Source organism: Nicotiana attenuata, chromosome 1 (assembly GCF_001879085.1).
Source record: "Nicotiana attenuata strain UT chromosome 1, NIATTr2, whole genome shotgun sequence".
Classification (NCBI taxonomy): Eukaryota; Viridiplantae; Streptophyta; class Magnoliopsida; order Solanales; family Solanaceae; genus Nicotiana; species Nicotiana attenuata.
This window is the reverse complement of record NC_031989.1, coordinates 58,473,023-58,545,111: the sequence shown is the minus strand read 5'-3', so window position 1 is coordinate 58,545,111 and position 72,089 is coordinate 58,473,023. Positions and strand designations below refer to the sequence as shown.

Genomic DNA, 72,089 nt, shown 5'->3' with positions numbered 1-72,089 from the left:
TTGCATCTAACATGTATGGAAAGCCTTAAATATTTTAATAGTTTGTGTTATCCATTAGTAGCTATGTTTATTTTGTACAATTGAAAACTGATGTGAAGATCATTGTATCCATAAGATTTTGATCAGACATTTATTTTTGTCATTTGTACTTGCAGTGAGTTGTGCATTATCGAGAGGCTGCAACATCCCTTGCACGAGCAGTTAAAGAAATTATGCAACATATGGTTTTGCTTCTCAGCTAAAGTTAACTATTTGTGCATTACTTATTATTTTATATTTTTTCAAAAATTGAATTTATTTTTTTTGCGTCTGAATGTGTGTTTTTACCAATTAACCGGAACTAGTCACATGTGATGCTCAATAAACAAAGAGCTAAGAGTACAAAGTTGGAGAGAATCAACGTTTATTTTTACCTTCATAGTCTAACTTCGACTGCATATATGTTAATTTCTTTTCATGAGTAGATGTTGTAGGTATTCTAACAACTTCTATTGTGCAGTTTACTTCGAAGCTACAATCCACAAATAACGTGGCTTCAAAGTCACTGATTCAACTCATTCACCGCCCCAACACATAGGCAAGTCTCCTACCATCAAGTCAATATTGTGCGATAACCCATCGCGAGCATCATAGCAACCTGTGCATAGCCTCCAAGCTCTTAGAAGCACAACTATCGAGCCGAGACAATAGAAAAATCCTTCCGCAAGGCGACGACAATAGTTCACACAATTATACCGGGAGAAACATCCCGCACCACATCTGTGATACCATTACAATTCTTCAATTTTCGATTTATAACAAGCGGTTCGCGTCGCGTAAGATTGAGTAGGAAGGAAACAAGGGCATAAGCCTCAAGGAATCAAGTCACACGATGAGGAAATCAAGAAGGGAAGTGCTCCTAACAGCCCTGTAGCCTCCCGAAGACAAGTACAGACGTCTCCGTACCGATCCGGGAGACTCTACTAGACTTGCTCATGACTCGTGAGACCTAAGGGAACCTAGTGCTCTGATACCATGTTGTCACGACCCAAATTCCACTAAGGGTCGTGATGGCGCCGGACACCACTGTCAGGCAAGCCAACCAAAATACTTAATTAAATTCTCGTTTTAATACTCTTGAAAACTATGACTTTCCTTCCAATTTAGTAAAAGATAATCGTTTCAAATCAATTGAATGTTAAGCAGTTAATACAAAATACTTCATAATCATCCCAGAACCCGGTATCACAAATGCATGAGCAATTTCTAAGAAATCGAATAAAGATACAGTAACTGTCCGGAGCACAAATTAGACAGAAAGTAAATACAATGCTGAGAGAGAGAAACTATACTAGCTGTCAGTCGCCTCGAGAAATACAGCTCACCTAGTCTACGTATCATCCATGTTGCTACGCGCAGTAGGCCACTATAATACCTGTACCTGTGCAACAAAATACATAGCAAGTGTAGCATGAGTACGAAAACAACGTGTACTCAGTAAGTATCCCGTCTAATCTCAAAGAAGTAGAGACGAGATGGCAACATCGACACTTACTAATAGTCCAATAATAATATTATTCATGCGATGAATCACAGATTTATTAAGAACGACAGTAAATTCAAATGAGCCACGAAACAGGTAAAAGTTCCTTTTTATTAAAAGTCTCCGAATTCATAATCCATTAATTAACAATTATCTCAAGTCGGGGAGAGCAGATATCAATCTCAATAAATCTCAAGGCAGGCAATACAAGCATGCGCAACTCATGCCGAGGTCGTACGACCCGATCCAACATAAATATAAAATGTGCACTGTCGAGGGTCGAACGGCGCGAACCATAGATGTATCTATTACCCCGCTCGCGAATCATACATGTGACGCGGTCAAATTTAACTAAACAATCACCCTGCTCGCGAATCATACATGCGACGCAGGTACACATAGAAATACATGCTCAAACAGCAAATTAAGAATTTATCGGGCAACATTTATCCAAATAAAAGCCAATTCTCTTTTAATGATTTAAGAAAATAAAGTTTAATCCTCTTGGAAATTCATTTACCAATTCGATAGGATTTAAAAAATTCAACTGTCAATAAGATCACGGATATTCCAAGTATAGCATGCTTTTGGGTCCTAGACTACCCGGACTTACACATATTAGTAGCTACGTACGGACTCTCGTCACCTCGTGCGTACGTAGCCCCCACAAATATGAGCACATAACTAATTATTTCACCTATGGGATAATTCCCTCTTACAAGGTTAGAAAGGAGACTCACCTCGCTCCGAAATTTTCATAACCGGCTTCCAAGCCCTTCCAACGACTCCAATTGATGCACAACGCCCCAAAACTATTCAAACAACGGGCAAACCAATAAAAATTCACTCTAATACTTGTAACAATTCAAATTATATAAGTTCCCAACTCCGCTCGAAAAGTTGACCAAAATGCCCTCGGGCCCACGTGACCGGATTCCGAAATTTTTCGAAGATAAATTCTACCCATAGCTTTACTAACTCAAATATACAATTTTCTCTAATTTTCATGCTCAAATTCAAGGTAAAAGTCCAAAATTCCAAATTCTAGGTCTTCCCCAAAAATTCCAAATTTATACTAATTTTCCATGCCTAAATCCATGTAAGATCACATATTTAACTCAAAAATAGGAAGAAATCACTTACCTAGTGTTGCTTGGTGAAAATCCCTCCTTGAGCTCTCCAAAATCGTCCAAGCCCAATGAAAGAAATGAGCCAAAACTCGTGTTTAAAACAATCTGCCCAGGCTTCATCGAGTTGTACCATGCGCTGTGCAAGTTGTACATCCTATTATAATTTTCTCCTGCTGTACACCTTCTGTTAAAACGCCCATAACTCCTTGTGGAAATATCCAAATGACAAACGGTTTGAATATTTAGAAACTAAACTCGAAGATCTTTCATTTTATAGTTGAACACCATATAACTTTTTATATATTCCGAGATATGAGCTTCTAAAGTCGGCTCCATGCATCAGAAAATTCTGTCGAAACTGCTCAACCAGCCATCTTCAATCGATCATAACTTTCTGATAAAATATCCAAATCATGAATGGTTTAACTTTCTGGAAATTAGAATGCAAGGGCAACAACTTTTATGTTTTGAAAATTTTCAGATTCCTTATAAATTTCGAGATATAAACTTCCAAATTCAGCTCCGTGATTGCACTATTTGCTGTCAAAACAGCTTTCTGCAGAAAATTTCATCAACTCTTTGGTCCGAAATTCATTCTGTTAACCTTCCGAAATCCACCCGAGGCCCTCGGGACCTTAACCAATTATACCAACATATCCCAAAACATGATACGAACTCGATCGAGGCCTCAAATCACATCAAACAACGTCAAAATCATGAATCGTACTCCAATCCAAACTTTATGAACTTTGAAATTTCAAACTTCTAAATTCGATGCCGAAACCCGTCAAATCACGTCCGATTAACCTCAAATTTTGCACACAGGTCATATTCGACATTACGGACCTGATCCAACTTTCGGAATAGGAATCCGACCCCGATATCAAAAAGTCAAACTCTCGGTCAAACTTCTCAAAAACCTTCAAATTTCTATCTTTAGCCAAATGACCTACGGACCTCCGAATTCACTTCCGATCGCGCTCCAACTCCAGAATCACCATACGGAGCTACTCCCACACTCGGAATCCCAAACGGACATCAATAATACTGAAATGCACTTCAACCCAAACTTATGAAATTTCTTCCAAAATGCTAACTTCCACAATAGGCGCCAAAACGCTCCCGGGTCATCCAACACCCGATCCGCGCATACGCCCAAGTCCGAAATCATCATACGAACCTACTGGAACCTTCAGATCCCGATTCCGAGGTCGTTTACTTTGAAATCCAATCTTAGTCAATTCTTTCAACTTAAAGCTTCCGAAATGAGAATTCCCTTTCCAAATCAACTCCGAATTCCCCGGAATTCAATTCCGACCATGCGTACAAGTCATAATACCTGAAGTGAAGCTGCTCATGGCCCCAAACTGCTGAGCGACGCGCTAGAGCTTAAAACGACCGGTCGGGTCGTTACATTTAGTCTATCCCAATAAGAATTATCATACTCTATCCCAATAAGAATTATCATACTTTCTTATTTAGAAATAATTTAATTTTAAATTTTCTACTTTATCCTTAATGAGATAAGTAGTCATATAAATATTTATGACTTATTTTAGAGCATAAATTTTAAAAGGTTTCCTTTTTTTTCTTAAATCATATCAAGTCAACATCATCACATAAATTGGGACGATAAAGTATTTGTTAAATATAGACTTAAAACAAAATATACTACTATTCGTTAAATTTAAACCTAAATTAAAAATACACTACAATGTTAAATAGCATACTTTTGTGAAAAATATACTTAATCAAAGAAATACCAGTAAATTAATTAGTATACTATTGATTAATATGTCCAATGTTGCTTATTAATATGTCCAACATTATACCAAATCGTACACTTTTAAGTATATATATAAAATAAGTTTTTTAGAAAATGATAAATATAAAACAGAGGAATTAAAATAGAGCGGAAGAGAGTAAATATGTAAAGAAAAAGTTAAACATAATGTTGACATGTAATATAAAAAGGGGATTCTAAAGAAGTTTGATTTTGTTGATAACTCCAAAATTTTGTTTTTAGTTTTTATTTTGCACAAATTCCAATATATCTGTCTTCACTAAGATACATATTTCAAATGCTAATACTAAGGACTTGACTGACCATAGATTTTGCTAAAATTTATTTAGTTTTTTTTTTTGGCAAATACATGTTTGTTCATAAATTTTATTCATATTTTGGCAAATTCCGGAACCCAAAACCAAAATCCCAAAACCAGCTCAAGAGCTAGTTTTGGCCCAAAATATTACTATTACTTTTTTAAAAATTTCTCCAAACTTTTGTATTCTATAAAAGAGCCCACCATTTATTATTTTGTAACAATGCTGTTTTGTCTTCTCGGTCATCTAATAGTGTATTATGTAGTTCATTATAAAAATAATAATTTTGTACCAAATTTATTTATGTTCAGGACTATGGTTTGCGATAATATAATGAATGTTATTGATGAAGGTATTGTTGGGTATTTGTGATAGTTTTTAGAACTTGTAGGTATAAGTCATGTTTCATATATTTTTTTTAAATAGTGAAATATGTTTTGAAAACTGATATCCAAACACATTTTCATTTTCAAACCAAACTTCACCCAAATCAAATTTTTTAAAATAAATTTGGGAATCTATAGCCAAACACAAGCTAAATACCATCCATACAAATTTACCGTAGAAAGCAGTCAATGTCGTTCGATGAAGTCAAAAAATTTTGTGATTTCATCATACCTTCATAGCTTGGGGGCAGCGACGGTAATTATGTATTTTAGGAGCACGGACCAAAATTATTTTATTTTGAAAGTGCATTTCTGTCCTATCCCCATTTAAATAACCATTAGCTTTAAATTGTAATTATATTTCTTGATTGAGGAACTGTATACGGTCAAAATCGGGCTTGTCCTTTTGTATTATTAATCGAGACCAGGATATGACAGGCCAAGTTTCAACCTCGTGTTATATCGAACCATGATGCAAAGTTAGATTGTCGAGTTCGTGACCCAGAGACCAATCAAGATTGAGATCGACCAAGATCGAGACCGAGCAAGATAGAGATCGAGCGAGATCGAGGAAAGCTTACAGAGACAAATAACGAAAAGCTGAAATATCCGCAATCGGGCAAGGATCACGGTGGGAATCGCGGCACGTATCAAGAAGAGGCCGATTAATTAGCTAACCATGAGATATCTTACCTCATATAGAATGTAACAAGAGTAGGACTCCCCTGCTATATAAAGGGGGTCTGATCATTTGTAAAGGGGAATCATCTTCACGCAATACAAAGCAATATACTATCATTTTCTAACTTTCATTATCCTGTTATTCTATTCACAAGCCAGTTGAAACATCTTGGTTCAAGGGTGATCGAACTCGAGGGCCAAGGCTATTTAATTTGTGTGGTTTACATTTATTCTTTTATCATCAATTTCAATACTGATAATTCTTCTTAATTTATACCTAGTTATATCACGTATCCTTAAAATCGCATATAAATTCAATTGTTATCCGATTTTAGGATAAACAGTTTGGTGCCTACCGTGGGGCTAAGGATAATAGTGGTTACCTGGTACAAACTTTAATAACACACACTATTTTACACTTATCCTTTGAAGTATCTTTGATTACAGGATTAGAAAATGTCAAACTCTCAGTCAACACCTCTACACATTAACAATGATCTCAGCCACCACGGCGAAAATGATAACATAGAACCAGGGAATGATGTACCCCCGGTTGGCCCCGATGGAGTTCCGGTTGTAGATCCAATCGACATCAGTTCACATGTAGCCATCAACGGAAATTTGGCCGTCGATCCCGAAGGTAGCGTCCGTGGGGATGCTCGATCAGCCGCTCAAAGCACACGTGGTGGTGAAGATGGCGGGATCAGGCTACGAGTGATCTTCGAAATGTTGTAGGCTCAACAGGCAGCAATAGCTCAGCTCCAAAACCATAATCACACACCGAGCAAGGTCGAGCCTGAGCCGTCCCAAAAATTTGTACACAGGGTCGAATCGGTTTCAAGAAAATCGAGCGAGAAAGAGTCGGAGACCAACCCTGTGATCATGAAGATGCTCGAAGAAATGACAATAGCTCAGCTCCAAAACCATAATCACACACCGAGCAAGGTCGAGCCCGAGCCGTCCCAAAAATTTGTACACAGGGTCGAATCGGTTTCAAGAAAATTGAGCGAGAAAGAGTCGGAGACCAACCGTGTGATCATGAAGATGATCGAAGAAATGACAAAGTGAATTGAGTCGGGAAAAAAGAAGATCGAGGCAAACGATAAGAAGGTGGAAATTTATAACTCCAGGGTCGACCGAATCCCGGGGGCACCACCAATATTGAAAGGACTGGATTCCAAAAAGTTCGTACAAAAACTTTTCCCCCGGAGCGCGGCTCCGAAGCCAATCCCCAAGAAGTTTCGCATGCCCGAGATTCCTAAGTATAATGGGACGGCTGATCCAAACGAACACGTCACCTCCTACACGTGTGCTATCAAGGGGAATGACTTAGACGATGACGAGATCAAATCCGTCTTGCTAAAGAAATTCGGGGAGACCCTATCAAAAGGAGCTATGATATGGTACCATAATTTACCACCTAATTCTATTGACACATTTGTTATGCTTGCAGATTCCTTTGTAAAGGCACACGCCGGGGATATCAAGGTCGAAACCAGAAAGTCGGACCTTTTCAAGGTAAGGCAAAAGGAGAATGAATTGCTCAGAGAATTTGTGTCTCGATTCCAAATGGAACGGATGGACTTGCCGTCGGTCGCTGATGATTGGCCTGTTCAAGATTTCACTCAAGGGCTCAACATTCGAAGCTCAGTGGCTTCATAGCAATTGAAGCAGAATTTAATAGAATACCCCGCTGTTACTTGGGCAGATGTGCATAATCGGTATCAGTCAAAGATTAGGGTTGAGGACGATCAACTTGGGGCTCCTTCGGGGTCCGTTTATCCAATCAGACCCGTCGATAGAATCAAGATGGATATAGACCGAGAACCAAGGTCGAATAGAGATTGATACCAGCCGTACAATAGAGATCGTAGAGGCAGCAGATCTGGGCAAAATTCTGCATGAAATGAAAGGAGAAATGATCGAGGTCAAGGTTCACAGGGACTCATTAGCAAGAATGGCTTCGATAGATCTATCGGTCCTAAAGAAGCACCACGATTATCAGAATACAACTTTAATGTGGACGCAGCTGCCATCGTATCGGCCATTGGACGTATCAAAGATACCAAGTGGCCTCGACCTTTGCAAACTGATCCAACACAAAGGGATCCCAACCAAATATGCAAATATCATGGCACACATGGCCACAAGACGGAGGATTGTTGACAATTAAGGGAGGAAGTAGCCAGGTTGTTCAACAACGATCATATTCTAGAATTTCTGAGTGACCGAGCTAAGAACCACTTCAGAAACAGGGACTCCAAACAAAATGAACAAGACGAACCTCAGCACGTCATCCATATGATCATCGGAGGGGTCGATGTTCCTCGAGGTCCGATGATGAAACGTACCAAAGTATCAATCACAAGAGAAAAACGGACTCGAGATTACCTACCAGAAGAGACTCTATCTTTCAACGATGAGGATGCAGAAGGAATCATGTAACCCCATAACGATGCACTGGTAATTTCTATATTTATGAATAAAACTCGATCCAGGTAGCTCGGCCAATATTATTCGATCAAGGGTCATAGAATAACTCGGCCTACAGGACCAGATCGTACCTGCAGCCCGAGTGCTAAACGGATTCAACATGGCTTGCGAAACTACTAAGGGAGAAATAACGTTGCTGGTAAACATAGCTGGTACCACCCAGGAGACCAAGTTTTATGTAATCAAGGGGGACATGAGATACAATGCCCTGTTCGAAAGACCATGGATCCACAACATGAGGGTCGTGCCCTCGACCCTTCACCAGGTATTAAAATTTCCAACAGCAGAGGGGATAAAGACGGTTTACGGGGAACAACCTGCCAAATGAGATGCTTGCCATCGATGAAGTAATTTCAATATCAACACTCTCATCGACAAAGGACTCGGGTTCGAAAGCAAAGCAAGAAGCCAAATAGCAATCATCGATGCCAGCCTCGACCCAATCGGACAAGCAAGGGATTGACGAAGACGATAACTACTGTCACGCCCCAAACCCGGAGGCGAGACCGGCACTCGGTGCCTCACCTATCCTTGTGTACCAACTTACGACTAAGGGACTCTGAACATATGATGTCATTATTTGGCCATGGGCCACATTGCAAGACAACTGCGAATGCTGACTGAACATCAATATAAAGCTAGGCCGACAAGGCCGTCGTAATTACTACGGCTAACAAAACCAACCAAATATACATACAATGTCTACAAACCCAACATGTTGCACTAACTGACAAGATATGTCTACAAGCCTCTACTGATTGATATACTGTGATCGGAACAGGGCCCCGACCTACTCATTACATATAAACATATATACACAAGATGTACATCAAGTTTTAGACTCGACAACTCCGAAAGGCATGGAGCTTACCGATCAAGCTGAACTCGGGCAACACTTAATAGGGAGGTTTACCCATCTGTCTGTCCGAACCTGCACGCATGAAATGCAGCGTCCCCAAAAAATGGACGTCAAAGTACGAAATAATATACCGAGTATGTAAGGCAATATACTGAAAGCTGAAACTGAACTGATCATATAATAACTGAAAGTAGTTGGAAGTCAAAGATAATCTGAAGATATGCTTACCTGCTGATACTGACTCAACTCTCTCAATACAGTAAGTAAAATAGATATTCGACCTTATAAGGCTCGGTATATATATATATATATATATATATATATATATATATATATATATATATATATATATATATATATATATATATATATATATATATATATATATATATGCTCTGCCGTATTAGGCTTGCTCATAGGCGCTCGACCATACTAGGCTCTATATCTCGGCCAACTGGCTCGCTCATAGGCGCTCAGCCACAGTAGGCTCGGCATATAACTTACCATCTGATCAAAGGTTGCCCAATAGGGGCCTGCCCATCGATTATAGCTCGATGGTAATGAAAATACTGTAATACTGTATATATGAACTCTCTACTCTCTTGACTGGAGGAAGAAAATATTCAATTGAATATGAAGTCCCAATAAAGAGATTATTATCACTTACAAGACTAGGAAAATATAAATTTCGGGATATGAATTTTTTCTTTATGCCTCGTTATCAAACTCGTGTAATTACGACATCATGCCAAAATGAAGGAAGAGCTTAGCCTTAACATACCTGGAGTAGGGAAGAATCCGTATGATCTTCTTGAGAAGGATCACACCGCACTCCCTTAGAATTGCAAAATCCCGTTGTTATTACGTAGTGCAATTTTGTAGAATTTCTTTACCACCCTAAGAATTGTCGTTGCTTATTGTAATATAAAATCTGATATGAACTTTCAAAATCTTCTCCAAAATGGAATTTTGATGCCAAATGAGCATAATGGTAAAGATGACTAATATATGCATGCCTTCGACGTTTTTGAGGGCTAAATAGACAGTCCATGTGTCTTGCATATCTAGAACCTAAATCAAGAGTCATTAGACTCTCCTCTACTTGCTGCTACGTGGGGGGCTTTGTCCCCACCTACAATTATTCACAAATCCTTAATTATATGGTTAATCTCTCATTAAACCAATAATTAACCACTTACCCACGTAATTAAGAATTGTCTCAAATTACTTAAAATACTACTCCTTTTTAATACACTTTATACATCATATTGCCATGGTCATATGGTACCTTGTATGACACTAGTCCATAAATACCGGGTATTTTAGCTCGTGCCGTATTTTATCCCAACATGACAAACTTGGACAAAAATTCATTTTCTTTGACCTTATTTCCCTCTCACCTTCAAATTTACTCATCACTTGTTTGAAATAGCATAGTACTTGCAACCTCAAAATAATCTCATTCCCGAGCTTGCGTCGATTAACTTTACGACGAAACCCTAACGTTCGAAAATGCGAGATGTAACATCTCATTCCCGAGCTTTCATCAATTCACTTACAACATACTTTCATGTACGAAAACATGGGGTGTAACAACTACGGGGTTCCTCGATCCTTTATCGCCCCTGATGATTCCGATGCTACCAAATCAACGGTTGAAGAGCTGGAGCAGATCGTGCTGATCGAACATCTGCCCGATCGAAAGGTATACCTGGGCACGGGGTTAACTCCCGAGCTCAGGAAAAAACTCGTTCAATTTCTTACTACTAATATGATTATTTTTCTTGGTCCCATCTCGATATGACAGGGATCCCACCGGAGATCACTCCTCACAAACTGAGCTTGGACCCGAAGTTCCTTCGGGTAAAGTTGAAAAGGAGACCCAGTCCGATATCAAGCATGCCTTCATCAAGGACAAGGTAACTAAACTACTTAAAATAGGGTCCATCTGGGAGGTCAAATACCCAAAATAGTTAGCAAACGTAGTAGTAGTTCCCAAGAAAGGGAAAAAACTAAGAATGTGTGTGTCGCGCCCCCTTTTCCTCCTCACGGAGAAGTCCGGGTTTCGACGTTCATGGGGGAACAACTCGTTTCCTTTTGGGAATTAGGTATTTGAAGAGTCGCCACCTAACGGATTACGGTGCGTTAGGGTACCTAGAGCGATTAACTCATGTAACTAGTTTGCATTACCAGAGATTAGGGTAAGGGCTCGAAATAACCTTGAGGGGAAGGTGTTAGGCACCCCTCGCGGTCCACAACGGTGGGTCCCGGCCGAACTTAAACTATATGAATTAGTCATTTTCACAAGTAAATAGTTTAAACACATATTTGTAAATAAAGGCGGTTTTTCACAGTCTATGATCATGGAAATTTTGAAAGTAAAAGAGGCTTGGACAACTTAAACACACATAGATGCAAAGAAAAAAAAAAGAAGTTTAGATAATTTAAACACATATAGGAATTGGGAAAGGGAATTCCTAAGTTGATTAGCCTACAGGATCATACCCATGCAATGCCCGGTAATCACTCCTCAATGAGAGGGGCTACACGTGACATTAACGCGCAGGTCATCATATCCTTTTACTACCCATTACCCTCCCCTTAGTGGTTATGAGCGAGTTTAATTAACGACCTTTAAGCGTGCTGCTACCCGTACCTTCCTTATGGTCCTGGAGGAATTTAGGACCTCTAAATCTGGACAGTTCTAGACAACTTAAGGTTTTTAAAAGGTGAAAATCTAGGCGACAAGCAAATAACATGTACAACAAGCAAATAGGGACAAATAATTAGAGGGCTCACATTTACCTCCGCATGTATATAGGCAACCAAACAGCACGTCTAAACACAGATTTTGAAGAAGTTCGGAAATCCTAAGAACATGGCATCTAGATGAATGTTACAGATTCAGGATATGCATAAACAAAGTGGAGGAATCCTAACCAATTTGCATAATGGTTTTTTATAGCCTGTTAAGCTTAAGCAGTTTAACACAATCAAACACAGTTTTCAGTTTATATACATATAGAGACTGATTACCTAAGGCTTGCCTAGGCGGGGGACTGTTTTCAATCACAATTACAGGAGATGATTAACAGTTTAAGAAATTGTTCAAACTACAAACGTGCTATTCTAGATGACACAAATTATGACAGGCATTTTATTTGTATTTTTTTAGACATGATATCTATGTGTGAGGCTGCTTAACCCTTTTTATAGACAACTATTTATTTAGTCGAAGTGGACATGTTCAATGAAATGCAAACAGAGTTCCTAAGGACATGATATCTAATGCATACAGGAATGCCAGCCTTAGTACGACAGGATTATTAGCCTAGTAGCAGGATCTCTAAGTGACAATACTTGTGCAAGATTAAAGCATGGGATGCGTGACATATAGTACGTTGAAACAATAAGTATGAATACCCTAAGAACATGTTATCTAATGCACAAGTTCAACAGGGTTTAAATGCAAACAAACATAACAATCCTAAAACATGGCTTCTAACAAAGATTTGCAGAATATAAATCCTATAGCATGTTTTCTATCCATTTTACCCACAGTACCATACAACTACCCTCCCTTTTCACTAGTCACCCCAATATCTGTTTACAATTAACTATCACAGACCAATGATTGAATAAAATACATAAATAAAATATAAATTAAGCTATAGGGAGCCTGAAGTAGGCCCAAAGCAAATCCTGGTGTACCAAGCCTTCACTAATCTCAAATGCCCAAGGTTCATTGCCACATTTGTGTCTAGGTGTGTCAGAGTTCCCTAAGGACCTCAAGGATCCCGGGTAGTGCTCACACCCAGACTTTCTCAAATAAAGACTAATTATGTGCAGTGTGGAAGAGCCAGCCCTGATATGCCAGAGTTCAGAGAGATCTCAGGGACCTCTAAGCATTACACATACCAGAGGGGCAGGACTTAATAACCTAAGAATAAGTGAGAGTGCTTGACATGATTTGAAAGAGTTCTCGTAAATAGTATAGAGATGACTCTTAGAGGTGAATAGATTTTCTGAAAACCAGTACTAATTTGGAGGTAAAACAGCTTGAGAAAAGTATGAAAACACTTTGAAGTCAAAACACAAATCACAGAACAACCATATTCAGAAACACTTGGCAAGCAGGTTCCACACAAGGAGAGAGAGGTTGGAGATACATAGAATACACCTTAGTGTATAGTGGAGCACAGAAGCAAACAGATGTACAGAATTACTAAGTTAGTTACAAGGGTAGGTGATTGAGACATGGAGCAAAGATGTTGAGAACACATAAACCTCAAACACACAACTAGAGTTGCCTTGAGAGACTAGATGACTTAGCAAAGCAGAGTAGGAAAGGACTTAAATGAACAGACTAGGCAAAACACCACACAAGCATTCATAATGTAAACATGCTAATCACACACTGAGCAAAACAAGATTAGGCATGCTAGATAAACAGTAGACAGGCAAGTAAAGTTGAGACATGCTAATCACATATTGAACAAGGCAATATTAGGCATGCTAGATAAACAGTAAACAGGAGCAGGAATGAACTCATGACTGATGAACTAAGGCGGTAATGAAACACATAGGGTTTAGATTCTAAAATTTAATCAGAGGCATACCAGTTAGGAAAAGAGAACACAAGATGTAAGACAGGCGTTGTGCAATTTCTAGCCTTGACTTACCGCCGGCAAGACTAATGAAGATCACAAGTAGCAGGAAGAACAGAGAGCTTTTTAGAGTGTAAGAGTAGTGGTGAACTAATGCCCCTGTCCTGAAGGAGCAAAATGAGAGTGTATATATAGCACTTTGGGGAGTACAACAAATAAGCTAAAAAAACATAATTCAATCAATTAGGAGCAATTAATCAATCACAGAGTCCATTCCTATAGAGGAGTCCGGAATAGACCCCTTAATTGGGGGCAATTAATTAACGGTCAAAACTGGGACTCAAATAAGGTAATAAATCAACACCAAACCATATAAGGAGTCTATCAAGTCCCCAAGACTGATAACTAATTAAGGCAAATATAGTTAGTCAAAAATAGGGAAACAATTAGATTCTGAAAAATACTGATTTTAATAGGAAAGAACTATTCAAATTTCCCCAAATCAATTAAGCAAAAGAAAATCCCAAAAAATGCTGGAATTAACAGGAAAATCACTCACATCCCTAACTAAATTAGTTAATACGATAGGTTCATAGTCATAAACATAATATCATGAGGAAAAAATGAAGAAATCAGTGTTACCATCAGATACATCAAGGGCTCGAGCATACATACGAAAATTAACCAAACACGTAAAGAGAGGAACAAATTAAACATTGAAAGTAGAAAAACCTCTTGAAGAGGATTCTGGTAAGAACCCTAATTTGAAAACACTTAAAGAAGGGAAACAGCCATGGAAAACTTAAAAGCACGTCAACACATAGAGATTCGAACAACAGAAATCAGAGAAATCGAAACCTGAAGTAGCGTAGTGCTTAAAAATCGGTTAGTAGTAGAGAAGTAAAAGAACCTAAAAGAATAGCCATGGAAGTTTGAAAATACTTCAGATACCCAGAGGTTCGACCAACAAACAACAAGAACAACAAACCCTAATATAACAAAATGTTCAAAAATCGATTAATCAGTAAAGAAATAAAGGAGCCTTAAGGAAAAAAACAATGACGAACTCAGAATCGCTCCAGGTCTACAAGGATCTGGACGGATTCAAGTCCAAACGCTAAGTTGTGAAGAAAAGAGAAAGGCTAAAGAGAATCTGGCCTTTGAATCAAAGATTTGAGCCGTAAAACATTGATAGAAATCACTCACAGACCATAGACAGACTCTTGAAGAGTTTTTAAACGAGATCTGGACCAGATCTCTTCGAGGTCCTTCCACGAAACCACACAATCAAGCAACCAGGATAGGAGACAAGTAGAGGCCTCGTACAACCATGGAAACCCACAGATCGAGTAGGAATCAAAGGGATTAGGGCTGGTTTTGGGTGGCGGCGGATAGGGTTAAAGTTTGGTCTCAGAGAGAATTAGAGAGGAGAGGATTTCAGGGGCGGCGGGTGTAGACAAATGACTAGGGTTTAGGGGTCATTTGGGACTAAAAAAGGAAAGGGGGAACGATGGTCGTTGATCTCTGTGATCAACGGCCAGGATTAAAAGGATTTGGGGCCGGGTTGAAATTTTATTGGTTTGGGCTAGGGTAGATTTGGGCTGGTTGAGACCTAATTTGGGCATTTTAATTAGGTTAGGTCCAAATAAAAAAGACTATTTGTTAAATACCCAAATAAAATAATTTGTAAAATAATTGCTAATTATAAAAAATGATTTTTCATGCATGGAAATGTTTTAAAAATAGTATTTAGCATTTAAAAAATACAAATGACTAATTTCTGGTAAAATAATACAAAAACTGTAAGCATGGGCTATGATTGCAAAGTTATTGCAATTATAGCCAAAAGGTGCCATTTGGCTATTTATGAAATAATTTGGACTCAATAGGACCATAAATAGTAATATTAAATCAAGAAATATTTTAAAAACATTTGTGATGCAATTTTGTAATTATTTGTATGAATAAAATACTGAGATAAATTAATTTAAAAAATGTAAAAATTATGAAAAAATACCAATTGATGTTAATGTATGATTTTGAAGATATATATGCATTTTAACTATTGAAGGAAAAAACTGGGTATCAACAGTGTGTAGATTATAAAGATTTAAATAAGGCATGCCCAAAAGATTCTTTCCCTTTGCCTAAAATCGATCGCATGATCGATGCCACGGCCGGCCACGAGATTCTCAATTTTCTCGATGCCTATTCCGAGTACAACCAAATATGGATGAACCCGGGTGACCAAGAAAAAACCTCTTTCATCACTAAGTATGGCACATACTGCTATAACATAATGCCAATTGGATTAAAAAATGTCGGTGCCACTTACCAACGACTAGTGAACCGAATGTTCGAAGAACAAATAGGGAACACCGTGGAAGTTTATATTGATGATATGTCATTAAAGTCCCTCTGAGCAGAGGACCATTTAAAGCATTTGCAGGAAAATTTCCATATATTGAAGAAGTACAACATGAAGCTGAATCCAGAAAAGTGTCTATTCGGGGTCGGGTCCGGTAAATTTCTCGGATTCATGGTATCCAATCGAGGGATCGAGATCAACCCCGACAAGATCAAAGCTATCGAGGACATCATGGTAGTGGATAATGTGAAGGTCGTACAAAGGCTAACTAGGCGCATTGCATCCCTGGGGCGATTCATCTCGAGGTCGTCCGATAAAATCCATCGGTTTTTCTCGTTGCTGAAAAAGAAAAACAACTTCACATGGACCCCAGAATGCCAATGGGCCTTAGAAGAACTTAAGTTATACTTATCGAGCCCGCCATTGCTTTTCACGCCAAGGGCAGATGAACGACTATACTTGTATCTAGCAGTATCAGAAATAGCGGTAAGTGAAGTCCTAGCCCGGAAAGAGCAAGGTACGCAATTTCCGATTTATTATGTTGGTAGGACCTTAGGTGAGGCCGAAACTAGATATCCTCACCTAGTAAAATTGGCACTCGCCTTGCTAAGTGCCTCTAAAAAACTGAAACCATACTTTCAATGCCATCCTATATGTGTTGTGTCAACCTACCCTTTACGAAATATAATGCATAAGCCCGAACTCTCGGGGCGATTGGCCAAATGAACCGTGGAAATCAGCAGGTACGACATCGAATATCAACCCCGAACAGCCATTAAATCCCAAATTTTGGCAGATTTCGTAGTCGATTTTACGACGGCCCTAATACCCGAAGTCGAAAGAGAGTTGTTGGTAAACTCAGGAACGTCTTCGGGAATCTGGACCCTCTTTACGGACGACGCCTCAAACGTAAAGGGGTCCGGACTTGGCATTGTTTTGAAGCCACCCGCAGGCAATATAGTTAGACAATCTATTAGAATTGTAAAATTAACTAACAACGAGGCCAAATATGAGGCCATGATTGCAGGTCTCGAACTGGCCAAACGCTTGGGGGCTGAGGTGATCAAAGCTAAGTGTGACTCCCTCCTTGTAGTAAACCAAGTTAACGGAACATTCGAAGTCAGAGAAGAACGAATGCAAAGATACGTAGACAAGTTACAGGTAGCATTACATCGGTTTAAAGAGTGGACTTTGAAGCACGTGCCTCGAGATCAAAATAGTGAGGTCGATGCCCTTGCGGACTTAGGATCATCGTCGAAGACGACGAGCTCAACTCGGGGTCATTCGTATAGCTCATGAGGTCGGTAGTAAAGGAATTTCACGCCGAAATAAACTCCACAAGCTTAACTTGGGATTGGAGAAATAAATACATAGAGTATCTGAAGACCGGGAAACTTCACTCACCAAAGGAATCGAGGGACCTGCGCACAAGGCAGCCCGATTTAGCTTGTCCGAGGACGGAACCTTTCTCAGGAGAATGTTCGATGGTCCACTAGCAATATGTCTGGGATCGGGAGATACCGAGTACGTTTTGAGGGAAGTCCACGAAGGCACATGCGAGAACCACTCCGGCACCGAATCATTGGTTCGAAAGGTAATCAGAGCCGGCTATTATTGGGTCGATATGGAAAAAGATGCGAAGGAGTTCGTGCAAAAATGTGATAAGTGCCAAAGACATGCTACGATGATTCATCAACCCGGGGAGCTGTTGCATTCGGTTTTATCGTCGTGGCCGTTCATGAAGTGGGGGATGGACATTGTCAGCCCTCTTCCATCGGCACCAGGTAAGGCTCAATTTGTCTTATTTATGACTGACTATTTCTCTAAGTGGGCTGAAGCACAGGCATACGAGAAGGTCAGGGAGAAGGAAGTCATTGACTTTATTTGGGACCACATCATATGTCGGTTCGGGATACCATCCAAAATTGCATGTGACAACAAAAAATAGTTTATTGGCAGTAAAGTGACCAAATCTCTCGAAGACCATAAGATCAAAAGGATCTTGTCAACACCTTACCACCCTAGTGGGAACGGACAAGCCGAATTGACCAACAAAACAATAATCCAAAACCTTAAAGAAAAGGTTAACTAACGCTAAGGGAAATGGAAAGAGGTCTTTCCCGAAGTTCTTTGGGCATATCTCACAACTTCGAAGTCCAGTACCGAGGCTACCCTGTTCTCATTGGTTTATGGCGACGAAGCTCTAATACCGATCGAAGTTGGGGAGCCGAGCATCAGATTTTGATATGCAACGATGGAATCAAATAACGAGGCCATGAATACAAGTCTGGAGCTATTGGATGAAAGGCGTGAAGCTGCCCTTGTTCGATTGGCCGCCCAAAAGCAACAGATCGAAAGGTACTACAATCGAAGGGCCAACCTTCGATACTTCAATGTCAGGGACTTAGTACTAAGAAAAGTCACGTTAAACACCCGAAATCCAAATGAAGGGAAATTGGGTCCGAACTGGGAAGGGCCATACCAGATTCTCGAGATCACTGGGAAAGGGTCCTATAAGCTCGGAATAATAAACGGAGAACAATTACCAAACAATTGGAACGTAACTCATCTTAAACGATATTACTGCTAAAGTACGACCCTATTTCAAGTCTTTCTATTTATTGACTAACACTTGCAGGTGATCGACAAGGAGCGACACAAAGCCTTTAGGTCCGAAAGCACGTGATGCACTATTTTTCCCTTTAACCGCTTTTTTCCCAATTGGGTTTTTTGGCAAGGTGTTTAACGAGGCAACAGTGGATTGTGCTAACTTAGAATCAAAGACTGATCATGAATCGGTGTCAAAGACAACACTAACAGTATCCGAGGTTCCTCTACAATCAACCTCGAATAATGGGGGGCATTACCCTCTAGAGTTGTGCATAATTTGGTACATACCGAATTACCGTACCGAAACCGAAAATTTTGGTATTTGATATTTTGGTATTCGGTATGGTATTTTGTTTAAGTTTTAAAAAATATGGTATTAGGTATGGTATTTGGTATTTTTAAATGAAATGCCGATACCGTAACGAAATATATATTATATTACACAAAACAAATATTATTAATTATAACATAAATATTAAAAATCAAAATTTACTTTTCTTTATTCTCTAATTTCATCAATTAACTCTAAGCAAGTACGAAGACATTTCTAATGATCAAATTTATTCCTTTATGTGCAGTTTTCTCTCTTTAGGTTGATATTTGCTGATTTTGGATAAAATTTTTGTCAACAAACACTTTTTGTTTTGTACTTTTGAGTACTTAATTAAGAATATTATAGTCTATGACTCTATGCACTTGTTAGTATTCAAAGCGAATAAACCGAAGTTACCGAATCGAATAAACCAAAATCGAAAAGATAAAATTGAATCATATCAATCTAATTTAGGTACGGTATTGGTATAGCATTTTAAGAAACCGAATATCGAAAATACCGAACTGAAATATCTAAATTCCGAACCGTACCGACCAACGAACACCCCTATTACCCTCGGATGTCAACTTTTTGCGAGGAAATTACTTCGTAATAGCAGGGTCTCGATAGTTAAGATTTGTTGTAATGGTCAAACGGTCAAATGAACCGTGTCCACATAGGTTGCTTGAGCCCTGGCATAAAACATGTACGCATGTGTAACCATTTTTAAGAATAAAATGAAGTACTTTCCTTGCAATTATCTCATGTCTTAGAAAAAAATTTCTACTTTACAATTTCGTACTTTCGATCTCTTAAGGAAATGAGCTCAAGGGCTGATTATAACCAGAGTTCGGATGATCACCCCTACACTCGGGGACTGTCATCTGAAAAGCAAACTCAAACAGATCAAACTATTAATTATCAGGGGCACAAGACATCTCAGGCAACCCCCGAATTTTAAAGGCCACAGCCATACCTACTCGGGGACTATTATCTTAGGGAAGCCTGGATAACTCGGGAAAGCAAGCTCACTAGGCTACGCCCGAATTAAAAGGCTACGGTCGCATTAACACGGCTTGGAGATGTCCAAGAACCGTAACAAAAAAATAGGCCTTCGAAATTTTCATAACTGATTTTAAAGGCTACCCTCGGCAAATTACGGTCTGAGTTGCTTACTTTGGGAGAAGGTTCCCGGTAACCCCAAACCTCCAAGATGACTCAAAAGTAAAAATAATGTAAAGGCAGGATCGTACGAACTTGCATAACCTAAGCTATTTTATTCCAACCTTTGTGAATACAAGTAATAAAGCAAAGGAATATTCGAAAGCCGAAAGGGAAAAGAAAGCCTTGTATATATTTACAAAATAGTCTTTTACAAAAGCCAAAATGGCTTAATTCAAAAATATTCACAATGGCCGAAATGGCCTCTAAAAGATGCAAAAGGAAAAACAAAAACTACAAAGGCCTAAGTGGCCTGGTCTTCATCGGAGGCAACATCTCCGCCCTCGGGATCTTCCCCGCCTTCAGACTCACTTAAATTATCTGAGTCTTCTTCGGGAAAGGCCAGTTTTCAAGCCCTGGCTTCCTCTGCTTTAGTGTTCTCGAGTTCAGCCAGTATATCAAAGCCCTGAGCATGGACTCCCTTAAGGGTTTTCCTTCGAGCTTTCCACTTTGCATGATCTACCATGCTTTTTGCTTGTGCCTGGATGGCCTCGACGTCGACCTTATATTGGGCCACTTTAGCATCGGCCTTGGTGTTGGCCACGGCCACCTCAGATTTGGCTGCCTCGAGCTCATTGGCCAAGTTGCTAATTGGTACTGAAGCTCCTCGATTTTCTTGGCCTGCACCGAGGCCTTCTCTCTTGCAGCTCGGAGCTGGATCTCGGCCGACTCCAGTTGTGTTTGGGCAGCTTCCCTTTTCGAGGCTAAGATGTCCATATTTTTCTTACTCCTCAGCCTCAGCTCGAATTGTATCTACTTGTTTCTGAAGCTCCTCGATTTGTTCAAGCCTCTGCCGGACCTACAGAATCGGATCGTTAGTCATTATCTCCAATTTGTCTTCACTATCGTGAAGCACTCGAAATACCTGCTCGGCCATCTCGGCATGCTCATCCTGAGTTATTACTAGATCGGCCTAAAGCTTCTCACTGAGAAGCTTGTAGGTATCACTTTTCTCAGGGAGGTCCCGGTCCTCGGCCTCGTGATGAGTTAATTTCTCCCGATATCAGAGGAAAGACTCGTGATGCAGCACCGAAGCTTGCAAGCGTAAGGAAAAATGTTGTTTAAAACTTTAAAAGTTAGAATATATGAGAAGAAAAGACACGTGAATTTACTCGATTTAATGCTTGTTGGGCTACATTGAATAAGCAGGAGGTTTCCACCTCGTCCATCACTGCATGATCTTCTTTGGTCACTAAACATCGAAGGTAACTGGCGAACCCCATGGGGGCAGAGAAAACCCGAGCGTCCCCTGGGATAGAAAATGCTATTGACCTTCTTCGGTCAGGATTAACACTTGGGGCCGGGAATCGATCCACCAGTTTTAAGCTCGACAAAGACCCGGTTGCACCAGACGACGGCTTTTTCCTTGGCACCGGTAAGTCACCGAGCCCGGTGAAGTCTTCCAAAGCAGCGGCTTCGACCCCATCCAAGAAGACATGGATATCAGTCACCCCTGGGGACTCAACATACTGGCCTCACGAAGCATGGTGTCCGAAATCTGAGGAGACCCGCTAACGTCGATCGCTCTAAGTTCGTCTATCGGGGCACTTACTGTAGCTCGGGAACCATCGCCCCCGATCTCTCTCTAAACCACCATAACATAGGGCAGGTTGGGCTCGACCCTTTCTGGCTTGGAAGCTTCATCCAGAGCTCTCTCACCGACCTCCTCATGTCAGGATGTTTCAGCTTCAGCGCCTGCCGATTCGAGAACTTTTTGTACGGTGACACCAGCCCGCATACGGGCCACTAGTTTGGATTTATCTTCTTCTTCTTCTTCTTCTTCTTTGGACTCATCGCTTAACCGGAAGATTGAGTCCGAGGACATAGGTCCAGTGTCTCCCTTGGGCTTGCGCGGCCTCTTCGTCTGTTTCTTCTTTTCCGAGCCCGGGGAACTCGGAGCCCCTTTCCTTTTCTTCTCTTTTGCCTGCTTCGGAGCAGGTGGTCGAGGAAGGATTTCTTCACCACCAGATGAGGGCCTCATTGCAACATCCTTCCCGAGGCCTACAAAGGAAAAAAGATGAGTAAGCTCGAGAAGAATGAGTAAGCTCGAGAAGAAGCCTGAACGAGAACCGTTCGAAGAAAGAAAATTACCATGATTGCAGGCCTCCCATCGACCCTTCGATAACTCTATCCAAGCACGCTCGGAGTATGATCTCTACGACACCAGGCCCTCGACCCATTGCTTGAGCTCGGGGACTACTTCTGGCACCTGGGCCACAGCTGCAACACCAAAAACATAGATGAGAAAAGAAGATAAGAAGTAAAACGGAAAAATTGGACATTCAAGGCGAAGTAATATTCACGACTCGTGTTCCATTTCTTAGGAAACAACATGTCTTTGGTAAGGATCAGGTCCGAAGTCCTTATCGGCCCATCCAACCTCGGGCACGAGCCTCGTCTATGCTCTAGAATGGGGCCTTAATGGCCCGACGAGCAAGCTTCATCGGCCCTCCTCGATAGACTTGGGGACTGTAAAGGCGCATAAGGTGATCGAGGATGAAAGGACATACCTCGATTTTGCTCACGAAGAATCGGAGGAGAATCACTATTCTCCACAAGGAAGGATGGATCTGGCCAAGGGTCACGTCATACCTCTTGCAGAAGACGACGATGACAGGGTCTAAGGGACCCAACGTGAAAGGGTAAGTGTAAACATTTAGGAAACCCTCCACGTGGGTAGTGATAGACTCCTCAGGCAAAGGTACCACAACATGTTTATCGACCCAGTGGCAATCCTCTTTAACTTTGGGAAGAAGGTCATCGTTTATCGTGCATATGTACCTCGAGACCGGTTCACATTGACCAGGTACTGAGGAGGTCTTTTCAATCCTAAAATCAGCAACAGTAGGGCACCCTCTTGGAATAAAATCCTCAAGGGGATATTCCGCCGTAGCTTCGTCGCCGACGGGCCGTGAAGAAGAGGTGACTTCCTTTTGTGGTACAATTTTGGAAGTCTTTGCCGTTATAGAGAAGAAGAAAATGGAACTAGGATCGTATGTAGTTTGCTAAAAGTTCAAGAAATTTGGGTATAAAAATTGTAAAGCGAAGAGATTTTTGAAAAGAAGCAAGGATGGGAGAAGCTTTGAACGTGAAGTCTGAATAGAGGAAGGTTACTGATAGGTTACAAGTACTTTGGTTATAACTACTTTGCTTTATGTTTTGATGATCTAACAAACTTACTATCCAGAACCAGATAAGGAACCCGTTACACACTTACAAGACCTCAAGATCACAAGGTTCCTGGTTGGGATTCAGCGTGGAATAACATACAACTCTTCAGAGTGGAAGGAACAACTGAGGGAACTGGTCCCTACCAGTTCCCGAGGAGACTGTACGAAGTCAACTCTCCAGCTGGAAAGTTGCTGCCTGAACATGCTATAGTGAAGGAACAGTGTTGCAGTCAACTTTCCAAGAAAGACTTTTTACCTACCTTGCTTGCATCATTATAAGTGATGTCACACATGTATATATGCATTCAATGGAGTTAAAACAAATCACTTGAACATTTGACAAGCTCATTCACATGACTATCCTGCAAGCAAGTTTCAAGTGCTTCAAGAACAAAGAACAAAAGAATTACGGTCCAGTTCCCACATAGAGTTATTGTTTGTCCTTAGTTGAGTTGTAACTTTGTAATAGTTCTTTGATTGTAACTCCTATCTAGCTTGTTTAGAAGCATTCTATAGGAACCCATTTGTAAACCTTAAACCAGTGTGTTTGAGTCTTGGTTGGAGTTAGCCATGTTGTAAAGTCTTTGTAATAGAGTTATTACAAAGTGGCTTGTAATAGAGTATTACAAGTTAGTGAGGGATTAAGAGGTTAATTTCTAGGTTGCATAGGTTGTAATCTAAAAGTTGCTCAGTAGTGAAGTTGAAATCCTACAAGGGTAGGTCGTGGTTTTTAATCCCATTGAGCTGGGAATTTTCCACGTAAAATTCCTCTTGCCATTTAATTACTACTGTGTATGTGTGTTGTTGGACCTGATAGAGAACTTGGTTCTCTATAGAGTTTGGTGGACCCTTATATTCTACCAGTTACAGTACTTATAGCTTGCCGGCGACGGTTCAGAACTCATGGTGGCCGGCCAGCAACTGACAGGCATTTAATACCTTGGTAACTGGACCGGCTAGATGTTTCGAGTTGTTGCTTACATCATGATTAAGTGTATCAATGACGTACGTTGTTTACGTCATGGCCTATCGAGGCGGAGCTCGAAAATTCATGTTGTTTCTCGTCATTTTCTCTCCGAGAAATGAGGGGACTATCTATATACGGTCAAAACCGGGCTTGCCCTTTAATATTACTAATCGAGACCGGAACATGACATGCCAAGTTTCAACTCGTGTTGTATCGAATCATGATGCAAAGTTAGATTGTCGAGTTCGTGACCCAGAGACCAATCGAGATTGAGATCGACCAAGATCGATATCGACCAAGATAGAGATCGAGCGAGATCGATGAAAGCTTACCGAGACAAATAACGAAAAGACGAAATATCCGCAATCGGGTGAGGATCACGGCGGAAATCCCGGCACGTATCAAGAAGAGACCGATTAATTAGCTAATCATGAGATTTCTTACCTCATACAGAATTGTAGCAAGAGTAGGACTCCCCTACTATATAAAGGGAGTCTAATCATTTGTAAAGGGGCATCATGTTCACGCAATACAAAGCATTATACTATCATTTTCTAGCTTTCATTATCTTGTTATTCTGTTCACAAGCCAGTTGAAACATCTTTGGTTCAAGGGCGATCGAACTCGAGGGCCAAGGCTATTCAATTTGTGTGATTTGCATTATTCTTTAATCGTCCATTTCAATACTGATTTATTCTTCTTAATTTGTACCATGTTATATCACGTGTCCTTAAAACCGCGTATAAATTCAATTGTTATACGATTTTAGGGTAAATAGAAGCGGTCCAAATGACAATGTGGAAATGACACTAGGTAGCTACTTTAAAGGGATGATATTTAGGAAGTAGTCAGTGCATCCTGAATTTTTAGTTTTCAGTTTAATTTTTCAAGAAAATAATATGCCCATTTAATTTAGACCAAACAGACCGTGCAGGTGCAGCCCGATCCAATAGCTTCTCGAGTTTAGAGCCCGTTTGGACATAAAAAAAATTCGCTTTTTTCAAAAAATTTCCACTTTTTTTCGAAATCAGTGTTTGGCCATAAAATTTCCAATTTTCAGTTGAAGATGAATTTTGTAATTTTTCGAAATTTTGAAAAACTCCAAAAAGTTATTTTTCAAAATTTTCTCTCAAATCACTCACAAAACTTCAAAAACAACCCAAAATAATATTCATGTCCAAACACAACTCTAAGTGGGCGTTTGGACATAAGAATTGTAAAATTCCAAAAAAATTAAAAAAAAATCAAGTGAAAATGGTATTTGAAAATTAGAGTTGTGTTTGGACATGAATATAATTTTGGGCTATTTTTGAAGGTTCTAAGTGATTTGAGTGAAAAGTTTGAAAAAAGCCTTTTGGAGTTTTTCAAATTTTAGAAAAATTCGATAATTCATCTTCAAGTGACAATTAGAAATTTTATGGCCAAACACTGATTTCAAAAAAAAGTAAAAAAATTCTTATGTCCAAACTGACTCTAATTTTCAAAAATTATTTTCGCTTGAATTTTTTGGAATTTTACAATTCTTATGTCCAAACGCCCACTTAGTGTCGCGTCCAGTTGAATTCTTGGAGTCAACTCTGAAATCTGTTAATTGATAATAATACCCTTCGGAAGGAAATTCGTAAAAGTTTTTTATTTGTTTATTACATTCCAAATTCTTTCTACTCGGGCAAGAATCTAATACTTTGCACTTCTTTTTCATTTGTTTTCTGAACTGAAACCCCAAAAATACCAAATCCTCAATAGACGGGTCCACGATCCTTAACGTGCACCCCTTTTGTACATGACTTTCTCCTTGAGAAATTGGAATCCCAAATTCTTCAGTTTTCAATGCTTGTAACTTTATGGCATTTGCAAGATAACAGCAGCTGTATCCCCATCCCAGATCAAGAATGAAGTTTTCTTGGCAAATCGCCGTTTTCTCTACCGTTCTTTTCATTCTCGCATCTGGGTCTTATTCTATTGAGAATTTTCATCAAGCGTAAGCCGTTTTTTTGCAGAAATTTACTTTGAGTTATTATGCTCTGTGTTTCTTGCGATCTGTAGTAATTTAGTATAAAATGCTATGGGCCGGTGAGACATAAGCTCGAGCAATGAGAACGCACAATGTAAAGTATTGCTTGTTTGTCTTTGTACTTTCTCTCCCAGGTTTTATATCAGTTAATTAACCTTTTTAAAATTTTCGTTACTTGATGACTGCTAACATGTTTAAGTATAATGTCTATCTAGAATGATTGAACCTGCCCTTGTGTTTATCCATGATATTCATACAGTAGGTTCAGTGTTAACTTTTATTCCTATGACCAGCATGCCCAACTATATACAACAATAAACAACGACTAATAGCCCGTTTGGCCAAGCTGCAAAAATTTTAGTATAGAAGTGCTTTTTTTCAAAAGTGCTTTTCTCAAAAGTACTTTTGGTGAGAAGCAGTTTGTGTTTGGCTAATTAGTTTGTTAAGCACTTCTGAGCAGCAATTAGTGTTTGGCCAAGCTTTAAAAAACTGCTTCTAAGTGTATTTTTCTCAAAAGTGCTCTTGGAGAGAAGCTACTTTTTTTTGATTCTCCAAAACTGCTTCTGTTTCTCCTCAAAAGCACTTTTTTTCTTTCAAATGCTTGGCCAAACACCTTAATTTTAGAAAAAAAGCACTTTTGACAACAAAAAAAGCGCTTTTGCCTCGAAAGAAGCTTGGCCAAACAGGCTATAAGTGTAAAAGCAATCACAATATCGTTGTCATGGAGTAGAAAACCAGACAGTCAAACATAAAAAGGCAGTCTGATGCACTAAGCTCCTGCTACGTGTGGGGCCTGAAAAGGGTGAAGCACATTAGGTCTATCATATGCAGTCTTACCTTACATTTTTGCAAGAGGTTGTTTACACGGCTTGAACCCGTGACGGAAAATTTTACCATAGTCAAACACAATTTTTTTAAAAAGAAAAAGGCCAAATTTGCACCTCTACTAAGTGGAAAAAATCAATTTTGCCCTCTGCTATACTTTCGATGCAAAAATAACCCTTACATTACCCAAATAGCTCAAATATACACCTCTTCCGTTAGGACTGTTAGAATAGTTATGTAAATAGGAGTAAATAACCCTAATCCAATATGTATTAGGAGTAGGATATGTTGTGTATATATACATAGGGTTCATTGTATCGTGTTTTAACACAAGTTAATAATATCAATATTATTTTCTCCCGAGCTTTCTCACATGGTATCAGAGCAGCAGTGAGAAAATATCCGGGAAAGTCGCCGTGCTTCAATTCCGGCAACCTTTTTAGGGTTGTTTTCCGTCAAACCAATTTACATCGGTGTTGTGCAAAAACCAACACCACCACAAGGTCCCCCAACCCCCGGCGACCAAACCCCAACAAACACCTCCGCCGGCAGACATCTCACGCGCTTCCACGCGCCGATCAGACAGTTTTTTTTTTCCGGCGAGATCTACTCCACGCGTCGGCGCGTGGAGCACTTTCCGGGCAGTTTTTGACTTCGTTCCTTCATAACAGTTGGCTCGCCCTCAAAATCCGAGCCTATCCATAATTTTATTTTTTAATTCCAACCACCTTGAGTTTTTCCGGCGACTACACTGATTTTTTCCGGCAGATACAGTAATTTTCCGGCAAAAACAGTGTTTCCTTCATCTGTTTCAGCAAGTTGTCAGTTGATTCTTTCTGTTATTTGGTGATAATCCAACGATGTCTTTGGGAGTCGATGCTTTCGGGTCTAAAAACCCGGGTTCTGGCAGTTCCGGTGTTATGATTACCTCAGAACCTTTAATGGGAGGTTCAAACTACTTAGCTTGGGCTTCTTCTGTTGAGTTGTGGTGTAAAGGTCAAGGAGTTCAAGATCATTTAACACAAAAGGCTAGCGAAGGTGATGAAAAGGCCAAAACACTATGGGAGAAGGTCGATGCTCAGTTATGTATATCCTGTGGCGATCTATTGATTCCAAGTTGATGCCCTTGTTCCGTCCATTCCAAACATGTTATTTAGTTTGGGAAAAGGCTCGTAATTTATACACTAATGACATATCTCGTTTCTATGATGTAATATCGCGAATGACAAGCTTGAAGAAACAGGAATTGGATATGTCTACTTACTTGGGACAAGTAAAGGCAGTCATGGAAGAATTTGAGACGTTGATGCCAGTTTCTGCTAGTATTGAAAAGCAACAAGAGCAACGACAGAAGATGTTTCTAGTTCTTACACTCGCTGGACTCCCTAGTGACCTTGATTCAGTACGTGACCAGATTTTGGCTAGTTCGACTGTCCCCACAGTTGATGAATTATTCTCTCAATTACTTCGCCTTGCCGCAGCACCAAGTCACCCAGTGAGCTCATCACAGACACTTGACTCATCTGTCCTCGTATCTCAGTCAGTGGACAATCGGGCATCTCATACTATGGAGAATAGACGAGGAGGAGGTCGTTTTGGAAGATATAGACTCAAGTGCTCTTATTGTCATAAACTTGGACACACTCATGACGTGTGCTATTCTTTACATGGTCGCCCACCCAAAATGCTTATGTTGCTCAGACTGAGACTACAGGTAACCAGGGATTTTCTTTATCTGAAGGGGAGTATAATGAGTTCCTTCAGTATCGAGCAAGTAAGCAGACATCTCCACAAGTAGCCTCTGTTGCTCAGACTGATACTTCTGTTGCTGGTAATTCTTTTGCTTGTGTTTCCCAGTCTAGTACTCTTGGACAATGGATTGTGGACTCAGCCGCTTCTGATCATATCTCTGGTAATAAANCAAAGCTTGGCCAAACAACTCAATTTTTTGCCAAAAGTGCTTTTGGCCAAAAAAAAGCACTTTTGGCCAAAAAGAAGCTTGGCCAAACAGGCTATAAGCCTCAATCCTGAGCTAGTTGGGATCGGTTATACGAATCCTCATTATCCATTTCAATATATCTAGACCAGCTTGCCAGTCAAAAAAATACTAGATGATTTCTTCCCATCTGCCTAAGCCGTGGTTGACGGTGTTACCTGATACCTGTGCTGGTGGGGGATAGCAAGTAATCGGTGGAATGGTTGAGCCGTTGAGGTGTGCGTGAGCTGGCCCGGACATCACCGTCATAAAAAAAGACCGGCTTGCCAGTATAAGTTTAAGTATAATACAGTAAGACACCCAAAGAAATGATCTAGCAGTCGATGAAGTTGGAAAAAAGATCATGGGGAACTATAGTTAGAATCTCAGCAGCTGCAAACTAGGTGATTTCTTACCATATGCCTAGGACGGCACTTGCGCTGTGAGAGGATGCAGTTGCCTGTGAATAGTTGATTTACTCGCAAGCTATCCTGGACATTTCTGTATAGAAAAAGAAAAGATAAGCAACAGTATTAATGAGTATCTCAACAGTGTGGACAGATAGAATATGAAAACTCAGAAGCTTTGCAGTATATTCTTTTTAGTATTTGTGTTAGAAGTTAGATCATTTATTGTTACTATGACTAATGATCAATGTTGTCTCATCAAGCTTTGGTTAGTTAGATGTATTTGAGCTTTTTGTCGTTTTCTCATATGGAGGTACATGGTTTGCTATCTTTGTATTGTTTCTAGAATGCTGTTTGTTGTTTCAACATATAGCTATCTTTCTACTTGACAGGTTTCCTATTATAGAGCCTGATCCTGGTCACACGAAACTTCGCCTTGCAAGAGAAGGATTGGAGGCAATTGAGAAGATAACCACACCCATTGCAGCTGTTGCTGTAGGTTTTACATTAATCTCAAGCATCGGTTATTGCCTGTCATATCTTAGTAAATAAAAAGTTATCATCTATTGCAAAGTTCTATGGAATTTTGAGTCTCCTTGATATTGCTTGGCAGTTGCAGTTATTATGTTTAGGGGTCGGTCCTGTTTTTTATTACTCACCCATATTCATTAAACTAGACATAGTTTGACTTGCAGAGTTATCCATAGTAAAATGTCTGAACAGAAATCTGTATTTATTTAGAAGTTGCTCAAAGTAACTGTTTGAAGTGGAAAAGTGAAATACTTAGTAGGTAAGATATTGCATCAAGTTTGGAATAATCTCGAATTGTGGTAGTTCATATTTGTCTAATTGTTAGAAGGAGAAACTAAAAAAAGAAGAAAAATTCTCTGTTGAAAAGAAAAAGGTCAATATCTTTTTTTCAGAATGGTCCAAGAAGGAAAGTAGGTTAGTTTTATTGGCACTCAGGGAGTACTGTTATGTGCTTTTTTTGGTGAATCTTGCATGCATTATCAAATATCTGTCTTTTTGTGCGTCTGAATATGGTTATGTTGGAGGAAGTTGCTAACTGAGTTGTTTCTTACCTAAATTTTGTTGCTACCAATCTCTTTTCTTGTATGTTAACATTTCTGCAAAATGTTTGACCAGGTTATTGGTCCATACCGTTCGGGAAAATCATTTACCCTTAATCAGCTTCTTTCCCTATCTTGTTATGAAGGTGCGCCCTATGTTTTTGATAGCTGACGTCACCTTTTGTTTCAGTTGCTGAAATTTGCTGTTACCTTGGTAGCTGTAAGGTTTTCTGCTGTTTTTAAGCAACTGAGCGATGAAGTTCTATCCTTGCAGGTTTTGGTGTTGGACACATGCGTGATACAAAGACAAAAGGTGTATATGCAAGATTTTGCTGGACACTGCTCTTTCAAAAAGAGATCTGGACATCATTTAACTTCCTCTTTTCCTTTTCTTCCAGGGATATGGGTTTGGGGCACTCCAGTAGAGATGGATATCAATGGAGTAAAAACTTCTGTGTTTTACCTTGACACAGAAGGTTTTGAAAGTATTGGAAAGTCAAATGTATATGATGACCGGTAATATGCATGTCCTCCGATATTGCAGTCTACCATAAGTCTGTGACCGAATATAGTTGTTTCTTGATGTTTTTTGTTTCTCAGGATTTTTGCCCTTGCAACTGTTATGAGTTCTGTGCTTATATACAATCTCCCCGAGACGGTGCGCTACTCTTCCTAACTTCCACTCTCTTTCTATGAAATTATACAGGTTGATCAACATTTAAATATTATATTCATCCATTCCTATGAAAGAGGGTGGCGAGGGAGAGGGAAAACGTGTTTTAGATAGATTAAATCTTTACTCAAACTATAACCAGGCTTAGTTTCTTCATATAGAGGCTTTTGCATGCTTCAAAACTTTATCTTCCTCCATCTATCTCACAAAGTAAAAGAATTAAAAGAGAAAAATATATTTCTTCTTTCTTTTTGCTATACAAAACACGGCCCCCAGGGGGACTTGTGTCTTAGGTCATAGGTTTGAGCCCTACGCCAAACTTTGGCATTTAAGCGGAGAAGGGTAGAGAGCGGGACCCATCATCCCCGAGTTTCGAAGGTTGTGGTTGCCCCAAAGGGTTGGCTCCGTTCTTGGTCATCCAAAAAAAAAAACATGTTGCTTAGCAGATATTTTTAGTTCGGTATGATGATGACATGAGTTGAACTTAAATGAAGCAGTGAGGATTCATATAACCGACCCTAACTTGTTTGGGAGTGAGGCGTAGTAATTGTTGTTTTAAAGGTTTCTTAGCAGATTGTTTTCTTGATAAAGGTTGCTTAGCAGATTATGGAATGAGTATGCAATTGAATTATAGTATGATAGATCAAGAACGTTGATTCTTGTTGACCTATTGAATGTGGCTCCATAATGTAATGATGATGATGTACTCAGTAATTGAGCTATCTTTAGAAAGCTTGGCTTCACGTATTTCCTCAAGTGTATGGTGAGCTAAAAGCTAGTATTTCAAAATTTGGAACTTGGGTTAGTTGTATTATTGGAAAGATGAGAATATGACGACATACCTTCTTCATCATAAGAAGAGAATACGACAACATACTTATGATTTGGGGAAACTTTAATGATGTTAAATATTAAAGTAGACAGGAAGCTAATTCAGAGTGCAATATGACTTGAATAAAGCTTTACTTTAAATCGAGGCTTGTTTCAACTATTGAGCATTATCTTCCAACTTCAAAAGTTTTATTAAGTTGAGTTAAGCTTAACCTGATTTCTAGAATTTTTTTTTAACTAATCTATAGGTGAATTATGTTATCTCCCCGGCGTGCTTCTAGTATCACTTGTGTTGCCTCACATTTTAGATATTACAGAGACCTCCAATATTTCAACTTGATGTAACTAATCATAACTGGAGCAAAGGTCCATTTTCGTAGTACTAGTCACAACCCAAATGATCGATTATTCTTACTGTTTTTGCTTATTCGTCAAGTCCTGAAAATGCGGAGCAAAATAATTGAAGGTCTCATGTGCTAAGTGGAGAACAATGCTAGCATGGGGACTAATTCCACATTAACGTTCTTACATATGGATGACAAATGTACACTTACTTACTAATAAGCTTGATATGGATTGTGCATAGCTTGCATTTTTGTTCTTTTGACAAGTACAAATAATATAATGCAATGTATAGTGTTGATATTTAACTCCAATGTAGAAAATATTCAAGGTATGTAGGTAGCGTACATCACTTATTTAATGAAGAGTGCTGTTATAAAGAGTTTGTCATCTGATCAGGAACATAATTTCTACTACGTAAAACTTTTTTAGCTCATTTAAATCAATTAAGTGGTGAGCACGTGCTAGAAGATAACCAAAGACTGAAGTGGATGACCCAGTTGTATTAAAAGCAGTTCTTGCTCCACCTATTCTTGCAATCTTGCCTACATATTGGTCGGATGTTATGGTCACGCAGAATGGATCTTGTCACAGGGCGATTCACTGGAAAGTCTGTGTTGAACAGATCCTTTCCCTTGTTTCTATTCCGTGAGCGACCTATTTTGATAACAATAAATAAGCTCGTTAAAGGGAGCCTATAACCTTAGAACTCGTTAGAGAGAGTCCCAGATCTCTTGTTTTTTAATATAAATCTTGCCTGCCTTTCTTTATTCCTTCTGTCTCTTTAAATAGAGTCTTATTACAAAGCTATTAAGCATAACTAGGAGTCTACAGATATAAGAAATCTACTAAACTAAGAATTCTAGTAAAATTAAACTACTGACTAAACTAAGAATTCTACTAAACTACGAATGAGTCTGTAACATTACCCCCCTCCTCTTTAAAGAGCTTGTCCTCAAGCTCGAAGTCTGGATAAGCATTACGAAAATGTTCAGCATCCTGATCAGCAAGTTCCAACCAAAATAGCTTCTTACATTGATGCCCAATCGAATACAATTCATCACAATTATAACACAATCCCTTTGCCCTTCTCTCTGCCATTTCAGCTCGTGACAACTTCTTTATGAAAGGAGCAAATGAACTTACCAACTTTGGTTCAGTAATACCACCTGGTGCATTGCTGCCCTTTGGAGTTGGAATTGTTGAACTTGTAGTAGTACTGAAATAGCCTTTAGTCCCTTGCCAAGTCTCACTTTGAGAAGATGTCGCCCGCACCAACTTCTGTTTCTTTTCAAAAGCTCGAGCTATATTCATGGCATGAACCAAATCTGGTGGACTACGCATTTCAACATCAAGCCGAATGGAATCGATCAGCACGGCAGTGAAAAGACTAACTTGCTGGTCAACACGAACACACTTACTGGCCCTAGCTAACCGTTCTTGAAATTGGCACTGATATTCTTCAATTGAGCCCGTTTGCTTAAGGTTAACCAGATCACCTAGTGGATTACTGCCCAGTGGAGGCCCAAACCTGAGAGCACAATATTCTTTGAATTCAGACCAATCAACAGAGGGATACTCTTGTTCCACTTGATGATACCATAACTGTGCCTCACCTAGAAGATGGAATGCTGCCAATTCCACCTTATCTACTTCATTTGTTCTCTGATTGGAGAAGAATTTCTCACAACGGTGTAGCCAAATCAATGGGTCTTCAGATCCGTCAAAAGTAGGAAAATCCAGCTTTGTGTACCTTGGTACTACACTATTTCCTGTCAGCTGATTAGGCCGATTCTCTGGTCTGTAGGGTTGGTTGCCTACATTGCTGCTCGCTCCAGCATCAGAATCCTTTCCTTGATTTTTGTTAAACCCAACAATGAACTCCTGCAATTGTAACGATAATTGTTGCAGCTGATTAACCATCCTTGATTCAGATTGTGCCACCGCTTCTGTTATTCGTGCTTCGTTGGCAGCCTGCGCCTCTTGAAGGAGAGCTTGTAACTCTTCACGTTTGCTTGGATCGCCCATAGTGTTTGGCTCTGATACCAAGTTGTTATGGTCACGCAGAATGGATCTTGTCACAGGGCGATTCACTGGAAAGTCTGTGTTGAACAGATCCTTTCCCTTGTTTCTATTCCGTGAGCGACCTATTTTGATAACAATAAATAAGCTCGTTAAAGGGAGCCTATAACCTTAGAACTCGTTAGAGAGAGTCCCAGATCTCTTGTTTTTTAATATAAATCTTGCCTGCCTTTCTTTATTCCTTCTGTCTCTTTAAATAGAGTCTTATTACAAAGCTATTAAGCATAACTAGGAGTCTACAGATATAAGAAATCTACTAAACTAAGAATTCTAGTAAAATTAAACTACTGACTAAACTAAGAATTCTACTAAACTACGAATGAGTCTGTAACATCGGACATTGTTAGCTCATCCCAATATGGTTGAAGTTTTAGCTCTGGAGTGGTAGTTTATTTGCTGTCCTATTTTCCTAAATGAATAAGCTCTTTCCATAATCATAGTTTTGTGCATTATTTGTATGTTTTAGATACGTGAAGCGGACATATCCCGGCTGTCATTTGCAGTCGAACTCGCCGAGGAGTTCTATGGAAGGTTTGATTCTAACGAGTTGTTTCAAAAGTTTCTAGTTTAAATACTTCACATTCTCTCTGTTTCTTTTCTGACTCTCTGTTGGTTGATCCTCGTCTCTCTGCTCTTCTTGCGCCCAGAGTAAAGGTAAGCATTTGTACTCATGAAGCCTATTAATTTTACCTCAATGAAAGGGGAAATGAAAGAAAAGTTACTTAACAAGTTATATGACATGCTCAATTGATGGGTGTTGTGTAGGGACAAGATGTTGCGTTTGAACCTGCAAAGCTACTATGGCTCATCCAGCGTGATTTTCTTCGTAAGTAGGGAAAAGATGTCCCAAAGATTCATATGTGCAATTGCTTTTCATTTTGTGAATGTGAAATGCTTTATGAGCTAGGGAGTGTAAATGAATAAATTAGCTGAAGTGCTTAACATTATCTGCTTAATGTGAAAATTTTTAGTGTGTTTTGGCAGCATAATCTTTTCTCTTCCATCTAATAACCAGATGCCTTTTCTCATTGTTCTGTTTCTTTTTTGGAATTTGTCTGAGCGTGTACCTTTGACAGAAGGAAAATCTGTGCAAGAAATGGTTGATGAAGCTCTACGACATGTCCCTAATAGTGATGGTTGGTTCAGTTACCTTTATATGCATGCATATTAAATAACTATAAAGCCTAATATAAGCTAACCTTGGTTGCTTATTCTGTTACCACAGATGATAAAAATATTGATCAGGTACTCTTTATACTCTTTAAGTTGGGCAAACGATGAAGATGCTTACCTTAATATATTAATTTTAATAGTAATGCATGGTTTCAGGTGAACCGGATTCGAGATTCTTTGGCCATAATGGGTGATAATAGCACAGCCTTCAGCTTACCACAAGTATGGACTAACTTCTTATGTTCATTGATCTTTTTCTTCTTCCTTGAGTTTTGCATCTTAGCTTAGTAAAAGTAGTCAACTCAGATGTCATCTAGATAATTTTTGTGATTGCAACAATCACTAGATGTTATATCTTATCTAGCCTTAAAAATCCTCTATAATTCTGTGTATGTGTTGTTTCTCTACGTGGTCTGTGCTCCTGGTAAATGTATTATTTCTCTAAGCTGTCCGTGTGTGTTTTTCCTCTTTTAGTGGTGCAAGGGCCCAGGCTATTCTATCATCTATCTCCACTCTTCTTATGTTCATGGTGTCTTGCTTCCAAAGAATATGCCATTGGGTTTTCTTTTTCTGGGTAATTTTACGAGAAGATAGTTCAGGATGTTTCTGGCTACATCGAGCATACCGCCTAAGATATCCACCCAGCCACCCGGCGATAGTAGAAAGCTTACTCTCCTATTACAATTCTCACTACTTTCTGATCTCTTTTATTCATACTTATAGCTAGTTTCCACCCTTCTCTTCAACTCCAACTTGTTTACATTCCTTTCCTGCTATAACTTTACTCCTAAGTGGACTTAGATTCATGCCATCTGCCCTTGCCAGTGTTAGATTAATCTACATTTTCTCTCGCATTATCCTTGTATATCTCAATTTGACCGGCACCCAAGTGTGTGGCATAGTAGTCAATGAAGTGGGTTCTTGGAGATCAAGGTTCAAATCCCAACGAAGACCAATAAATACTAGTTGATTTCTTCCCATCTGCCTAAGTCTTGCTGGGCAGAGTTACCCAGTACATGTGTTGGTGAGATAGTAGTTATCCGGTGAAATAGTCGAGGTGCGCGCAAGCTGGTCCGGACACCATTGTTATGAAAAATAATACATCTCAATTTGACTACATATTTACTAGTGGATAAGTCTATTTTTTTATGAAGTACAATTTTGTTAATGTTTGGGCAAAGAAAACATGCATGCATACAAGAGGTATACCAAAAAGTACAAAACCTACAAAGAGAGATGGTTTTCTGCAAACGACACCCAATCATCTACAACCAAAAAGAAATAAGGGATAAAAGGCTACTTCTTAACTGAACAAAATCCATCTTTACACTTTCAAAGACTCTCCTGTTTCTTTCCCCCCAAATGACCCACAAAAGAGCTGGCGGTGCAATCTTCCATGCCCTGCTTCTCCTCCTCATACCATAATTCCAACTGAAATCACCTCTTCCACCGTGTCTGGCATCACCCAAAATGTACCAAACCAAGTAAGGATGTCTCACCATAACCTCGATGTTACCAGACAATGAATGAGGATGTGATCAACATCTTCGCCTGAGCCCTTGCACATGAAGCACCAACTAACATACGTAACTCTTCCTCTTCCTCAGGTTCTTGGCGGTCAAGATTGCTCCTCTTGCCGCCAACCAAGTGTAAAAACACACCTTTCCCGGTACGGGATCCAAATTGAACTAAATTCTCCAACTCTTTTCTCTTCCTCTTTGGTTTTAATTCTGATCTAGGATAGTTGCTCATTGTTGATAAACATATTTTATTTTGATTGGGAGCTGCCATCACACTGACCTTTGAGGTTAACACTGTTTTCCACTGAATTGTACTTTTTCGGTTCCTTTGTCCATATAATGGTTGTTTGGTTAACAGTTACTTTTCCTTGCATTTTTTTCTCTTTCTCTCTGTATGTACACACGCACGCATACACACACATACATAAGTTTTGCTACATTTCACCCACTTATACATTCCATAAAATGTCCATTCGTTCAAGACATTAAAAGGACTATGATATAGGTGTCTTGATGTGGCAGAAATCATCTTTCAATAAAGTATTTTCCATGAGGAAGTCACTTCTGGTGTTTGATTACCAAAAAGTATTTTCCAAAGACAACTTTTCCATCTATAAGGGGGAGAATGCTTTACAACTATTCCAACTCTTATTTCATATTACTTGCTCCAATCAACACTTGGATTTTATCATTTTTCAAGTTTCATAAATTCTCAATCAAAGCACTATCCAATTTTTTGTTATTATTATAAGCCTTTAACAAATATTTTCGACTGACTAAGCATCTGAAAACATCTTACGAAAACATTGTCCAAAGAAAGCATTTTTGAGGAAAACTTTTTCCTTGAACCAAACATGCCTAATTTACTCCTAATCTTTTTCTTTATACCCATCTTTCCTCATTGTATCATGCTGCCATCGATGCTGTCTCTGCTTTTGCCCATTTTCGGAAGCGGGCAGTCTGGCACTACCTCTACCATCCCAACTTCCTCTGCAGCTGCTACCTCATGGCTCTCTAAGTCAGCAATTTCTCTCTATACCTCCAAGTATGACTTCCTTTTCAATATCCCCATAGTCCGAGCTCCCATACTATGCTTCCAATTGACACCCTCCATTAAGAGATTACAAAATGAACTGATGACTGATGAGGCTTATAAAAATCAGCATAACTTAGATCTGCATCAAGCACCATAATTTGGGGATTGACTCAACAGATGAATAAGCTATATTTTGCAGCAAAACAAATCAGGAGAGCTCCTGTAAAAAAAAGATTGTCACGGTCACCGCCGCTGTTAAACGTGGGCCAATCCAGACGGAGGTTTGGCAACCGCTGACGAATCAATGAGAAAATGAGAGAGCGGGCAAGATACCAAGAGAAGAATAAAATTGGGTTTAGCTTTTTGGTCAAAGACAATAAAGTCCTTCCCATTAATATGTTTTTAATTTGCTATTAGGCGTACTCTATGGAATACAAAAGTGGACACAATGCTAACCTACTAATAGCAAAACCCTATACATGCATTGATCATTGGTTTTGCTTAAGCAAGTCGCACCATATAACTATAGACTATAGCATCATATTGGACCCTTTCTTTTTCTTTTCTTTTTTCTTCCTGTAAGGGAAGTGGGAACCAATTAAAACTTATATGTGAAAGGTCATTGAATGTCCGTATATGTAGGTATGGTGGCTAAACTATAGCTTTATTCCTTTTGTATGCCCTCTTCATCTCCTACCTCGAAAAACCATCTTACTCTCTCCTCCCAGAAAATGAAGAAAAAGAATTTTTTGGTTATGTAGTTGCATTTGTATTATGGATAGTAAACTTGCATGCTGAGGTAATATAGCAAACTTGGTATGCTTTTAGAGTTGAGCATTTTCTATAAGAACTTCCAGAATGATACAATCAGATATAATAACGCACATATTTCTTTAACAGCCCCATCTTCAGCGCACAAAGCTTTGTGACATGAAGGATGCTGAGCTTGATCCTCTTTATGTCAAGAAGAGGGAGCAATTAAAAGAAGTTGTAGCATCTATTATTCGTCCAAAAATTGTCCAGGGTAAATCTCTCACTGGGAAGGAGTTCGTATCTTTCCTTGAGCAGGTGATTATCCATCAATTACCCTAATTTGTAATACCTTTTGGATACTTATGGCGTTTTTTTGAACCTTTGCTCTTAATTGGTAATTTTGTTTCCAGATTCTTGAAGCATTGAATAAAGGGGAGATTCCATCCACAGGGTCCCTTGTGGAAGTCTTCAACAAGGGTATTTTGGAGCGGTGTCTGAAACTGTACAATGAGCGGACGGCTAACATGGTTTTACCAATGCCAGGGGAGTCTTTGCAAAAGGTTCATGAAGAGCACAAAGAGGCAGCGATGAACCTCTTTGATGAACAGCATTTTGGTCGTCACCATGCAAAAAAATCAGTTGATAAATTGGACGAAGAGATTGAAAAGGTTTGACTTGATTGCAATAAAGCATAGTTTTACGTAGTTCTCAGATTTTTGCTTACTGCCACATCTTTGCAGGTGTATAAGAATATCTTGTTGGCGAATGAATATCAATCCTCAAAGCTGTGTGAGGCTTTGTATACAAGATGTGAGGACAAAATGGACCATCTTCAGGTCCTCAAACTTCCTACGATGGCAAAGTTCAATGCTGGCTTCCTCCAATGCAACCAAAGCTTTCACAGTGAATGTGTCGGACCTTCTAAAATCAACTATGAAAAGCGGATGATCAAGGTTGAATACATTTAGTTTTTAGCACTTGGTTGCTCTTTTATCAAAAAGATATTTCTCAATATAGTGAGTGTATACTTCAGCTCTTAATGGTAATGTTGCATTTAGTTGTGTTGGGAGAGAGCGGAAGAGAAAGAAATATGGCGTATTTTACCAAGAAGCCCCTACCCTAGTAAAGGACAGTATACAATTGAACCCAAAACGTGAACCATGGCTTGAGACTTTACCATCTGTGGTGAATGTGGAAGTTAATTGCATCAAGCTGGATCAATAGATGAGAAAAAACATTCAGGAAGCTAGACAGAAATTACCTTTTTACCGATAATTGACCATACAAATCTGGATGACAGAACACACCGTATTATCTTTGCAGTAAATGATACTCATATCCTTTTAGCTGAATAACAAAAGAAATTTTCCTTTTTATCATCCCTTCGTCCTTGGTGATTAGTCAAATCCTTTTCTAATAAAAGGATGGTGGTGCAAATTGGCCTTTTCCCTTCTCCTTTCTAAAGCAAAGAAGAATGTCATCATTCTGATCATGACTTGAAAAAAGAAAGAAGAGAAGGAACTTGTTGGCGCCCACATAACGGATTGCCTTCTTACCAAGCCATCCTGGCTTTTCGCTACTTCCCTTACAGTCAAGTGGCTGTCACTCCTCCTGTTCTATTATTATTGACTTGACTATAAAAACTACTCACTATCCAAATGAAAGACGATGGAAATCTTGTTGCTTTTGCATCTTACTTTGAACTTCATCAGTTGCACAGCCACTAGTAAATATGGAATTATTTGTCACCTATGTTCTTGTATGATATCGTTTGCCTGCTCCCCTCTTTCAATATTCTCTCTGGACTAGTTAATAGTACTAGACTACATCCTCCTTCCAGTTATAAGAGAAGAAAAGAATAGAAAGAGTCGACACTTGGTCTGAATACTTGTAGAGCTTTTGGAATCAATTTAGTTGGAGGTGGCTTCTAAAATTATTAGGTCTCTCTGTGAGTTCATTGTTGAAATTAAGAAGCATGAGTTCTGCCTCTCCCGCCTCCTCCCTGTATTAATTTATGTGCACATAAACCCCCTGAAACTGATTTTGCCTGTGCTATTACTAAGACAATGCAAGTGATAACAACGGAAAGTTCCTTTACCTGTCTTATGTATAAGCAAGAGTCCCAGATGATTAATTTATCTATTGAACTAAGCAGCATTAGTCTTGGTCTCCAAATTTACCCATTTAGCCCGTCTATGTCTTGTTTATACATGCTTATTCATAATTTGTTTGTGAGTACTACAACTTCTATTCTCGTTGTTCTTTCTTCCCTTTGTCCATTTCATATGGCCTATAATTGAATTGTGTATATCTACAATTATGCAGATGTTGGAGAAGTCAAAGTCGTTATTTATTAAGGACTATAATAACAGACTCTTTAATTGGTTGGTGGCTTTTTCACTGGTCATGGTGGTGGTTGGACGATTCATCATAAAGTTTTTTCTGGTTGAGATTGGCGCATGGATTCTCTTTATCTTCTTAGAAACATATACAAGGATGTTTTGGTCTGCAGAGTCACTTTACTACAATCCAGCGTGGCATTTTATTGTAGCTACTTGGGAAACACTTGTGTATAGTCCAATCCTTGATCTGGACAGGTACTGAAAATATTACCTTTTCATTCTGAAATTGTGTTGCTTTTAGGTGTCCTTTGTGAATCTCTTTGGTGTTTTAGCATCGTTACTATTTAGTAAATAAAACAGTACAAAAGAGGGTTGCTCTTTTTCCTCTCTTTTTCTGTGATCAGTAGAATCAGTACAAGATTGTTTATAGCAGCCATTATACATGCTTCTCCTGACTAACTTTTTGTAGCAAAGTTGCTTTATTTTAAAATCCTTTTTGATAATGGGTTTGATATTGTAATGGTTACGTATCAGCACATATGATACTGGGTAGTATTGGTTAGGTCCCTCTTTTTCAACGGTCTAACTGTGAAAGAATTTTCCGTAGTTTGATGTGAACTAGTGTGAGCTGACATGACCTGGACCAAGGATGTTTTATAATATTTCCTTTTCTATCTTTTTGCTGCTGCAGGTGGGCAATCCCAATGTGTGTAATTGTTGTAATCTTTGTGATTTATTGGCGATGTTATGGGAGAAGGAAACATGGCCCCAGGTGGTTGTTACCCGTGTACAGCAATCCTAAAGACCAGCATAGAACAGAATAGTCAAATGGCAATATCATGTCTATTGCAAAGCTTCGCGAGCTTTATGTTTTTATGTCAAAAGCACGCTGGGTTTATAATATGGATCTCAGTATACCCTTCGGTTCAACATGGAGTGGGAACCAGAAGAAGATCTAAACAGGTCTTGAGCTTTGTTGTAAAAGTTGGAAATATTTGTATCTTTTATCATTCATTAACTTTATCTGTAACACTTGTGTAACTTTTTAAAACAATTAAAAGATGTAGTCAGAGAATTTCACCTGGCAACTTTAGCCACCACATATATTTAGGTGTCACAGGATTTGAGAGAGCACTTATATCACCCTTCTTGTTCTTGTAACCATTTTAGTTTTCTTCTCTATGATATTGTTACCTTTGATGGAAGACATTGGGTGCAAGTAAGTTTTTTTCTGTGGATTAAACAATGATGTTCATTTTCTCCATTGCATGATCCTTGTGGGCATTGTCTGAGGCTTCTTGATAAAGAGACTTTTTTTTTTTAACAGAATAAGTTTGTTGAATAAAATTATTGAAGGCTCTTTTATACAATCGAGGAAGCACATATTCTCTAAAAGAAGAACTTATTGATTCGACATAAATATAATGATTAGAAAGATATTAAATTACAGAAAGCAGAAATGTTGTTCTTAGTAGAACTTAGATTCTCTGGTACGAGATGCTAGATACCAATAATCCAAGTTGAGTTTACACGATGTTAAAAATCAAGGGTAATTAATTATTATGCATAAATTTATAAACTATCAATAACTTAATAGTATGAGTAGCTATATAACATTGGGGTGAAAATTAGAGGGACAGGGATCAGTAAAATAAATACGTAATAATTTGACGTATGGATGAATATATACCACATCACTGGACCAAAACAAAAATACACACACCACTTGAAAGATTGTGTGGCTAAGATATGAGTGATTGTATAATAGTAGAGTAACTCACATGTGATTTGGTAAAGAGTTGCAGAGCTTGTCAAGTTTTAATAATTAGAGTTTGAAAGATGTTATATAATCAGTTAGTTTACAACACTAATCTATTAGATAAATTAAAGTAGAGGTTTAGTTAAAGTGGAAATGCTCGGACAAACAAGTAAGGCCAAATTCCATCAAAATACTAGTTTATGTCCAACTTTATAACCACTTTCTCAGATTTGTCATTTTTGCCATAAGCAGCTGTTTGCTTCTACTTGAAAAACTCAAAATTCTACTAGTAATAAGTCAATTAAGATTTTCCAATTTTTTTTTTCTATTTATTCCTAATAATGTTCTCGCTTATCTGCCGACTTCCGTGATTTACGATTGGAAACATACTTCCTTCTTACTCTTTTTGGCTATTTCAATCATTTCCTAGTTTATTCATATTTTTTAATTTTGGTCCCAAGGTATTGAAAAATACTTTCTACCAGAAAAAAAAATTATCCATAGTTATTCTAGTCATCTTTTTGCAAAAGTTATATGTATTAATTTTTAATGTACCAAAGAACGACTTTTCTGATTTCAAATAGTGAAAACTAAAAAAGGAGAAACTTTTTAGTCCCACTTGAGCAATAGTACTAAATTTAAACGTAAAATAATAAAGTCTACATTTAAGCAAAGTTTTTTTTAACAAAAAGAGAAATATTTAAACAATTGCTTTTATTTGGTAACACTATTGGCCTATATATTTATTAACCAAAGCTTTTGGTGACACCATTCATCGCTCTCACTGTTCTATAGAAAGTAGCAGCAACCAAACAAAGCACACACAGAAACATTCAAAACACACACTTCCATTTCTTTTCCTATATATGTACACAAGTACACTTGTGAGTAGTACTAAGTACTAGTTTCTACATCTAATATTACACATGTTAAAAAAACACTTACTACTAATTGCTTTTCTGAGAAATTAAGGTGGTCGAGAAAAAAAAAAAAATCTGTTACAGCTATGGCTAACAATCCATCAGAGGGTCCTGATGATTTCTTTGACCAAATCTTGGGATTCCCAGCTTATAACGGAGCAGAAACCAATTTGGCGGGAAATGATGCCGGAGCAATTCCGCCGGCGATGATGCTGCAGCTAAACTCCGGCGATGCGTCGGGTCAGTTTTCCGGAATGGGTCTTGGTGTTGGACTAGGTGGTGGTGGTGGGTTCCATCATCCATCTCAGTCGGGTTCTTTTCCATTGGGGTTGAGTTTAGAGGGAGGGAAAAGTGGATTTATGAAGATGGATGATGTTTCAGCAGTACCTGGAAGGAGATTTAGAGATGATGTTGTTGATAGCAGAGCTTCTTCTTCTGTCAAACCTGTAACTATTACTCCTTCTACTTCAGGCTCTAATCCTTTTTAATCTCATAAAAAACTTCTAAATTTGGAAACGATTTAACTTTAATTTTTTTATTTTATCTTTGATCACAAGCACTTATAGCTGACATATTTAAGACTAGAAGTTTCAAACTGTTACTTAGTATATCTTTTTTTTTGGTTTTTGGTTTTTAGCTTCTTGCTTTGTTCTTGGTTGCCTTTGAGAAAAATGACTAACTTTACTGTGATAATCTGTTTTTTTTTTCTTGGAACTTTTTTTAGCAAGTTGGTGTAGAGTGTTCTGCTAGAAAGTTTTTACCTTTATGCTTTTTGTTGTTTTCCTAATTTTTCTGAATTTATTTCTCGTTTAAAACTGGCATTTGTTAGCTCCACGTTATTTTTGGGAATAAAAAATACAGATGGGAAAAGTTCAGGATTTAAGTTATGTACTGTGGTAGTGCGTAGTATTTTTTTTTTTTTTTTTGGACTGTCAGTATAATTTACCTGTAATATTGCAGGTTATTACTCTAATCAACATACCAAGCTTGCTCTGAAGATTTACATGTTGTAATAGGTCTAACTTAATCTATAGTGTAAACAATCAATATGCACAAAACTTAAACTCAAAGGTTTATGTATTTGGTTGGTAAGTGGAAAGTTCAAAATTCTTACTTTTGTTTTCCCTTTTCTGGACTTGGGTGCCTTTAGCCGTGTATAATTTGGAGTAACGAATCAGGTATTTTGAAAAGGAGGGTTATATTTTTTGTATTCAAGCTAGAGGTCACATAGGATAATTTATCTTGAGATTAGCATTGCTATATATAGAAAAGTGGAATTTCAAACACACCTAGAGAAAGGGGCTAGATATGTAAAGATACTTTTTGCCGTTACAAGATGATTAAACCATAGTCCGAGTTCTAAATAAGAAGGAATTTGGCCTTCTACTGAGTGATTTTATCAATCGTTTTCCCTAGATATTATCACGAGTAATATGGCAAGGTTCAATATTTACAGGGTTTTCATGGCCAACCGATGCCTTCAATGCCACATCCCCCAGCAATACGTCCAAGGGTAAGAGCAAGGCGAGGACAAGCTACTGATCCACACAGCATTGCAGAGAGGGTATGGTTTTCTTACAGCAATTGTGGTCTCTTGTATAGATAATGTGTAGAGTACTCCAAAATTAAGCAAATTATTTTACGAGGGTCATATGTTTTTGTTGCTTCTAATGTTTGGACCAAAGAAAATCATCTCCACTTTTTGGTTTTTTTATGGCTGCAACTTTTCACTATAGATGAATCAGGTTCAATTAAGCTCCTCAGCATGAAAGGTTATTTTTCAAGGGAGATCTTCTAACTAAGTCATGTTATATTCTGTATATTGATAAGAAAATTTTACTTTGTTCATTGTCTCTACAAGCATGAGATGTTCTGAAGTGGCCAGTCCCTAAGCCCAATGATAGTAAGTTGCCAAGAATGTGTTGTTGTAGAATTCAGTTCTATGCTAGGAAGTAAAAATCCTATTTCCAAGCACTGGTGTAAGGCTCAATACTATGTATATAGGCCTGTTTCCTAGCCTTCAATTGCTGTTACTTTACTATTCTAACAGATTATATTTTTTAAACGCAGTTACGTAGAGAGAGGATAGCAGAAAGAATTAGAGCATTGCAAGAGTTGGTTCCCAGTGTCAATAAGGTCAGTTTTCTTTCTTTTACATAGTGAACCCAATTTCACTTACTGTGAACATCCTTTTGAAAAGACATAAAGGAAGAGGGTAAAACATCTTTCTTGTCACCGTTTTCATTTGTGGGCTTTATGCATATGCGCAGGGTTCAGAAATGATGGAACAATATTTGATAAAATTAGTAGCACTGGCAACTCCCAACTTTTTTGGATCTGTTCAAGTTATGATGCTTTTATTGATAGAGAATCAATAGGGACTTATAAAATGAAGAACTAAAGAACTCTTCTGTTCCTAAATAGTAGCGGCACATGGATATAACTTTCCCGTTTGTACAGTTTTCCACTATTCTTGTGTGTCTTTTAATTTGCGGGAAGAGTGTAAAAACATGAAATTGATTTGTTAGGTAACTTCATGTCCCGTTATTTCCTTCCCTAATTCCGTAGATTATGAGGATACTGCATGATGTTGTTTCTGGTCTCCATTTTTAGCTCGATAGTTACTATTAGAAGGCATACATTTGGATATTTCAGTATAGTAAGACATGTTATATTAAGCAGTTGATGCTCATTTACGAAGATTACAACAACTTCCAAATGCTGAAAATGTGCAAAGTTGGTGAAGTCTTAAACTGTTGCATGCTCAACGAAAGTGACCTGTGTTTCAAAGTTGCCAACAGATGTCACAGAAAAGAAGTCTATCAATAAGTAAAATCAATACTGCATCATTTTCATTAACTATATTAACTCCCACATTTCCATCAGAGATTGTCAGCACAAATTAACTATATTTGGCATGTTATGGTTACTGTGATTTTAACATTCTGTTAAGTTTGGTATGTCAGTATTCATCAACTGTTATTTCCTTTTTCTGTTGGTCTTGCAGACTGATAGAGCCGTAATGCTTGATGAAATTGTAGATTATGTCAAGTTCCTACGCCTGCAAGTGAAGGTACGTTAAACCAAAGTCTTTTCAAAAGTTTCAGTCAGGGATCAGTCTAAACATTTTGAATCTATTGATGTTAATTTGGGTTGAGAAACTACTTCAGAAATGCATGTTGGTATTACCAATAAATATTCACAAGCTCCACATGACTAGTATTAAATTTAGCAAATATGTCGTGAATGTAGCACTCCCAAGGTGCAGAAACTAGAATCTTGGCATGCTTAGAATTTCTGCATATAATTTCTTAAACTATAATTCTCTCTACGTAATATTCGTTCACTTTGCCTTAAATTTCCTTCTGTAGAGCATAGTACTTTAGATCTATGTTTTTGCATTGCCCTTTTCAGTGGATTTTCGTTTCAAGAAATGTTCCCATGTCATTCTTGTGTGTAGCATTTACCTCACGGCGATCCTACAGCCCAGTTTGTTGTCTGCAGTGCCAAATTATACTTGGTTGAATTTGATGTCTATATGTTTAAATATTGGTTAGTGAACAGCTTCCCTTTAAGTATGGTGTTGAAAGGAAGTTTAGCGGGTAGAAACCTATCTGATAATTTACTTGGAAAAAAATAGTGAAATGAGATGCCATAAAGGATCTCCACTCAAAGTTACCTTTCCTCTTTTGAGGGGTTAGCACTAGATTTCTTCCTTTTGTTTTCTCCTCCTTTTGAATCAGTACTTTTTTTGCATTATTGAGCTTCTTGGTACTTTTTCTTAAGTTATAAAATAATATATGATGCTACAGGTGTTGAGTATGAGTAGGTTGGGAGGAGCTGGTGCAGTGGCACCACTTGTTACAGACATTCCAATATCATCAGTAGAGGTTCTTTTTATTTAATTATAATAAACTGATTAGACTTCTTTTTGTTCTGAATTGTCCACCCTATCACTTAAAATACTTTTTTTATATCCTTTTTTTGTGGCTTGTCTTATTTAGGAAGAGAGCAGTGAAGGTGGAAATAACCAACCAGCCTGGGAAAAGTGGTCAAGTGATGGTACAGAAAGGCAAGTGGCCAAACTTATGGAAGAAAATGTTGGTTCTGCAATGCAATTTCTTCAGTCTAAGGCACTCTGTATTATGCCTATTTCTCTTGCATCAGCAATTTACCACTCTCAACCACCAGATACATCAAGTCTTATTAAGCCAGAAACTAATCCTCCTTCTTAGAGACCCTTATTAGAAAGCTGGCTCGGACGTCACGGTTATTTAAAAAAAAAGAAAAAACCCCTCATTAGAAAGGTGACAACGTGCTAATGGCCCTGAGAATTTTCTCTGGGAGTTGATGGTCCCACAGCTATGGTTCCTATTTTTACTTATTAAGTACTATTTACCTTTGTTGAAAGACAGGGTTCAATGTTATGTATAAAGTAACCTTTTTTCTGTCATTGATATGATATATAATTCAAGCAGAAGAAGAGAAATTGTCAAAGTTCTGCTCATGTGATGTGTTTTGTTGAGTAAAAGAAATGAATGGTGGGACTAGAGGATATAGTGGTGGATGTAGAAGCACTTGTATGGTGGGGACTCTCTGTTTTGTTAGTGGAAATTGGGGCCCTTTTGGTACATAAACTATGACAATCTGTATGTAATAAATTAAATGTAATGTATTTCAGTGCTGGTGACAATAATAGTAATTTTTTTGTTTGCACCGTGTGATTGAGTGGCCTAATGGTCAATTGCTTAGTGTTCAACAAAGTGAGACGAAAATTATGAGAGATTACGATTCAAATTTCGAAAGCAAAAATTTTATCTTTTTCTCTTTGCCTATCCAGAGTTACTCGGTATTATGTTGTGGAAGTAGTAAATATTAGTGAAATAGTTGAGATGTTCTAAATTACTCCCTTCATTCTAATTTAATTTATGCGATGTAGTTTGAATCAGAATTTAACAAAATAAATAAAGATGTTTGAAATTTGTGATTAAAACATGTCGTAGCATCTCTGCTTTTGAAATTTGTGGTATCAAAACATGTTAACATTAGCTTTGAGTTCATTGTTGTTCTTTCTGGTTCTCCTTTAAAAGGGGTCGTGGGGGAAAGCCCCAGCCTCCCTACATGCATTAAGCGACGACGGCTCAAATGAAGCATTGCGACACGGATGGGAATGCTACGAAAGATAGGGTCGAGTCTGATACATCAACCATCTACTCAATATCCTTGTACGAGTCCACAATGACTATACGAGATGAACCTTGGTTTGGTGAATTGAAGTTGGCCTTAAGTGTAATAGGACTCCTAGTAACTGCGCGCGATCGTAAACTGAGGTGCTCCCCGCCGGTTGTTGGAACGACGCGAGCCGGGCCGGGCCGGATCTCGATTCAGAAAGATGAAGGGCCCAAAATTCTAAATAGGGAGTTACAAATTCCCCATATCATCGGGGCGGAAAACGAATCGACATCTCGATGTGATACAGCCCTTTCGATTTTAGTTGGGAAAGAACGGCGAAGTCCATCCGAATCGTCCAATGAAGAATAAGAGGAGAGCAGTAAAAATATGTCATTCTTTTTAGAACAGATTAGAAATAAAATTGTGTCATACAAACTGAAACGGATTAAGTAATTCTAGTAATATCCTTATAAAGTAGTAGTTTTTGTTGTCCCCTGACCTAAGATTTATAGTACAAGATAATTTTTTTTTTAAAAAAGGGTCTTAATTTTGGAGTCCGGAACCTAAATGTTGCTTTTTTGGGCTCAAAATACATAAATAGGTGGGACAAAAAATTTAGTGACCAAAGTATATAAAACGCAGTTTTGAACCACGTCCGTTTGGGACGTTAAGGTAAAACGTGTTTCAAAACTGCGTTTTATTAAAACGCCTTTTTTAAATACGTTTTACCTGTTTTGTCGGCCCACCAATAACTCTTCTGTATTTAACTGACATAACAATAATTCAAATATGTAAAACGCTCGATAAATTTTTTTCTTGTTAAATTCTCAAGCTTTTTTTTTCATAATGTCTGAAGAGCGAAAAGTAAGGGTTTCATTATATTGGGAGGGGGGGGGGGGATGAGGTTGTGGTGGCGAATAACTCAGTGAGCTATAGTTTATCTCCAGAGAGTCATGTTAAGTTTCCACTTACAATGGAGTAAAGATAGACAGGTATCGTTGTTATGCAATAAAATGAGGTTGAGCAAACGTTCGATGAATCTTAAAATAACCGGAAGATATCCGTATTTTATGACTCCGCAAGGGGTTGCTTGTTACGCTGAGTTTTACATCGAGGATAATGAAACTCTGAGAGATTTTTTAAGGACTCCGGATGAAAACCGGGAACTTATTTTGATAAAAATGTTGGAAATGTACGTGAAGGTTGAAGACGTTCGCAATAATGAGGTTGCGCAAAGCAGGGATAACCCTCAACTATCGGGTGGTTATTCTGGAGCAGTTTTAGCCGAACAGGTTCCGGCTGAAAGAGTTTGGCCGGATCTAAACTTATCTCCACGGGTGAACGAAGAGCGAGGAAATAATTCCTCTCCTACTATACATAATCCACAAGACGACTGGTAAACTTTAATTTTACTTTGTGTTACGATGTTTGTTTTTGTTGTAGTGAATTTGTATTGACACTCATATATTCCACAGAGGGTACCGTCTAGATATGAATTTTACAAGTTATGAACCCACGCCCAGTTGGAATATACGTAGTATTGGTGTGTTGGATCACGATGGTCCATCCGGGAGTCATCACCAACAGGATAATGTCCATCATGGAATGTCAACACATTACGACTTTTAAGTGAAGTGATACAGCTATATGTAAAGTATTTATCAATTTAAGTAGCTTATTATTTTGTTGTTTGTGTAGTGAAAACGACCAACTTGATGGTCCTGTCCTCCCTCAGTTGCCCGTAGACGACATATTTACTCGGGATTTGGTAGATGCGCAGAGTCAGGAAGATAATAGTGATTATAACAAAAATGCCGACGAGTCTAGAGATGACACACCCTTCCCCGATGAGGGTGATGATGAGGAGGAAGAGAATGCCGAACCTGAGCTGACGAAGGAGCATGCTCCACCCCCCGTTAGACCAAAAGTGTACAAGTCCCGCGTGCCGTTTCATTCAAGGCATATTCCCTACCTTGATAATTTGCCAAGTATGCCGGATGTGGATGCCCTCACAAGGGATCTTGACGAAATTCAGACAGCAATGTGGGATGAGTCTAGACCAACAGTGCTGGCAAAGGGCATGCTTTTTCCTGATAAAGCTCACCTAACCAGGGCTACAAAAATGTACAGCGTAAGAGAGTGTCGTGAGATGATGGTATGGGATTCAATTCTGGATGTATACAAGGTTGTTTGCCGTAGATGGTTTACGGGTTGTCACTGGATGCTGCGTGCGAGCAAGAAGGAAACAGGGTTGTGGAAAGTGGGTAAATATATTGGCACCCACAATTGAGAAATGAACACATTTAATGGGAATCACTTCAACTTGGATATTGACTTGATTTCTCTTCAACCGATTCCACACATTGAAGCGTCCATAAGGTACAAGATCAATGAGTGTATTACATCTGTCCACCAGAAATATGGGTGTACTATTACCAAAAGAAAGTCATATCTCGGGCGCAAACGTGCATTTGAAATTGTTTATGGTGACTGGGATAAGTCATTTGCATCTCTACCCAGGTACATGGCCGCATTGAAACACTTTAACCCCGTGACTGTTGTTGAATGGAAGCTTGAGCGGAGTGCAGGAATATCGGAATATATATTCAGATACGTGTTCTGGGCATTTAAACCAGCAATTGATGGTTTTGTGCATTGCCGTCCGATAATTTCCATAGACGGAACTCATGTCTATGGAAAGTATGATATTAAGTTGTTTATCGCCATTGCAGTATATGCCAATGGACAAATATTTCCACTAGCTTTTGCCATATGTGCCAATGAAAGCCAAGAGGCGTGGACGCTATTTTTGAACCACTTGAAGCAGCATGTTGTCAAACAACGTTCAGGTATTTGTCTAATATTTGATCAACATGGTGGTATATTAAGTTCTGTAGAGCATTTGCCTGAATGGCAGGAACCCTATGCATACCACCGTTATTGTGTGAGGCACCTGAAGGCCAATTTCCAGAAGAAATATCCCAACAAGGACTTGCATGATTTAATGTGGATGGTTGCAACTGATCACCAGGAGTGCAATTCAGGAGGCACATGGAATCGATCCGGCAGTTAGACGAAAGAGCCTATCATTGGTTGATGCGACATGAGCTTCACAAGTGGACATTGCATGCGGATGGTGGCAGACGATGGGGAACCCTGACTACAAATGTGTCGGAGTCTTTCAACGGGTTATTGAAGTCTGCACGTGGATTGCCTGTCACTGCCATGGTGCGGATTTCATTCAAACAGATGGCGGAGAGGTTTGTTGAAAGGCATAGAGGTGCATCGGAATTGATGGAGAGGCGTGTTGAGTTTATGCCAATACCAATGAAAAGATTTGAGAAATACAGGAGGCGAGCACATTGGCATTCATTTTTACAGTATTGCAACGAGCGAAATATTTTTGAAGTCCGCACCGCTATCCATCAACACCGGGGGAATAATATACACACCGTAAATGAAGCCAGCAGGTTGTGTTCATGTGGGAAATGGACCATATACCACATGCCGTGCTCACATGCCATGAAGTGCTTTCAACATACAGGTTTAGGGGCAACCAACTATGTTGATAGGCAATACAGTGTTGCTACTTAAATACATATAGTGGGCAGTTGCAGCCAGTGGGTGCTGAGCATTATTGGCCGCCGGAACCATTTTAAATGGTGTGTAACAAGGACTATTCTACATGTGCAAAAAAGAACGGGTATACAGAACCAAATGGATGTTGGTGATACCGTTTATGCGCGTAAATGTGGCATATGCTCGCAAACAGGACACGACCGTCGTAAATGTCCTTCAGCTGGTTTGGGTGGCGGTGTTAATCCAGCTCCTGGTGGAAGTTCATCTAATGTGCCCAACTATGAAGGATACATGTAGTGTTTTGTTTTCGTAATGTTTTTTGTAATAAGTGTATGTACTTGTTTATGTTGCAAGATGTATCAAATAAAATTATGTTTCCGTTGTTGTTAAATCTTATTGATATTTAATATTTTTCAGTTGAGTAAATTAATGAATTTCTCCCTCCTGTTCATGTAATCAAAAATAGTATTGGATTAAAAAACGGAAAACTTTTACGTTCACTTTCGAGTTTCACTCTAAAATTATTAGAAAACTACACCGTCAGAGGAGGAAGATGTTTGGTAAATAAGTAAATATATATAGCGCGGTAAAATACTATGTTATGTGTGTTGTCTTATCGATCTGAAAAGCTGCCCGACTGTGAAAAAGCTATTTTGTATCAGAAAGAGTCTTTAACACGCAAAGCATAGTGCGGTTAAATACTACATTATGTGTGAATATATATAGTGCGATTAAATACTACGTTATGTGTGTTGTCTTGTCGATTTAAAAAGCTGCCTGACTGCAAAAAAGCTATTTTGTATCCGAGAATCTTTAACACGCAAAGCATACCGCGGTTAAATACTACGTTATGTGTGTTGTCTTGTCGATCTGAAAAGTTGCCTGCCTGCGAAAAAGCTGTTTTGTATCCGAAAGAATCTTTAACACGCGAAGCAGAGCGCGGTTAAATACTACGTTATGTGTTAGCATAGCGCGGTTAAATACTACGTTATGTGTATTTCCCTGCCTATAAATAACGGGCGCATTCTAGTTATTTTCTGTGATTAACCATAACAAATAGCAAAACTTTTCATAAAAGTAGGGTTTTTTTCACTTAAACAAATGTCTGAACGCATGTATGTACCAATGTGCCAATGTGGCATGTCACACCTCCTTTTTTCTTACTACACCCCGTGAAGGGTATAATAAAGGGAGTTTTTCCAATTAAAGGACAATCGAAACGGGATTCATCTATTAAGAGATTCAGAGTCGCCACTTGGGAGATTTATAGTGTCCCAAGTCACCGGTTTGAATCCCGAATCGAGGAAAGGGTTTGACTCTGTTTAACAGTCCGCGAACCAGAAATCCGAGTAAGGAATTTTGTTAACCCAGGAGAAGGGGTTAGGCATTCCCGAGTTCCGTGGTTCTAGCACGGCCGCTCAACTGTCATATTCGGCTTAAATTATCTGATTTTAAAACAAGTTTTAAACCTATGTGCATTTTCAGCTTTAACCGCTTTTATTCATATTTTTAAAGAGAATTGCAACGCCATTAAAACACGTCTCGAACCACGTCACATAAATGCACCCGTGATTTTTGACATATTTTAACTTCGGTGGGATTCGGATTCGGGTCACATAAATGTGCACCCGAGTTTAGGAAAGTAATATTATTAAACACGCGCCTAAAGCAACTACGCGTTTTGTTAACTTTGCGGGAGGCCATGGAAATTCACTAAATGGCACGTCCCGAGTTNCAAAAAACTTGACATTATTGTACAAAACTAGAAAGTAAAGACGACATAAAAAAATATAACTCAAAATAACTTAAAATAAAAATAAATCTCCTTAAGCAACTCCTGAATGCAGCGGTCCTGGGGTATCTGTCCTGCTCAAACTCCGGTTAGTAAATTCACACCTGTATGAGAAAACTTAAACCAATATTATGTGAGACAATAACATTCTCTATTAGACACATGCAAGACATGGTTGCGATTATTTTTGCAAAATGACTTATTTAGCCAAAAGATGGTTAGAAGTATAAAATTTGGCTAAGACCCCGCAAAGCCAAGAACCTAAGATTTACTAGGAAGACCGGACCCTATGTGGGTTGCCTACGTATCACGCCCCGAAGGACGAGAATCAGGTATGGTAGTTCGGGCAGATTGGATACGGGCGAAAAATTAAACAAACCAACTAACTTAGAGAAAACATATTTTTGTCTTTTCCTTGCAAATGATGAAACATGCAAACTCTTTTTTGGATTTTCTTTTTCCTCTCTTTTTTTGATTTTTTGAAAAATGATAAAAGTGCAAAATCTTTTTGAAATTTCCAAGCTCTCTCTTTTCTTAAATAAAAAAAAGTAACAAAAACACAACTAGGCTCCAATTGCTTTATTTCCACACTTCATCCTCTTTTTTTCCTTTTTTTTTTTGTTTCTTTCCCTCTTTTTTCCATTTTTCAATTTTTCCTTTTTTTCATTTACCCTCAGCTATCATTGGTCCGCCAAATGACCCTTTTCCCCTTAAATAAATGCAACATGTAGCACATAAGATGCATCAAGATGGTCTATTATTTTGGGTATACCTGTCCTAGACGGACCCAACCCCTGTGTTGAGTCCCCTAAGTCAAAATGCACATGATGCAGATAAGCGCTCCTACTAGGGATCCGGCATGAAGTCAAGTTATTCTAGGTTCAAATCCTGGGTATGGGTTCTAGACTGTGTACCCGAGCGGACAACTCGAGTCGAGGAGGGGGCTACGTACCGGGGACCCGCAAGATCGTCCGGCTTAGTAACTTGTCCGGCCTCTTTATTATTTCAAGGTATGACACTAACAGAATAGGGAGTCTCAACCAGTAAGCACATCCCCGGAGGTGAGAAGAGAAGGGTTTCGGCACAGTTTATATATACAGTTCAAATAATATCAAAGCGGTAAAGCATTTAGCACATTTAGCAGGAAAACATGTAGGAAAATCAGATAAAGCCAAACATAACAATTATTCTAAGCTCGCATTCTTAAACCCTGAACCGAAGTTCTGGGTTTGTATCCCCAGCAGAGTCGCCAGAGCTGTCACACCTCCTTTTTTCTTACTACACCCCGTGAAGGGTATAATAAAGGGAGTTTTTCCAACTAAAGCACAATCGAAACGGGATTCATCTATTAAGAGATTCAGAGTCGCTACTTGGGAGATTTATGGTGTCCCAAGTCACCAGTTTGAATCCCGAATCGAGGAAAGGGTTTGACTCTGTTTAACAGTCCGCGAACCAGAAATCCGAGTAAGGAATTCTGTTAACCCGGGAGAAGGGGTTAGGCATTGCCGAGTTCCGTGGTTCTAGCACGGCCGCTTAACTATCATATTCGGCTTAAATTATCTGATTTTAAAAGAAGTTTTAAACCTATGTGCATTTTCAGCTTTAACCGCTTTTGTTCATATTTTTAAAGAGAATTGCAACGCCATTAAAATACGTCTCGAACCACGTCACATAAATGCACCCGTGATTTTTGACATATTTTAACTTCGGTGGGATTCGGATTTGGGTCACATAAATGTGCACCCGAGTTTAGGAAAGTAATATTATTAAACACGCGCCTAAAGCAACTACGCGTTTTGTTAACTTTGCGGGAGGCCATGGAAATTCACTAAATGGCACGTCCCGAGTTCTAAATATTTGTACTCAATCAAAGCTAACTATGGGTGTTCATATTTATTTTCCTAAATTTGAGAATGACCTGCGAGGTTCAGATATTAGACACATGGGAAAAGCCCAAGGCTGGAAGCAACAAAGTAATGAGTTTCTGAAGAAAAAATAAAAATACTTGGGTAACATAACATAATACAACACTTAGCCGACCTAAGCTAACAGATTAAGCCGTATGCATAGCCAAGCATTCTGAACCGTTTTTGTGAAACCCTTTTTTTTCATTTGGATGTTCAAGAACTGTAACTCAGGTCTAACGACTATAACAATCCGCGCACCATTTCCATGTATCAACAAATCAGATTAAACAAACAATTAATTTCGAACCAAAGGTGCAAATCTTGTAGCTATGACAATAATGTTCTTCGGCCACCAATGGATCCCTGATTGAACTCCTAAATATTTTTGCACACTGAAGCTGTGCAAATGATAGACACTCGACACTGTTCAATGCGTGGATGAACACACAGATATGTGCAAAGTGATTAAGCAACATCAACACTTAAACAAGTAGCGTTCCATTAGCCATCCAACAAGCAGCAACAAGCATAGCATGACCATTTATTTCAATTCAAACAATTTGGGAGCTTCATTCACGTACATAAACCTTGAGCAAAGCATATTTTGCATTCACAAATTAATCCTTACATACGTTTTGGAAGATAGAAGAAACAGACTACCTTATTTTTGAGGGATTCAAAGGTAAGACTTTGGAAAAGAGAGGAGTAATAGAGCCCAGCAGCAGGCACCACCATATATAACTCAAAATGGCCTTGAAATCGCATAATAAAGCACAACCAATTCTGAACTCTCAAGAAAGAACTCATTTGTTTACTTTCAGGGATAACCAGCAACAAAACCAAGCAGAATATCCAACATGGGCAATCAGTGCAAGAAGCTGGGAGTTAATCGCAAACCATAACGAAAGACAGTACTTTAATCCCTATTTGGACTGTATTCAAAGCAACCAGAAGTTTACGCACATGATTAAATCTTCATTCTACTATGTACAGGGACTGATAATCTGGTTCAGGCCTTCTTAAAGAGCAATAACACCAACAAGAATGCACATATACATTAGGAAGCTAATCTCAGTTTATTCTGGACTTGGTGACATGCTTACTATAAGATTCTCACAATGATCCAGATTCATACCAAACCTTTAAATCAACCAAGATATTCAGTCAAACATGGTATGGTGTTCTTTCAACCAAGCTAACAAACATCAGTGAGCTTCATTAGGCCTAAGAGTGACAACAACAGATTTCCATTTTTCAAATCCTATATAACTGCATTATTAAAGCTGACATACTCTATAAGGTAATCTCAAGTGAGGGAAATAGTAACATGAGCAATGGTATTCCCTGAACGAGAGGATAGAAAGTTCATGAGCGCAGATATGGAAAGCCGACAAAATTCAACCAAACTTATGCACAAGGAGGCTTCTACCAGATTTCATGGTTTGCTCAGCTTCACATAACTGAACCTCAAACTTTAATTTTAAATCCAAACAATGGCAATCAACAGACTCGAACCAAGGTTTCAGCTACAAAATAGACATAACTCGACAGACTTTACCGAAAATCTCAACTAGTCACAAATCGATAAGAAACTAAATTCGACCTCACTGATAAAGCTCAAATGACAGCAACAATGGAATACAAACTCAGAAATTCCGATAGCTTAAGAACAGCCAAAACAGAGTTACATGGTGAAAAAGAAAATCAAACCTGAAGTCACAAACTTCTGTTAATAGTTACAGCCTTAATAATACGCCTTTCGCCTTCGAATACTAGCGAGATTCAGCAGCAAATCAACAGAACAACAACAGTAAACCCAAGCTTGAACTTCAATTGAGTTTTTCATCTCTTTGGAACTCCAAGACGGACTCAAAAAAAATGGAAAAAAAATGTGTATGCTTCTCTTAACCTTTGAAAGAACTCTTCAAAAAAAGAAAATGGAATCAGAAAACCAGGAGTTTTTTAAGAAACCTTTCAACTTTTCTCCAAATTTTTTTACCTCCCTTCGCTCATTGTAGGCATTACCTATAATATAGGTCTAGGTTTTAGGTGTATTTTTTGTGTATTTGCCAATTAGTCCCTAGGTTTTTTGTGTTAAGTCCTTAGGATCTTTTTTATTTCCTTTTTTTTTCCAAAGAAGAGTCTAGAAGGGTCCCTAGACTACACAATGACTTCTTTTTTTTATTTTTTTTATATTAAAAATAAGATAGAAACACTACACAATGCCAAAGCTAATCCTAATTAATTAAACTAGACATGAAACTATTTTTGTGTTTTGTTTTTTAATTTATGAAAAATGCATAAACTAAAAATATTTTTTATAATTTTAATTTTTCTTGTAATAAAATAAAGTAAAAAGTCAAAATGAGTTGAAATAGCTATATTAGGCCTAAATTGAATATTTACGTGCTAAAATATAAAAAATCTTGGGGAGGGTCAAAAATCACATGTCTACATGGCAAACGTTGTATGTTGGCGGACTGTTGGGATGATGGTGAAGTTGGTCGCAGATACTGGATGTGTGTGAACAGGTTTGGAGGCAACAACGGAAATTTTTGCAATTTTTAGGTATGGTTTGATGAACCCTGTAAGCAGCAATGCTACAAAGAGTTTTTGCAGTATTATCATGATTTGACCAAAAAACAGTGGGAATATGAATGAGAATATAAACGAGAAATTGCGGAGTTGAAGGAGAAACTAGAAGAGGCGGAAGAAGAAAAAATAAGCTGGAAGAGAAATTTAAGTGGTTGGAGCAGATAATAATAGGCGATCATGACTAAACAATGACATGTATGTGTTGAGTGTACTACTTTATCTTTATGTTTCCCGTGTCATGTATTTTTATTAGTTGTACTGAATTTAAATTATGTTAAGTTGCTATGTTTGTGTTTGTGTTGTAGTATTAAAATAAAGAAGAAAAGGGGAAATAAAAACATAATGCGCATCTTATGTAAACATAAGAAATTATTGTTATTATTTACATAAAATAATATTTACATAAAATACAAAAAAAAACAATGTGTCCCACATCCTGTGTGCTTCAATGCAGCCGCTGGCCTGAGACGCATCCCATCCCGCCCGGACACGCTATCAGGATCATCCTCATCACGTCGCCTCTTTATCGCAGGGATGCGCTGCTACATGATCGTCAGTAGTGCTGGCAGGATCGGTAGAAGAGGGGTCGTCGGTCCATCAGCAACCTACAGAAGAATAAGTCAGCTCAGTATATGAAAATATATATTAGTAATGTACGTGATAAGTCAAAAAAATTTTGAATTCACTTACCATTGTCTCGTCGGGCTCCTGAATATAAGCATCCGTCTCATCCTTGTCAGCATGATGAAGCCTTAATAAGAAAATTATAAAGTTATTTATGGCGAATCAATGAGATAAAAACAAATGTAAATTTAATAGTAATACAAACATACCTGCGCCTGTGAAAGATCCCCAGCACCCGTCGACGATGAGCCATAACTCTGCCGGCGCCCACCATCCACATCTCGGGTCGGCCGATCCTCAGCAGCGGTCGATGGGCCTGAAAAGTACTGCTCCTAATCAATTCCGGCAATGCTCGTGCCCGTGATCAACAATGGATCTAACGGGGTCACCTGCGATGCTACTGGAGTGAACGGCAGCTGAAGGCTGAATGACGACAGATCATCTCCGACATCCTTGTCTGGCTGATGGAGGTCACCCGGCAGATCAGCTCCAACATCCTCAACAGGTGCCTCAACGCCCCATTGCTGGGGACCACCTCCTCGCCGGCCCCCACGACTCCGTGGGACAACCCTGCATCGTGGGGCACCCCTGCCTCGTGGGACGCCCTGCCTCGTGATCCCCTCGCTCGTGGGACAATCCTACCTTGATGGTAGTGCTCCGACACCACATAAGTAGGGACGTGCACTAAGCGCTCGTCCTCTTGGGCTCGATGCAGTGTCCGGGCAGCCAACTCTGTAACCTGCCGACCATACTCGTGCAAATTGGCCGCTCCCTCGCCGGCATGCTGCTGCATCTGCAGTCCTAACTGGTGGAATAAATGTAGGCCAATAGCTCGCACAACATGTAAAATATCAATTACGGAACACTAGGTCACAATTATAAGTAAGAATACCAAATAACATACCAGTGCCTCGTGCCTCCTGTGGTGTCAAGTTCATGAACCTGGTTCTTTAACTCAACATTTTTACTTTCACTTTCACTAGCCCTAAGTTCCAGAGTTTTGCGCTTAGCTTTCAAAATCACACACACCTTAGACAACTGTTTGTTTTCATTGTTTAGATCCTCAGATTCATCAATGAAATCCAGGAGTAACTCAGATAACCTTTCTTTAGACAAAAATTTAATCTTGTCTTTGAGATGAATTATACTTACCTCGGATTCCTCATCGGATTCTCCAATTGCCATAAGTGCTTGTTCATCTCCATCTTCATCCTCTGAGTCCTCATCTGAGCTTTCTCCCCAGGCAACAACCATAGCCTTTGTTGATCCTTTGTTCTTCTTGGGTTGAACCTGTTCCTTCTTCATGTTCCTTCGTTCAGCTGTTTCCTTCTTCCATTCAATTTCCCATTGAGGGAAACTTTTGATGTGGTGATTAGTCTTCCCACACTTGTAACACCCCTCATTGGTTTGTTTTTCAGGAACCCTTGGTTTGTCGTAGCTTCCACTTCTTGAAGGACCATTTCCTCTCATTAGGTACTTCTTGAAATCCTTTGTGATCATGGTCATTTCATCCTCCTCTAGATCAGCACCTTCAGTGATTCTGAATGCCATGCTCCTTTCCTTCTTGGGTGCATCCATCTTCATGGTTTGCCTTCTAAGTTCATAGGCAGTGAGATTTCCAATTAGCTCATCCAACTTAAGAGTGGCAATGTTCTTTGATTCCTGAATAGCTGTGATTTTGCTTTCCCAAGAGATTGACAGTACCCTTGTCAAAATCTTCTAACCTTTGTCTTCTTCAATAATAACCCTTCTAAGAGACTTAAGTTCATTTGTCAGTGTGGTGAACCTTGTATACATCTCTTGGATGGTTTCCCCTTCCTTCATGGTGAAATTCTCATATTGGAATACAGCAGTGTTCCTCTGGAGCCCAGCATAAGTCGGACGGCCGAGCAATAATCGGGCAAGCCAGCTATCAACGCGTCGCTGTATGGCGTCCAGATGAACTATTAAGTAACAATAGAAAACGTGAGTATACGCAACACATGTGAAGCTATGACAAGTAAACTTAGATATACATTTACCTCTGCGCCCTCCAGCAAATCCAAGATATCCCTTGATGTTCTAAACGTCAATACCACACAAGAAGGGGGGTGATTTGTGTGGTACCCAATTTTTCGCTTAAACTGCTTCTGGAAGGACCTGGTTCTTCTATGTGTTCCAACTACTACTATTGCGGAATAATAAATACAGAAAATAAAGAACACAAATATTTTACGTGGAAAACACCCAGCTCAAAAGGTGAAAAAACCACGACCTACTACTCAGTAGGATTTTCCCCAACACTTCACTAAATCACTGAGCCAAAACAGCATTTACAAAACTCTTTGTAAACCTAAGGATTACCTCTAATCCCGTTGTAGCAACCAGCCTCTAACTGTTGCGACAACTTCAAGTTAACTCTAACTTGAATACTCAAAATACCTATTACAATTGCTTCTAGTTAAAGCTGAAAGGTACAATATGAAAATACCTACTAAAATTGAACTAGAAATAAAGAAAGACACATAAAACTCTTTATGGAGCTGGTTCTTCAATCTGGTTCATGTAGCTTCAGGTCTGCACACTTGAATCACACACGAACTGCTTGCAAAAAGCCTTGCTATTTTGCTCTCAATTCACGTTTAACTTCTGCGTTTTTGTACAACACTTGTAATGTGAGAATATCCTGCAATTTATAGAGTTAGTAGATGAAGAAATAACTAGAGTTCTGATGCAACTCTTCCTTGGTGGAAGAGTTCTAGTTGATTTCAACTTCTAACTCCTTCCCTATCTTGGATAGTGTTCTCTTTGATTAAGGAGTCCTTCTCCTTATCAATTATGCAACCTTTTCGATCAGGAGATATTGAATATACCAAGTTAAGCTTATCTCCTTCACGTGCAACCCACATGCTCAAATCTGCTCGTTTTTGTGCACCTGAGGAATGGACCTGGTTCATCCTGAGTTCCTTTGTCAATCTTCAAAACTAACCTTTACTTGGGCCAACGAATTCCCCCCTTTTGATGATGACAAACTCTGTGCTTTTCATAAGCTTAGGCCCTGTTTCACCTCAGCTCAACATCGACACAATGTTAGAAACATTTTTCCTTTTTATCACTTATCATCAAGGACCAGGTACATTAGGTTATAAACATCATTGTTCAAAGTGTAAAATATCACTCGTTTAAAGCACAACCTTTTTCCCCCTTTTGGCATCATCGAGAAGTTGCATAAAAATGTGAGATAACCAGATTTTAAAGCTTACTCATGGCCATTGGGGCTACTTCAAATGCAAACATGGATTAATCATCATAGATCAAACTAAAAATTTCTACCATCAAAGAAATATAAACAAACAGTTAGAGAAAAAGGCAGTGAATTTCATTGATGATTGATAAGATTATACCACAGAGCATAAGAAGAAATAAAAATATTGAAAACATGAGCAAAAGAAACAAAAAAGTCCCGAATTGGGTCACTGGTTGATTTACACTAGGCCGGGATTTAAGGCTAGGAAAAGGTAGGGGCTGGGTTATTTGCTTGGAGAAGTTTCAGCATGTCTTGAAGAATTCCATCATTCTTCTCCTTTTCCTTTGCAAGTTCAGCTCTGAGAACATCTCTCTCAGACTGTACCTCAACCAATCGTGTCTTCAGCCTTGCTATCTCAGCATCCTTTGCCTCACTCTCCTGTAATAGAGCTCTGACCTTGCTATTGATAGGTGTCTTTTTAGATGAACCAGGTCCATTAAGAATGACATTGATTTCATAATCGCAAGCAAGCAGAGTATTAACCCCAAAATGATCATTTCTTGTACTAACCTCACACTTCTTCATAGGTACCTTAAAATGTACAAGCACAGTTGTGAGAATGAAACCATAGGGAATGGCATGAGTTTTGGTGCTATTGATAACCCTATCAGTAGGTCCGCGAGGGTTTCCTGTTCAGATGAAACAGGTTCATCTATATTTTTTCAAGTTGAACCAACCCCTCAGCAGCTTTGCCAGACCCACTTCCCCCTATTTTGCTCACACTCTCTTCTATTTCAGTAAATTCCTCTCCCCAAACAACCATTGCACCAGTTTCTTTTATTATACCAACAGGAGTGGGTGAAGAATCAGCCACTCTTGTACCCTTTCCCCTCACAGTACTCCTAGCACCCTTGCTCTCTTTTTCTTTTCCTTTTTATTTTTACCACCAACTTCTCCAGATTGTAGTCTCAACACCTGCTATAGATCCTACCAGTACAAATCCATTCTCTAAATTTGCAGCAACTTCAGAAACTGTCTCAGGAGTAACTTTAGAATCAGAAGATACCTGTTCAGTTTTGGAATACCTACTTTCTTCCCCCTTAGTAGCAGACTTAAATGAATCTTCAGATTTCTGGGATTCTTCTTCCCTACCTGCTTTCAATTGCTTGTTTATTTTCTTGATCTCCTCTCCTTCAGCGAAAATCTTACGAGCCATCATCTTTACTCTACTTTTCTTAGAGATTGGTGTGGTTGAAGCAGTGGTAGAAGGTGTGGAAATGGTTTCCTGTGGTGGTGATGAAGGATTTTCAGAGGTGTTTGACATATCTAGGCTAGGGTATGGAAAAGAAGAGAATTACATTGTGTTTGGAAGATGAAAGAAGAATGAGAGTTTTTGACGGCTTGAGAGAGATGAGGTAAGGAATACACTAAAGCTGATCAATATACAGGGGAATAATTGATGGGATAATTACAGCTTTTCAGACTCTTAGAAGTTTAATCAAACTGAATTCAATTTTGAAGAGACGTTGGAGTGTATCCCTAGAATCTAGGTACTTCCATTCGGTTGGGACTCTTTTGAACGAGACTGGTTCACTTGTAACGGATAAGTCCAAAAGGAGTTTGGTATTTTGTAGGACTCTGCTCATGATCCAAATATAATTATTTCAAATTATGCAGAGTGCAGAAAACATACCGTGTTACCTTAATGAACCAGGTTCTTCACTGATAATTCTCTTGTGTGAGTCTAAATTTGCCAAAATAGAGAAAATATCATTAGAGATTAATGAGTCATTTTAACACATGGCACAAGAGTATACTATGGAAAGTATGAGACTGAGCAAGATTTAATCTAATTATACACAATTTACAGACTTTCTAACCAAATTTGTTTTTTCATTTTTTTTGTTTAACCTTGAACTGGTCCTTTTAGGTGATCTTAATCATCCCTAATTCCATCTTGTTCCTCTCAAAGTGATCTCTACTTAAGGCTTTTGTGAAGATGTCAGCAATTTGCTTGTTAGTAGCACAAAACTCCACAATGATCAAGCTTTTCTCATAGTTGTCCCTCAAAAATGGTGCCTAACATCTATGTGCTTAGTTCTCTTATGATGAATCGGGTTCTTTGTCATACTAATAGCACTAGTGTTATCACAAAAAAATAGGGATGCAACCAACATCAATTCCAAAGTTCAATAATGGTTGTTTGATCCATAACAATTGAGCACAACATGAAGCAGCAACAACATACTCAGCTTCAGCAGTAGATAAGGCCATTGAATTTTGCTTTTTGGTAGCCCATGACACAAGACATGAACCAAGGAAGTGTGCCATACCTGAGGTGCTCTTCCTATCCACTAGAAAACCTGCATAATCAGCATCAACATATTCTACTAGATTGAAATTGCTACCTTTGGATACCAAAGACACAAATCAGTGGTGCCTTTCAAATATCTTAGTATCCTCTTGACAACAGACAAATGAGACTCTTTAGGATTAGCCTGAAAGCGAGCACAAAGCCCTACACTGAAAACAATGTCAGGTCTGCTAGCAGTAAGATACAAGAGTGAACCAATCATACCCCTATACAACTTTTGATCAACTGATGAACCAGGTTCATCAACATCTAATTTAGTGGATGTTGAAATAAGAGTGTCAATTTCTTTAGATGTTTCTTCCTGGTTTTGTTACTAAGGAATAGGTTCATGGACAGGTTCCCTCTAGGTTTGAGGATCAGTTCCTCTCTAGTCAGTTCCCCCTGTCATGTTGCCCTGAGTGGAAGGACCTGTTCCATCACATGTTCCTTCTTTTGGTGCCACTTTGACTTGTGCTGAGGCTTCAGTCAAATCCTTTACCAATCCAATGGCTTCATCTTTATGTTCCCGTTTCTCAGAAAGAATGTTAGTTTCATCAAATACTACATGAACACTTTCTTCTACACACAAAGTTCTTTTATTGAACACTTTATATGTTTTGCTATGTGAAGAATATCCCAAGAATACTCCCTCATCACTTCTGGGATCAAACTTACCTAGGGAGTCCTTTCCATTGTTGTGCACAAAGCACTTACATCCAAATGCCCTAAGATGGGTTATATTAGGTTTTCTCCCTTTAAGTAACTCATAGGGAATCTTCTTAAAAAGAGGTCTAGTCATGCAACTATTTATGATGTAGCATGCAAAAATTCAGCAAACTTAGCATTTTCTAATTGTGTTTCATGATAGACCTAATTGATGCAAATTGATTACCTAGTTGTTTCTGAGTTTTTCTAACAAAAGAAGTAAACATGTCAAATGTTTCATCTTTAGATGTTAAAAATAATGTCCAAGTAAACCTAGAGTAATCATCAACAAGCACCATCACATATCTTTTACCACCTCTTCTTAATGTTCTCATTGGACCACAGAGATCCATATGGACCAGTTCCATCGTTCTGGTGGTGCTTACCACTTTCTTGCATTTAAAAGAGGATCTTACCTGCTTCCCCCCTACACAAGCCTCACAAACTTTGTCTTCCTTGAACTTGATGTTAGGCAGCCCTATCACCAGATCCTTGGAGACTAATTTGTTGAGTTGAATCAAACTTGCAAGTCCAAGTCTCTTGTGCCAAAGGAGGGGATCATTGTCCAACACACTTAAGCAAGTGAGTTCATTTTCTGAAAGTGTGGACAAATCTACAATGCATGTATTGTTTACTCTTTTTCCCTGCAAAAACAATCTTGTCAATGGTAAGATTAATCAAAAAATATTTGGTAGTGGTGAATGCTACCAAGTTACCTTTATCACATAATTGTGATACACTGATTAGATTGTACTTTAGGCCATCTATCAAGTAGACATTCTCAATAGAGTGAGAATCAGTCTTACCTACCTTTCCAACCCCAATGATCTCATCTTTCTTCCCATTTCCAAAGGAGACATTACCTCCTTTGAGGTCCTCAAGTGAAAGGAACTGGTTCTTGCTTCCTGTCATATGCTTTGAACAGCCACTATCCATGTACCATATTTGGTTGCTCCCCTTCACTTGGACCCGCGAAAGGAAATCAGGGGTTAGTCATAGGAACCCAAACTAGTTTAGGTCCCTTTCTATAGGNGAAATGCAATTTCCCTCCTTTTTCATTCCTGATAGTTTTCATTTTGTCTTTCTTTTCCTTCTTGTACAGTCCCTTTAACGCTGGTTTCAGTGATATGTCATGCATGAGGAGTCTTCAGCCCAGTCTTAAATGCCAATCTAACTCCGAAATAATAATACATGAAATTGAGTGTGATGACAAAATAGAATATGATGATGAGGAAGCTTTTGAGGAAATCAGTAAAGAATTAAGCCATTTTGAAGAAAAACCCAAACCTAATTTGAATGACACAGAGGCAATCAATTTAGGGGATCAGGAGAACGTGCGGGAAACGAAAATAAGTGTCCATTTGGAACCTCAGCTCAGAGAAGAGATAATTAAAGCACTGTTTGAGTACAAAGATGTTTTTGCGTGGTCATATGACGACATGCCGGGTTTGAGCACTGATTTGGTGGTCCACAAATTGCCCACTGACCCAGCATGCCCTCCTGTCAAGCAGAAGCTAAGGAAATTTAAAACAGACATTAGTGTGAAAATCAAAGAAGAGGTCACCAAGCAGTTTGAGGCAAAGGTCATCCGGGTCACGCGGTATCCCACCTGGTTAGCCAATGTTGTGCCTGTGCCAAAGAAGGATGGAAAGACCAGAGTGTGCGTAGATTACCGTGACCTCAATAAGGCGAGTCCAAAAGACAACTTCCCACTGCCAAACATCCATATATTGATCGACAATTGTGCCAAACATGAGATTGGTTCCTTCGTAGATTGTTATGCGGGCTATCACCAGATTTTGATGGATGAGGAGGATGCGGAAAAAACGACATTCATCACGCCTTGGGGAACGTATTGTTATAGGGTCATGCCATTTGGGTTGAAGAACGCAGGGGCAACGTATATGAGGGCGATGACCACCATGTTCCATGACATGATACATCGGGAAATTGAGGTCTATGCAGACAACGTGATTATAAAGTCGAGGAAACAATATGACCATGTCAAGGACCTGAGGAAATTCTTCCAGAGACTCCGCAGGTACAACCTCAAACTTAATCCAGCGAAGTGTGCGTTTGGAGTCCCATCCGGGAAGTTGTTGGGATTTGTTGTAAGTCGACGTGGTATTGAGTTAGACCCGTCTAAGATCAAAGCCATTCAGGAGCTACCGCCGCCAAGGAACAAGAAAGAGGTGATGAGTTTGCTTGGCAGGTTGAATTATATTAGCAGGTTCATTGCACAGCTCACAACGACTTGCGAGCCCATCTTCAAGCTGTTAAAGAAAGATGCTGCAGTTAGATGGACGGATGAATGTCAAGCAGCATTTGACAAGATTAAGGAGTATTTGGCTAGTCCACCTGTGTTGGTCCCGCCGGAGCCGGGAAGACCCTTGATCCTTTATCTGACAGTTTTGGATAACTTCTTTTGGCTGTGTACTGGGGCAGCATGACATCACAGGAAGGAAAGAGCAGGCGATTTACTACCTCAGCAAGAAGTTCACATCGTATGAGGTGAAGTACACCCAACTTGAGAGGACGTGTTGTGCCCTAACCTGGGTAGCGCAGAAGTTGCAACATTACTTGTCAGCATATACCACCTATCTCATCTCTCGGTTGGACCCGTTGAAGTACATTTTTCAGAAGCCCATGCCCACAGGGAGGCTGGCGAAATGGCAAATCTTGCTTACGGAGTTTGATATTGTCTACGTGACCCGGACTCCAATGAAAGCACAAGCGTTGGCTGATCATTTAGTCGAGAATCCAGTTGATGATGAATATGAACCTTTGAAAACATACTTCCCCGATGAGGAGATAATGCATGTTGAAGAATTAGAACAAGTCGAGAAGCCAGGATGGAAATTGTTCTTTGATGGAGCTGCCAACGCCAAAGGCGTCGGGATAGGAGCAGTACTGATTTCCGAGACAGGGCAACACTACCCTGTTACTGCTCAACTTCGTTTCTATTGCACCAATAACATGGTTGAATACGAGGCTTGTATCTTGGGTTTGAGATTGGCTATAGACATGGGTGTCCAGGAAATCTTGGTCATGGGTGACTCGGATATTCTGGTACACCAGATTCAGGGTGAATGGGAGACACGAGATTTGAAGCTCATACCGTACCGACAGTGTTTGCATGAACTTTGTCAACTGTTTCAATCAATAGATTTCAGGCATATTCCAAGGATTCACAATGAGGTTGCCGATGCTTTGGCTACTTTGGCGTCAATGTTGCATCATCCAGACAAGGCTTATGTGGACCCGTTACAGATTCAGGTCCGAGATCAGCATGCCTATTGTAATATGGTGGAAGAAGAGCTTGATGGTGAGCCGTGGTTCCATGATATCAAAGAATACCTCCAGATGGGAGTGTACCCAGCACAGGCTATAGGGGATCAAAAGAGAGCAATTCGACGCCTGGCAAGCGACTTTTTCTTCAGTGGAGGAGTGTTATACAAGAGAACTCCAGATCTTGGATTATTGAGATGCATGGATGCTAAACAGGCTACAGTTATCATGGTCGAGGTACATGCAGGAGTTTGTGGACCTCATATGAGTGGATATGTATTGGCAAAGAAGATTCTCCGAGCGGGTTATTATTGGCTTACTATGGAACGGGATTGCATCAGTTTCGTACGCAAGTGTCATCAGTGTCAGGTACATGGAGATTTGATTCATTCTCCACCATCTGAATTGCATACAATGTCGGCACCATGGTCGTTCGTTGCTTGGGGAATGGATGTCATTGGGCCGATCGAGCCAGTGGCGTCAAATGGGCACAGGTTTATTCTAGTAGCTATTGATTATTTCACTAAGTGGGTGGAGGCGAAAACTTTCAAGTCTGTGACCAAGAAGGCAGTGGTCGATTTTGTGCATTCGAATATCATCTGTCGGTTTGGGATCCCGAGAAGGATTTGTCTGCTATCCACACTTATCCTGGTCGCGCAAGGAAAATCAGTGAAGAAACAAGAAAACACAGTCCAAAAGAAAAAAAAAAAAACGAGAAGAAAAGAAGACAAAAGAAAAGAAAAGAAAGAAAAGAAATGAAAAGAAAGAAAAGAAAGTGGAAGAAAAGGAAAGATTGCAACAACAAAGTAATTCCTATGACCTGAACTACGTTTGACTTGATCCCGAAAGGGTACGTAGGCAGCCTCTCCCCAAGGAGTTGATTCAGTTGTAGTTGTGAACCCATATTGAATTGTTTTAGAGCCTGTTATACCCTTTCTTTCTAACCCTATCCAAAAGCCTGCATTACGGTCCAAAGAAAGACCTTTTGATCAATCTTCAGGAAGTGCCAATACGAGTAAGTAAAAGTGATTCACGTCGGGCAACACTCCGGTGCAAGGGAAAATGATAAAAATGAGAGAGTCTTATTGGTGAAAACCCTCACGGGCACCGTCAGGCGAAGTGAGTTGAGAGAAATCAAAATGAGAGAGTCTTATTGGTGAAAACCCTCACGGGCACCGTAAGGCGAAGGCGAGTTTTTCAAACAGGCAAATGAGACAAGTCTGTGGTCAAAAGCTGCTCAGGACATCGCAAGACGAGCAAGGTTTGGGTTCGGGTGAAAATCAGGTTGTGAAAGTCTGGAACAGCGAATGTGGCAATCGGAAGTTGATTGGTTAGATAGACTGGGCTGATCAATCCAAATGCATGGCATACTCAATGGTACCAGCTGTTCCACTCAGATAAGTCTCATTCTCTCCTTTCTTCATTACAAATCATCCGTTCTCGGATTCTCTTTATCCTTAACCCTCGAGGTCGTTGCATTTCGTTCTTTCGAGGTCAATCTTTATGATGTTTCAGTATCAGTGCTGTTCGAAACAAAAGGAAGGAACGTCAAGACTAACTACCAGCTTCCTAGTTGTACAGGCAAGGCCAGAATATATCAAAGATGTTAAAAGCAAAGTAAGTCATAAAGGACCACTGGAAGGTTCATCGGTGGATTAATCGATAATTGTGGGGAAGAAGAGAAGTTTCGAAAGAGGGGTCGGAAACACAAAAATAACAATAAGGGATAGAACACTTGGGTCATCAGAGTCAAGGGGTTGAAATTCGGTCAGGAAGCCGAGGGAATTCAAGGCAAGGCCAGGAAAGCGGGACGGAGCGGAGCCCAGCAGCAGGGATGCATTTAACAAGAATGCCAGCAACTAGCCACCATTTTTAAAACTGACAAGACTTTTCTTTGATTGAAACAGGGGCAGATATTCCGTTCATTTCGGAGAAACCCTCCGTAAGAAAAGGTATCACCCAAACAGGTATGACTGGAAACTTTCAGGACCCTCCTGGAAAATAGGACTAGGTTTTCAAACAATCATGAATAGCATAATTTAGCACAAATGTATCCTAAAGAACATAGGTTATCTAAGATAGGATTCAATTGGGAGTGTCAAGACCCTCCTGAATGATGGGACACAGTTTTAACACCTCTTTTAGGCAACAAGATATTGTTCAGCCGTAGAATTGGCACACTTAAGATGAGACTCGAGTTTTGATTTTTCAGGACCCTCCTGGATAATGGGACGTAGTTTTAAGGTCTGCTTAGATAACAAAATCCAGTGGAAGTCGTACCTTCAGTAGATATAGCTTAGGTTAACACTGTCTTTTAATTAGAAGTTGTCAGGACCCGCCTGGATAATGGGAAGTAGTTTAAGACCTTTTAAGACAACAAATGTAGTGGGAGTAATACCTTCAGTAGATATAGCTTAGGTTAACACTGTCTTTTAATTAGAAGTTGTCAGGACCCGCCTGGATAATGGGAAGTAGTTTAAGACCTTTTAAGACATAATACCTTTAGAAGATATAGCTTAGGTTCGTAATTGTTAGGAGTTATCAGGACCTTCCTGGATAATAGGACTTAACTTTCACATTCTTGGTAGAATAATTCAATTTAACACTCACATCTGCCCAGTCATCAAACTGGGGCAGGAAATGTTCTTTGTTTTCTTTATTTGGAGAATGGAGGCATAGATTTCAAATCTTAGCGG

At 39.1% G+C, this 72,089-nt stretch overlaps 2 protein-coding genes and 1 long non-coding RNA gene across 4 annotated transcripts in view; all 3 read left to right on the top strand.

Annotated features, from left to right (window-relative positions):
* LOC109227318 overlaps positions 1–457 on the top strand; it is a 2,761-nt gene extending 2,304 nt beyond the window's left edge. For both annotated transcript variants that reach the window (XR_002068255.1, XR_002068254.1), the window contains one exon: positions 156–457. This is a non-coding gene — a long non-coding RNA (uncharacterized LOC109227318). The remainder of the gene's footprint in view (positions 1–155) is intronic.
* Positions 26,063–42,735, top strand: LOC109227309 (guanylate-binding protein 4). The gene is made up of 17 exons (XM_019392425.1): positions 26,063–26,411; positions 30,044–30,146; positions 30,798–30,867; positions 30,996–31,034; positions 31,120–31,237; positions 31,322–31,379; positions 35,116–35,180; positions 35,297–35,303; positions 35,415–35,475; positions 35,726–35,785; positions 35,875–35,894; positions 35,979–36,044; positions 39,279–39,446; positions 39,542–39,799; positions 39,872–40,084; positions 41,457–41,728; positions 42,165–42,735. The coding sequence occupies exons 1-17, from the start codon at positions 26,323–26,325 to the stop codon at positions 42,295–42,297; spliced, it is 1,800 nt and encodes a 599-aa protein (XP_019247970.1). The 5' UTR covers positions 26,063–26,322; the 3' UTR covers positions 42,298–42,735.
* LOC109227299 (transcription factor UNE12) lies at positions 43,931–48,868 on the top strand. Its single transcript, XM_019392413.1, has 6 exons — positions 43,931–44,598; positions 45,609–45,716; positions 46,223–46,288; positions 47,160–47,225; positions 47,965–48,042; positions 48,157–48,868. Exons 1-6 carry the CDS (start codon positions 44,239–44,241, stop codon positions 48,385–48,387), a joined length of 909 nt encoding a protein of 302 aa, XP_019247958.1. The 5' UTR covers positions 43,931–44,238; the 3' UTR covers positions 48,388–48,868.

What these genes read in the sequence shown, in the direction of transcription:
- LOC109227309 (XM_019392425.1), top strand. Translation starts at nt 26,323, where the DNA reads ATGAAGTTTTCTTGGCAAATCGCCGTTTTCTCTACCGTTCTTTTCATT. An exon ending in CACCCATTGCAGCTGTTGCT is followed by an intron (nt 30,147 to 30,797) that starts GTAGGTTTTACA and finishes ATGTTTGACCAG; the next exon opens with GTTATTGGTCCATACCGTTC. An exon ending in GCGTGATACAAAGACAAAAG is followed by an intron (nt 31,035 to 31,119) that starts GTGTATATGCAA and finishes CTTTTCTTCCAG; the next exon opens with GGATATGGGTTTGGGGCACT.
- LOC109227299 (XM_019392413.1), top strand. Translation starts at nt 44,239, where the DNA reads ATGGCTAACAATCCATCAGAGGGTCCTGATGATTTCTTTGACCAAATC. An exon ending in CTTCTTCTTCTGTCAAACCT is followed by an intron (nt 44,599 to 45,608) that starts GTAACTATTACT and finishes CAATATTTACAG; the next exon opens with GGTTTTCATGGCCAACCGAT. An exon ending in CACACAGCATTGCAGAGAGG is followed by an intron (nt 45,717 to 46,222) that starts GTATGGTTTTCT and finishes TTTTAAACGCAG; the next exon opens with TTACGTAGAGAGAGGATAGC.